The 72,089-nt window shown below is 45.1% G+C and overlaps 2 protein-coding genes across 2 annotated transcripts; both read right to left on the reverse strand.

Annotated features, from left to right (window-relative positions):
* Positions 1–32,121: 32,121 nt before the first annotated feature.
* LOC125549113 (transcriptional activator hap3-like) lies at positions 32,122–33,032 on the reverse strand. Its single transcript, XM_048712600.2, has one exon. It carries the CDS (start codon positions 32,945–32,947, stop codon positions 32,348–32,350), a length of 600 nt encoding a protein of 199 aa, XP_048568557.2. The 5' UTR covers positions 32,948–33,032; the 3' UTR covers positions 32,122–32,347.
* Positions 33,033–53,241: 20,209 nt separating this feature from the next.
* On the reverse strand, positions 53,242–54,532 carry LOC125549114 (nuclear transcription factor Y subunit B-1). Its single transcript, XM_048712601.2, has one exon. The coding sequence runs from the start codon at positions 54,279–54,281 to the stop codon at positions 53,721–53,723; it is 561 nt and encodes a 186-aa protein (XP_048568558.2). The 5' UTR covers positions 54,282–54,532; the 3' UTR covers positions 53,242–53,720.
* Between the last annotated feature and the right edge of the window lie 17,557 nt (positions 54,533–72,089).

The following is a 72,089-nucleotide window of genomic DNA, read 5'->3' on the forward strand; positions in this document are numbered from 1 at the left end:
CTGGGATACAGATCGAAAGAGGCGCAGGCCTCCTGCCTGGGATCCTCCTAACTACTCTTGGTCGTCGTCAGCGGGCATCACGTAGTAGTGGGCACCTCCGGTGTAGTAGGAGTCGTCGTCGACGGTGGCGTCTGGATCCTGGGCTCCAACATCTGGTTGCGACAACCAGGAAGAAGGAAAGGGGGAAAGGAGGGAGAAAGCAACCGTGAGTACTCATCCAAAGTACTCGCAAGCAAGGAGCTACACTACATATGTATGCATTGGTATCAACTGGAATAAGGCTATTATATGTGGACTGGACTGCAGAAAGCCGGAATAAGAGGGGGATAGCTAGTCCTTTCGAAGACTACGCTTCTGGCAGCCTCCGTCTTGCAGCATGTAGAAGAGAGTAGACTGAAGTCCTCCAAGTAGCATCGCATAGCATAATCCTACCCGATGATCCTCCCCTCATCGCCCTGTGAGAGAGCGATCACCGGTTGTATCTGGCACTTGGAAGGGTGTGTTTTACTAAGTATCTGGTTCTAGTTGTCATAAGGTCAAGGTACAACTCCAAATCGTCCTGTTACCGAAGATCACGGCTATTCGAATAGATTAACTTCCCTGCAGGGGTGCACCACATACCCCAACACGCTCGATCCCATTTGGCCGGACACACTTTCCTGGGTCATGCCCGGCCTCAGAAGATCAACACGTCGCAGCCCCACCTAGACCAACAGAGAGGCCAGCACGCCGGTCTAAACCTAAGCGCCCAGGGGTCTGGGCCCATCGCCCTTAGCACACCTGCACGTTGCGAACGCGGCCGAAAGCAGACCTAGCCTAGTGGCCTTCCAGTCCAATCCGGCGCGCGCCACTCAGTCGCTGACGTCACGAAGGCTTCGGCTGATACCACGACGCCGGGATACCCATAACTACTCCCGCGTAGATGGTTAGTGCGTATAGACCAAATGGCCAGACTCAGATCAAATACCCAGATCTCGTTAAGCGTGTTAAGTATCCGCGAACGCCGACCAGGGCCAGGCCCACCTCTCTCCTAGGTGGTCGGAACCTGCCCTGTCGCTCCACCTCAAAGATCCACTCGCGGGTGCTCCTACGAGCCGACCCGTCTTTAATCACCACATGTATCATGTACAAAGTATATAGTATATACCCGTGATCAACTCCCGAGTGATCACGGCCCGATAGTATAGCATGGCAGACGGACAAGGATGTAGGGCCACTGATGATAAACTAGCATCCTATACTAAGCATTAGGATTGCAGGTAAAAGTAACAACAGTAGTAGCAAGGACAGGCTATGCATCAGTATAGGATTAACGGGAAGCAGTAACATGCTACACTACTCTAATGCAAGCAGTATAGAGAAGAGTAGGCGATATCTGGTGATCAAAGGGGGGGCTTGCCTGGTTGCTCTGTCAAGAGAGAGGGGTCATCGATGTAGTCGATCACAGGGGGTACCGGCATCGGCCTCAGGGCCTACCGGAAAGAAGTAACGGAGGGGGAACACAATAAATAATAGAGCAATCAAATGTAACACAAAGCAAGACGCGGCAATACGCGGTGCTAGGTATGTCCTAACGCGGTATTTTGTGATACCGGCGAAAGGGGGAAACATCCGGGAAAGTATTCCCGGTGTTTCGCGTTTTCGGATAGATGAACCGGAGGTGAAATGTTGCATGTTCGCTATGCTAGGGATGCGTGGCGGATAAACGGGCTGCGTATTCAAACTCGTCTCGTCGTTCTGAGCAACTTTCATGTACAAAGAATTTTCATCCGAGTTACAGATTATTTTATATTAATTTCTAAAGTTTTAATTCATTTTCTAAATTATTTTAATTCAATTTAAGTAGTAAAAAGCTATGTGTACACAACAGAAGCCAGCCACAGCCTATGACCTGTGGGGCCAGGAGACCTAGTTGACCAAGTCAATGGTTGACTGGTCAATGGTGTGAATAGTGCATGTGAGACCCACATGTCATTGTCACAATTTAATTAAAATAGGCTTAAACACCTAAGCTAGTTAATTAGGTCAAATTAAGCAAGGTTAATTAATTAAAGTAATTATATTACTAATTAATTAATTCACTTTACTATTTCCTTTTATTTTCCATTTTCATTTTTCTCTACTCTTATCCTTTTATCTGATTTACAGGGGGAGGGCCCCACCTGTAAGTGGCTCAGGCCACCTCCCTCCTGTGCACGAACGCGCACAGGGAAGGGCAGGGGCGCAGTGGCCGAACCCGGCTCCGGCGAGGCCATGGTCGAGGCCGGCAGGACGGAGACGTGGGGCGGCGGGTGCGCGCCTGCAGTGGAGCGTTGCCGAGGGTGCTCGGTCAGGAGCAGCAGAGGGTGCGGCTGAGGACGCAGCAGCTGCGGTCGCCGGTGACAGCGGCACAGGAGTAGAAGCAGGGCGACCGCGGGTGTCGCCGGGTGTGGCGTGGACGTGTTCGGACAAGGCGCGGGCGAGCACGGCCATAGCGCGGGGCTGCGGACACGCGCGGGCGGCGTGTGCGGGGCTCAGCCAGGCACGGCCGGAGCGCAGCAGGGGCGCGGTGAGGTCGCGGTGAATCGGTACGGCGCGGGCGCGTTCGATCTATAGGGAAGAGGAGAGGAATGGAGGACGGCGGCTCACAGGGGAGCAGGAGGGGCATGGCAGCGGGCTCGTGGTGGTCGTGGCCGGCGGCCTGCCGGCGTGGAGGGCGTCGGAGCGGGGCGACTCGCTGGGAGCGGCTGCGGCCGGGTTCGGTGTGCGCCGGCGGGACCCTGCCGGCATGGTCCGGCGATGAGGTGGACTCGGCGAGGGGCGCCAGCCCGGTGGCGGGGACGGGAGGCGCCCGCCGAGGTGGGCAGTGGGGCGCTGCCCCGATCCAGTCGAGGGAGGTGAGAGGAGGGGCGCGGAGGAGTCCGGGAGGGGCGGCGGCCTTAGCGGAGCGGCGGCGAGGAGGCGATCCAGGCGGCGGGGGCGGCGTGGCGGCGGACGAGGGCGAGGTGGAGGCGACGGGTGGCGGCGTCGGGCAGGAGGTTCGCTCCCCCGATCCCGATCTGGATCGGGGAAGGGAAGAGGGACGTGGGGTCGTGGGGAGGGGGAGAGAGGAGTGGGGGGGTTAGGGTTTCTGGGGTGTGGGGCTGTGGCCTATAGGCCAGGGGGGTGAGGGGGCGGCCGGTTGGGCCTAGCCTGGCTAATAGCTGGGCCGGCTGGCCCAGTGGGGGGGGGTCTGCTTCTCCTTTTTTTTGTTAGTTTTGTTTTCTGTTTTGTATTTTCTTTTCTTTTATTTATTATCCTTTTCTGTTTTAATTCGTTCCTCATTGTATTTTAGTTTTGTAAAGTACAAAATGATCCCTAAATTGGTAATAGGAATTATACCACTGCCACAATTAACTTGGCAACTAAATATATTAGTTTGTAATAGTTTATCATTTTAGAAGCATTTAAATAATTGTTTTTGCTACTGTTTTATTCACCTAAGGGTATTTAAACATTTTATAAAAATGGGGTTTCTTAACCATAATTACCTATGCATTATTTGGCACGTCTAGAGCATTTTAGTTTTAATGTTTGGAAACTTTTACTGTTTGCCTATATTTTAAATTTGAATTTGAATCGTTTTTGAACTAACTCGAGTTTATCAACAGTAACCGAGGGGACGTGGCATCCTTAGCAGAGGGTTACTGTAGCTTAATTATCCGGGTGTCACATATTACCATGCTACTTACTCAGAATTTACGATGAATATGTTTTCAACTATTTTTTCTCTCAGGTCCAAAATACCGCATTGTTTGCATCTAAGTTATCAAGTCTGTGATGCATATATTACCGTGTTATTTACACAGTAGCCATCAGTGGTATGTTTTTAACATATATTTTTATCCGACCCAAAGTTACCGTTGTATTTACATGTAAGTTATCCAGTTTATGATGTGTATATCACCAATGCTATTTAGCAGTGAAATTATATGTCAAGCGCAAGAAAAAGGAACCAAATAAAACAAGGAATGCAGTAGTACTTTCAATGACGATAGCATCAAGCATTAGTCACTTCGGTTCCATACAAGGTGCATTTCAAAGCAGCAATGAGGAGCCTTGCGGTCGCTTCCTAAAAAAAATTAAGTTAGTTATTTCACTTTACAGGCTAAGAATACACAGAAAACCTAGTATTGAATTATAGGAGCCATCTTCTCCGGGCAAATGGAAATTTCATCAGCGCTCTTGATAGACACCAAGCTTGTTAGTGACCAATTTGTTCAGTTCAGGCCAGAATACAGTTTGTTTCACCAAATAATTCTTCGACCCAGTTTATTCTCTCCTCTCTTCACATAGAGCAGAAAAAACTGAACTAGAATACAAGCTCTCACGGACGAGCACACCTGACCGAGCTGAACCGAATTCACCTGACACTTGCAGGAGCTAGCTAGCTTTGCACACACCTCTCCGCTCTCTGTTCTTGTATCTGCCTGCTTTGATGGTCGATGGCAGGAGGCTCTCCGAGCTGCTCCAGGAGCAGCAGGAGCAGAAAGGAGCCGTTCCTCCTCTCCCACGAGGTTGTCAGTGTTGCTCGCAAATAAAAAGAAGATGTTGACATGTCACCACAAATTCCTAAGCGGCCGCGCACGTTGGTGGCTGACAGGAGCACCAGAGTGGCAGAGTCACAACACTGCGCGCTCTGCTTAATTGTGATAACGATAGCGCAAAGAGAGCCAACGCAACACACGGCACACCCACGTGATAGCCGCCGGCGCCGGCGCGGATGAGTCGTGCTTCTGCCACATAGTGGCGGTGCCGTTCCCCGGGTGAGGCCACGTCAACGCCATAATGCCTGAAAACCGCCCTGCCTTCTCGACGGGTGCGACGCCGCAGTCACCTTCCTTGTCACCGAGGAGTGGCTCGGCGTGTTCCGCTCCTTCACGCCGCCCTCTGGCGTCTGCCCGCGCGCCGCTGGGATTGAAGAGATCGCGATGCTGCGACAACTAGTGGAGGAACACAGCCTGGGCGGCGGTGAGGTGGTGGCTGGGCGGTGGAAGATTGCAGGAGAAGTGCGACCATGGTGTCGTCGCCATTTTCCTTCAGGGAAGAAGAGAGTCGAGATGGAGGAAGGCCGAGAGGAGAAGGGAGAGAGGTGGTCGGGCGTGGGCGGCAGCGCGATGGGTGGATAGGTGTGCGCAGATTGAGCTGTTACCAGAATCGCCAGCAGCTGTGTGGCAATTTTGCAAAAACGATTATGGTTGCCACATACATATTTTGATATATAATACCATATGATAGTATATGAGACATGTGGAGTAACTATCCCTGCATGATAGGATGAATTTTCTCTATATATAGACACACACGCAGTGAACTTTTTTAAAAAATGTCATGAACATTTTCGTAGAATGTAAAACACTTGTTGAGTATTACCTGATTTTTTTCTAAATTGCACATATACTTATATATGCTATGATTTTTTTTAATAATGCATGATTTGTTTTTACATTTTCATGAAATCTTTTTGAAATGCTATGACCATATTATTAAACGCATGAACATTTTCTAAAATATCATGAACAATTTGCTGAATTATACAAACTTTTTTTACAAATTAGGTGAACAATGTTTAACGGTATCATGAACACTTTAAAAAAATATCATGAACATATTTTTAAAAGCATGAATTTTCGTAAAAAGTCATGAATATTTTTTTGAATTGTACAAAAAAAATTATTAAGCCACATGAAAACAACTTTTACATTCTCTGAACAGTTTGCACTGTGCTTTGGACATTTTGGAAAATTAATTAAATGTCCTAAACAATTTTGAAATCTTGTGCACCTTCTTAAAAAACTAGAAAATTTGCAGCGTTTAAGGATTTTTTTTAGGAATATGCAGCTTATAGGTGCCTTGTGTACTTGCCCATGAACCTGAAAAATTCCATGGCTGAACTAGCTTAGAAATTTTCCTCGGTTCAACATGAACCATGTCCACGCCCGAAACAGCGATAAAAACGAGAGCTAGTGGAGCGTAGTGGGCCAGCCCAATGTAGCGGCCAGACCTCAAACGGTCCAATTTCTGTCCCGGTGTCATCCCTGGATCAGTAATGCTGACACCACACAGTACTCGAATGATTTATAACAGAGTAGCAATCAGACACTTATTACATCGAGTGTCTCAATAGAGAACTTATTACAATAAATATGGCTTAAGACCATCTAATAACGATAACAGCGGAAGGCTTGGAAGATAAGCGAGTCCATCAACTCCAACGGCATCACTGAGTATAGACCCACGACCTAAAACTCCTTAATCGTCGTCTGAAAAGTCTGCAACATTAACGTTGCAACCCGAAACGGATCAGCACATGGAATATGCTGGCAATGTAACACATAGAGAGTAATGGAATGAAACAGCTATTCTATATGCATATTTGGCTGGTGGAAAGCTCTATGGTTATAGTTTTGCGTAAAGCCAATTTTTCCCTACTGCAAAGGAATAAATTTATTTAACTATCATGGTAGTTGTTAAACATTGAGAATGGTTGACAGCATTCTCAATCCCAATTAAGCATCATCATTAAACAAACCCATCAAAATTAATTTTATAGTAACATGTTGAGATTCACATGATAATCCAGGTACTAGATACTCAAGATGTTCATAACCGGGGACACGGCTAACCATGATTAGTTTATACACTCTGCAGAGGTTTGCGCACTTTTCCCCACAAGACTCGATCTCCTCCGTTGGATTTCTCGCACTACATGGTGTTTGAGAAACGGATGACCGAGACATAGTCTTTCAGAAGCACTAGCACCTTACGATGGATAGACTGTACCACCTACATCCCCTACATCTGCTAGTCTATCACTGTAAGAGTTTGCACGACTTAGTCAACTATGCTAGAGCCCATAATAGCTTGTGGCTGCACACGGAAGTTTCTAGCATGAATAATCTCATGATCCATCCTGGGTGGCGGTACATAAAGAAAAACAGGCAATCCTGGAATACCCAGGTACCTCAATCCACCCAGATGTGTGTTTAAGTTGCCACCTTAAATAAATCATTAATTAACAATATCACATCTGTCATGGATACACTCACCCAATCCACGTCTACTAGCATAGCATGGCATAATAAGCAAACGTAGAAGTAATTCCCAAAGGTTTGATAATAAACAAGTAATAGGTACTACCTCAACTACTTCCCAAACCCACAATTTAATTAGATCCCTATCATGCAATGTGTAAGGATTGATCTAATGCAATAAAACTGGGTAGAGGAAAAAAAACATGATCAAAGTGTTACTTGCCTTGCTGATGATCCGGGAAACCTAGCGATTCGAAGTAGCAAGCGGCACACTCCGGGTACTCTATCGCAAAAAAACAAGCATACAATAAGTACTCAACTAATGCACAGGTAAAACTCAAATAAGAGATCTAACCAGAAAATTCAACTTAAGAACTCTGGTTAGCAAAAAGAGTCAAATCGAACGAAGCAACGAAACACAAAAGGCAAAAGAAACAGGCTTCATTTATTATTCTGGATCTAAGGCAATTTTTATAGTGGTAAAAACTTGTTTAAGTTGGTTAAACGGAAATAGGGTTTCAAAACGAAACTTCAGGCGATTGAATCGCCTGATTCCGATAAACGAGCGAAAAGTTAGACTAAAACGAAAATCAGATCAGAAATCGCAATCAGAAAAATGGCGGATTTAATCTGAGAAAAGGAAAAATGACAAACAGTTTAATGAACAAACGTTCGTTAACTGAATCTAAACGAAGAACGCGTTCGTTAAAACGAACGAACGAGCGAACGCTCGCTAAATTAGCCTAAACCGAAAAAAACCCGATCTAAAGAAAAAAACGAAACTAAAAAAACGAACGAAAACCGGTGAAAACCGAACGAAAACCGGCGGGTCAGCCCCGACGCCGCCGCCTCGCCAGAGCCGCCGCCGCCCGTCTCGCCGCCGTGTCGCCGAGGTTGACCCGCCAGTTTTCGTTCGGTTTTCGCCGGTTTTCGTTCAGTTTTTTTTTGTTTCATTTTTTTCTTTAGATCGAGATTTTTTCCGGTTTAGGCTAATTTAGCGAGCGTTCGCTCGTTCGTTTGTTTTAACGAACGCGTTCTTCGTTTAGATTTAGTTAACGAACGTTTGTTCGTTAAATTGTTCGTTGTTTTTCTTTTTCTCGGATTAAATCCACGATTTTTCTGATCGCGATTTCTGATCCGATTTTCGTTTTAGTCTAACTTTTTGCTCGTTTATCGGAATCAAGCGATTCAAGCGCCTGGAGTTTCGTTTCGAAACCCTATTTCCGTTTAACCAACTTAAACAAGTTTTTTCCACTATAAAAATTGCCTTAGATCCAGAATAGTAAACGAAGCCTGTTTCTTTTGCCTTTTGTCTTTCGTTGCTTCGTTCGATTTGACTCTTTTTGCCAACCAGAGTTCTTAAGTTGAATTTTCTGGTTAGATCTCTTATTTGAGTTTTACCTGTGCATTAGTTGAGTACTTATTGTATGCTTGTTTGTTTGCGATAGAGTACCCGGAGTGCGCCGCTTGCTACTTCGAATCGCTAGGTTTCCCGGATCATCAGCAAGGCAAGTAACACTTTGATCATGTTTTTTTCCTCTACCCAGTTTTATTGCATTAGATCAATCCTTACACATTGCATGATAGGGATCTAATTAAATTGTGGGTTTGGGAAGTAGTTGAGGTAGTACCTATTACCTGTTTATTATCAAACCTTTGGGAGTTACTTCTACGTTTGCTTATTATGCCATGCTATGCTAGTAGACGTGGATTGGGTGAGTGTATCCATGACAGATGTGAGATTGTTAATTAATGGTTTATTTAATGTGGCAACTTAAACACACATCTGGGTGGATTGAGGTACCTGGGTATTCCAGGATTGCCTGTTTTTCTTTATGTACCGCCACCCAGGATGGATCATGAGATTATTCATGCTAGAAACTTCCGTGTGCAGCCACAAGCTATTATGGGCTCTAGCATAGTTGACTAAGTCGTGCAAACTCTTACAGTGGTAGACTAGCAGATGTAGGGGATGTAGGTGGTACAGTCTACCCATCGTAAGGTGCTAGCGCTTCTGAAAGACTATGTCTCGGTCATCCGTTTCTCAAACACCATGTAGTGCGAGAAATCCAACGGAGGAGATCGAGTCTTGTGAGGAAAAGTGCGTAAACCTCTGCAGAGTGTATAAACTAATCATGGTTAGCCGTGTCCCTGGTTATGGACATTTTGAGTATCTAGTACCTGGATTATCATGTGAATCTCAACATGTTACTATAAAATTAATTTTGATGGGTTTGTTTAATGATGATGCTTAATTGGGATTGAGAATGCTGTCAACCATTCTCAATGTTTAACAACCACCATGATAGTTAAATAAATTTATTCCTTTGCAGTAGGGAAAAATTGGCTTTATGCAAAACTGTAACCATAGAGCTTTCCACCAGCCAAATATGCATATAGAATAGTTGTTTCATTCCATTACTCTCTATATGTTACATTGCCGGCATATTCCATGTGCTGGCCCGTTTCGGGCTGCAACGTTAATGTTGCAGACTTTTTAGACGACGATTAAGGAGTTTTAGGTCGTGGGTCTATACTCAGTGATGCTGTTGGAGTTGATGGACTCACTTATCTTCCAAGCCTTCCGATGTTATCGTTATTAGATGTACTTAAGCCATATTTATTGTAATAAGTTCTCTATTGAGACACTCGATGTAATAAGTGTGTGATTGCTACTCTGTTATAAATCCTTCGAGTACTGTGTGGTGTCAGCATTACTGATCTAGGGATGACACCGGAGCACAGATATTGGACCGTTTGAGGTCTGGTCGCTACAAGATTGTATCAGAGCACACGCTGACTGTAGGACACGACCACTAAGCTAAAGACCTAGATCATTGCTCACTCTCTTCTCTTTCTGACTTCTCATCTTCTCTACTCTTTTAGGATGGCGGATGCAAGGAACAAGTTCGCGCAACCGGATGAAGATACACCCTTTGGACGTCATTTGAAGGAAGTCACTAGATATCTGAACATAGGAGTACCAAGCTTCACCGGCACCTACAACGCCACTTTACCTGAAGAAGAGCGCTGGATGATTCAAGTTCAAGTTCCAGGAAGGACGTTCATGCCAGTACCTGAGCCCATAGAGTTTTCTTTTGATGCACCAACTTGAAGTCTAGGAAAGAGCATGGCAGCTCACATCGCCATGGGACGCATTGGAAAAGTCTACCGAAATGATCTCAAGGATACTATCTACCAGATTTGTGGGCGCCGAGATGAGCACTGGGAGATGATCAGCACCAGAAAGGATAGATCAATTGCAGCTTTTATCCAGGAGTTAAACCAGCACATTTGACGTCAGGAGAACCAGATGTGCGCCGACATGATAGATCTGAAGAAGGCAAGGACAAGAATCCAGGAACTTCAGGAAGAACTCAAGGCGACACGTGAAGATTATGAAGAGGAAATTGAAGTATTAGTGGAGAAGAATGACGATCTGATCAAGAAGATCGGAATATATATGGGAGGCCCTACACCGGTAGAAGAAGATGAAGAACCCAAGGAGATTCGCCCGAAAGACTACATCATCATCGACGACACCGACTCGGATCCAGATGATAGCGATGATGACTACGTTGATGAAGCTGGAGCAGATATCATGGAGTCTGCAACCGAAGAATATTTTGAGTAGACCACCTCATCAGTAGTAGTAGTCCACCATGTAAATATTATAGTCCGAGAACTTTTGCGATAGATAGATCGATTGTATGCCCTTGTTTGATTGATTGAATGAAGTGAATTGTTTGCTTTTGCCTCATGTGCATATGGGTAGTGTTTTCTCTTTAGACCCCCTCTATTCTTAAACCTCATCTTTTCTAAAAACCCTCGGATGCCTCCGAGACGTGACCCCGGATTTACCTTCCCACCGGAGCTCACCCAGTTGATCCAGCTGAAGGAAATATGCCCTAGAGGCAATAATAAAGTTATTATTTATTTCCTTATAATCATGATAAATGTTTATTATTCATGCTAGAATTGTATTAACCGGAAACGTAATACATGTGTGAATACATAGATAAACAAAGTGTCACTAGTATGCCTCTACTTGACTAGCTCGTTAATCAAAAGATGGTTATGTTTCCTAACCATGAACAATGAGTTGTTATTTGATTAACGGGATCACATCATTAAGAGAATGATCTTATTGACATGACCCATTCCATTAGCTTAGCACCCGATCGTTTAGTATGTTGCTATTGCTTTCTTCATAACTTATACATGTTCCTATAACTATGAGATTATGCAACTCCCGTTTACCGGAGGAACACTTTGGGTACTACCAAACGTCACAACGTAACTGGGTGATTATAAAGGAGTACTACAGGTGTCTCCAAAGGTACATGTTGGGTTGGCGTATTTTGAGATTAGGTTTTGTCACTCCGATTGTCGGAGAGGTATCTCTGGGCCCTCTCGGTAATACACATCACATAAGCCTTGCAAGCATTGCAACTAATGAGTTAGTTGCAGGATGATGTATTACAGAACGAGTAAATAGACTTGCCGGCAACGAGATTGAACTAGGTATGGGATACCGACGATCGAATCTCGGGCAAGTAACATACCGATGACAAAGGGAACAACGTATGTTGTTATGCGGTCTGACCGATAAAGATCTTCGTAGAATATGTAGGAGCCAATATGGGCATCCAGGTCCCGCTATTGGTTATTGACCGGAGACATGTCTCGGTCATGTCTACATTGTTCTCGAACCCGTAGGGTCCGCACGCTTAAGGTTATGATGATAGCTATATTATGAGTTTATGCATTTTGATGTACCGAAGGTTGTTCGGAGTCCCGGATGTGATCACGGACATGACGAGGAGTCTCGAAATGGTCGAGACGTAAAGATTGATATATTGGAAGCCTATGTTTGGATATCGGAAGTGTTCCGGGTGAAATCGGGATTTTACCGGAGTACCGGGAGGTTACCGGAACCCCCCGGGAACCATATGGGCCTAGATGGGCTTTAGTGGAAAGGAGAAAGGGGCAGCCCAAGGTGGCCGCGCGCCTCCCCCCTCCCCCTAGTCCTATTAGGACTAGGAGAGGTGGCCGGCCCCCCTTCTCTCTCTTTCCCCCTCGGGGAATCCTAGTCCAATTAGGATTGGGGGGGGGGAGTCCTACTCCCGGAAGGAGTAGGACTCCTCCTGTGCCCTCCTCCTGGCCGGCGCCCCCCTCCCCCTTGGCTCCTTTATATACTGAGGCAGAGGCACCCCAGAAACACACAAGTTGATCCACGTGATCTATTCCTTAGCCGTGTGCGGCGCCCCCAGCCACCATAGTCCTCGATAATACTGTAGCGGAGTTTAGGCGAAGCCCTGCTGTTGTAGTGCATCAAGATCGTCACCACGCCATCGTGCTGACGGAACTCTTCCCCGACACTTTGCTGGATCGGAGTCCGGGGATCATCATCGAGCTGAACGTGTGCTCGAACTCGGAGGTGCCGTAGTTTCGGTGCTTGATCGGTTGGATCGTGAAGACGTACGACTACTTCCTCTACGTTGCGTCAACGCTTCCGCAGTCGGTCTGCGTGGGTACGTAGACAACACTCTCCCATCTCGTTGCTATGCATCACATGATCTTGCGTGTGCGTAGGAAAGTTTTTTTTGAAATTACTACGAAACCCAACAGTGGTATCAGAGCCAGGTTATTTATGTTGATGTTATATGCACGAGTAGAACACAAGTGAGTTGTGGGCGATATAAGTCATACTGCCTACCAGCATGTCATACTTTGGTTCGGCGGCATTGTTGGACGAGACGACCCGGACCAACATTACGCGTACGCTTACGCGAGACCGGTTCCCCCGACGTGCTATGCACATAGGTGGCTTGCGGACGACTGTCTCTCCAACTTTAGTTGAACCAAGTGTGGCTACGCCCGGTCCTTGCGAAGGTTAAAACGGAGTCTATTTGACAAACTATCGTTGTGGTTTTGATGCGTAGGTGAGATTGGTTCTTGCTTAAGCCCGTAGCAGCCACGTAAAACTTGCAACAACAAAGTAGAGGACGTCTAACTTGTTTTTGCAGGGCATGTTGTGATGTGATATGGTCAAGGCATGATGCTGAATTTTATTGTATGAGATGATCATGTTTTGTAACCGAGTTATCGGCAACTGGCAGGAGCCATATGGTTGTCGCTTTATTGTATGCAATGCAATCACGATGTAATGCTTTACTTTATTACTAAACGGTAGTGATAGTCGTGGAAGCATAAGATTGGCGAGACGACAACGATGCTACGATGGAGATCAAGGTGTCGCGCCGGTGACGATGGTGATCATGACGGTGCTTCGAAGATGGAGATCACAAGCACAAGATGATGATGGCCATATCATATCACTTATATTGATTGCATGTGATGTTTATCTTTTTATGCATCTTATCTTGCTTTGATTGACGGTAGCATTATAAGATGATCTCTCACTAAATTATCAAGAAGTGTTCTCCCTGAGTATGCACCGTTGCCAAAGTTCGTCGTGCCCAGACACCACGTGATGATCGTGTGTGATAAGCTCTACGTCCATCTACAACAGGTGCAAGCCAGTTTTGCACACGCAGAATACTCAGCTTAAACTTGACGAGCCTAGCATATGCAGATATGGCCTCGAACACGGAGACCGAAAGGTCGAGCGTGAATCATATAGTAGATATGATCAGCATAACGATGTTCACCATTGAAAACTACTCCATCTCACGTGATGATCAGTTATGGTTTAGTTGATTTGGATCACGTAATCACTTAGAAGATTAGAGGGATGTCTATCTAAGTGGGAGTTCTTGAGTAATTTGATTAATTGAACTTAAACTTATCATGAACTTAGTACCCGATAGTATCTTGCTTGTTTATGTTGATTGTAGATAGATGGCTCGTGTTGTTGTTCCGTTGAATTTTAATGCGTTCCTTGAGAAAGCAAAGTTGAAAGATGATGGTAGCAATTATACGGACTGGGTCCGTAACTTGAGGATTATCCTCATTGCTGCTCAGAAGAATTACGTCCTGGAAGCACCGCTGGGTGCCAGGCCTGCTGCTGGAGCAACACCAGATGTTATGAACGTCTGGCAGAGCAAAGCTGATGACTACTCGATAGTTCAGTGTGCCATGCTTTACGGCTTAGAATCGGGACTTCAACGACATTTTGAACGTCATGGAGCATATGAGATGTTCCAGGAGTTGAAGTTAATATTTCAAGCAAATGCCCGGATTGAGAGATATGAAGTCTCCAATAAGTTCTATAGCTGCAAGATGGAGGAGAACAGTTCTGTCAGTGAGCATATACTCAAAATGTCTGGGTATAATAATCACTTGATTCAATTGGGAGTTAATCTTCCGGATGATTGCTTCATTGACAGAATTCTCCAATCACTGCCACCAAGCTACAAGAGCTTCGTGATGAACTATAATATGCAAGGGATGAACAAAACTATTCCCGAGCTCTTCGCAATGCTGAAAGCTGCGGAGGTAGAAATCAAAAAGGAGCATCAAGTGTTGATGGTTAACAAGACCACTAGTTTCAAGAAAAAGGGCAAAGGGAAGAAGAAGGGGAACTTCAAGAAGAACGGCAAGCAAGTTGCTGCTCAAGAGAAGAAACCCAAGTCTGGACCTAAGCCTGAAACTGAGTGCTTCTACTGCAAGAAGACTGGTCACTGGAAGCGGAACTGCCCCAAGTATTTGGCGGATAAGAAGGATGGCAAGGTGAACAAAGGTATATGTGATATACATGTTATTGATGTGTACCTTACTAGAGCTCGCAGTAGCACCTGGGTATTTGATACTGGTTCTGTTGCTAATATTTGCAACTCGAAATAGGGACTACGGAATAAGCGGGCACTGGCAAAGGACGAGGTGACGATGCGCGTGGGAAACGGTTCCAAAGTCGATGTGATCGCGGTCGGCACGCTACCTCTACATCTACCTTCGGGATTAATATTAGACCTAAATAATTGTTATTTGGTGCCAGCGTTGAGCATGAACATTATATCTGGATCTTGTTTAATGTGAGACAGTTATTCATTTAAATCAGAGAATAATGGTTGTTCTATTTATATGAGTAATATCTTTTATGGTCATGCACCCTTGAAGAGTGGTCTATTCTTATTGAATCTCGATAGTAGTAATACACATATTCATAATGTTGAAGCCAAAAGATGCAGAGTTGATAATGAAAGTGCAACTTATTTGTGGCACTGTCGTTTAGGTCATATCGGTGTAAAGCGCATGAAGAAACTCCATACTGATGGACTTTTGGAACCACTTGATTATGAATCACTTGGTACTTGTGAACCGTGCCTCATGGGCAAGATGACTAAAACACCGTTCTCCGGTACTATGGAGAGAGCAACAGATTTGTTGGAAATCATACATACCGATGTATGTGGTCCAATGAATATTGAGGCTCGTGGCGGATATCGTTATTTTCTCACCTTCACAGATGATTTAAGCAGATATGGGTATATCTACTTAATGAAACATAAGTCTGAAACATTTGAAAAGTTCAAAGAATTTCAGAGTGAAGTTGAAAATCATCGTAACAAGAAAATAAAGTTTCTACGATCTGATCGTGGAGGAGAATATTTGAGTTACGAGTTTGGTGTACATTTGAAAAACTGTGGAATAGTTTCGCAACTCATGCCACCCGGAACACCACAGCGTAATGGTGTGTCTAAACGTCGTAATCGTACTTTACTAGATATGGTGCGATCTATGATGTCTCTTACAGATTTACCGCTATCGTTTTGGGGTTATGCTTTAGAGACGGCCGCATTCACATTAAATAGGGCACCATCAAAATCCGTTGAGACGACACCTTATGAACTATGGTTTGGCAAGAAACCAAAGTTGTCGTTTCTTAAAGTTTGGGGCTGCGATGCTTATGTGAAAAAGCTTCAACCTGATAAGCTCGAACCCAAATCGGAGAAATGTGTCTTCATAGGATACCCAAAGGAGACTGTTGGGTACACCTTCTATCACAGATCCGAAGGCAAGACATTCGTTGCTAAGAATGGATCCTTTCTAGAGAAGGAGATTCTCTCGAAAGAAGTGAGTGGGAGGAAAGTAGAACTTGACGAGGTAACTGTACCTGCTCCCTTACTGGAAAGTAGTGCATCACAGAAAACTGTTTAAGTGACACCTACACCAGTTAGTGAGGAAGCTAATGATAATGATCATGAAACTTCAGATCAAGATACTACTGAACCTCGTAGATCAACCAGAGTAAGATCCGCACCAGAGTGGTACGGTAATCCTATTCTGGAAGTCATGCTACTAAATCATGATGAACCTACGAACTATGAAGAAGCGATGGTGAGCCCAGATTCCGCAAAGTGGCTTGAAACCATGAAATCTGAGATGGGATCCATGTATGAGAACAAAGTATGGACTTTGGTTGACTTGCCCGATGATCGGCAAGCAATTGAGAATAAATGGATCTTCAAGAAGAAGACTGACGCTGATGGTAATGTTACTGTCTACAAAGCTCGACTTGTCGCGAAAGGTTTTCGACAAGTTCAAGGGGTTGACTACGATGAGACTTTCTCACCTGTAGCGATGCTTAAGTCTGTCCGAATCATGTTAGCAATTGCCGCATTTCATGATTATGAAATTTGGCAGATGGATGTTAAAACTGCATTCCTGAATGGATTTCTGGAAGAAGAGTTGTATATGATGCAACCGGAAGGTTTTGTCGATCCAAAGGGAGCTAACAAAGTGTGCAAGCTCCAGCGATCCATTTATGGACTGGTGCAAGCCTCTCGGAGTTGGAATAAACGCTTTGATAGTGTGATCAAAGCATTTGGTTTTATACAACATTTCTGATATTATATGTGGATGACATATTACTAATTGGAAATGATATAGAATTTCTGGATAGCATAAAGGGATACTTGAATAAGAGTTTTTCAATGAAAGACCTCGGTGAAGCTGCTTACATATTAGGCATTAAGATCTATAGAGATAGATCAAAACACCTAATTGGACTTTCACAAAGCACATACCTTGACAAAGTTTTGAAAAAGTTCAAAATGGATCAAGCAAAGAAAGGGTTCTTGCCAGTGTTACAAGATGTGAAGTTGAGTAAGACTCAATGCCCGACCACTGCAGAAGATAGAGAGAAAATGGAAGATGTTCCCTATGCTTCAGCCATAGGCTCTATCATGTATGCAATGCTGTGTACCAGACCTGATGTGTGCCTTGCTATAAGTTTAGCAGGGGGGTACCAAAGTAATCCAGGAGTGGATCACTGGACAGCGGTCAAGAACATCCTGAAATACCTGAAAAGGACTAAGGATATGTTTCTCATATATGGAGGTGACAAAGAGCTCACCGTAAAAGGTTACGTTGATGCAAGCTTTGACACTGATCCGGATGATTCTAAATCGCAAACCAGATACATGTTTACATTAAACGGTGGAGCTGTCAGTTGGTGCAGTTCTAAACAAAGCGTCGTAGCGGGATCTACATGTGAAGTGGAGTACATAGCTGCTTCGGAAGCAGCGAACGAAGGAGTCTGGATGAAGGAGTTCATATCCGATCTAGGTGTCATACCTACTGCATCAGGTCCAATGAAAATCTTTTGTGACAATACTGGTGCAATTGCCTTGGCAAAGGAATCCAGATTTCACAAGAGAACCAAGCACATCAAGAGACGCTTCAATTCCATCCGGGATCTAGTCTAGGTGGGAGACACAGAGATTTGCAAGATACATACGGATCTGAATGTTGCAGACCCATTGACTAAGCCTCTTCCACGGGCAAAACATGATCAGCACCAAGGCTCCATGGGTGTTAGAATCATTACGGTGTAATCTAGATTATTGACTCTAGTGCAAGTGGGAGACTGAAGGAAATATGCCCTAGAGGCAATAATAAAGTTATTATTTATTTCCTTATAATCATGATAAATGTTTATTATTCATGCTAGAATTGTATTAACCGGAAACGTAATACATGTGTGAATACATAGACAAACAAAGTGTCACTAGTATGCCTCTACTTGACTAGCTCGTTAATCAAAAGATGGTTATGTTTCCTAACCATGAACAATGAGTTGTTATTTGATTAACGGGATCACATCATTAAGAGAATGATCTGATTGACATGACCCATTCCATTAGCTTAGCACCCGATCGTTTAGTATGTTGCTATTGCTTTCTTCATAACTTATACATGTTCCTATAACTATGAGATTATGCAACTCCCGTTTACCGGAGGAACACTTTGGGTACTACCAAACGTCACAACGTAACTGGGTGATTATAAAGGAGTACTACAGGTGTCTCCAAAGGTACATGTTGGGTTGGCGTATTTCGAGATTAGGTTTTGTCACTCCGATTGTCGGAGAGGTATCTCTGGGCCCTCTCGGTAATACACATCACATAAGCCTTGCAAGCATTGCAACTAATGAGTTAGTTGCTGGATGATGTATTACAGAACGAGTAAAGAGACTTGCCGGCAACGAGATTGAACTAGGTATGGGATACCGACGATCGAATCTCGGGCAAGTAACATACGATGACAAAGGGAACAACGTATGTTGTTATGCGGTCTGACCGATAAAGATCTTCGTAGAATATGTAGGAGCCAATATGGGCATCCAGGTCCCGCTATTGGTTATTGACCGGAGACATGTCTCGGTCATGTCTACATTGTTCTCGAACCCGTAGGGTCCGCACGCTTAAGGTTACGATGACAGCTATATTATGAGTTTATGCATTTTGATGTACCGAAGGTTGTTCGGAGTCCCGGATGTGATCACGGACATGACAAGGAGTCTCGAAATGGTCGAGACCTAAAGATTGATATATTGGAAGCCTATGTTTGGATATCGGAAGTGTTCCGGGTGAAATCGGGATTTTACCGGAGTACCGGGAGGTTACCGAAACCCCCCGGGAACCATATGGGCCTAGATGGGCTTTAGTGGAAAGGATAAAGGGGCAGCCCAAGGTGGCCGCGTGCCTCCCCCCTCCCCCTAGTCCTATTAGGACTAGGAGAGGTGGCCGGCCCCCCTTCTCTCTCTTTCCCCCTCGGGGAATCCTAGTCCAACTAGGATTGGGGGGGAGTCCTACTCCCGGAAGGAGTAGGACTCCTCCTGCGCCCTCCTCCTGGCCGGCGCCCCCCTCCCCCTTGGCTCCTTTATATACTGAGGGAGAGGCACCCCAGAAACACACAAGTTGATCCACGTGATCTATTCCTTAGCCGTGTGCGGCGCCCCCAGCCACCGTAGTCCTCGATAATACTGTAGCGGAGTTTAGGCAAAGCCCTGCTGCTGTAGTGCATCAAGATCGTCACCACGCTGTCATGCTGACGGAACTCTTCCCCGACACTTTGCTGGATCGGAGTCCGGGGATCGTCATCGAGCTGAACGTGTGCTCGAACTCGGAGGTGCCGTAGTTTCGGTGCTTGATCGGTTGGATCATGAAGACGTACGAGTACTTCCTCTACGTTGCGTCAACGCTTCCGCAGTCGGTCTGCGTGGGTACGTAGACAACACTCTCCCATCTCGTTGCTATGCATCACATGATCTTGCGTGTGCGTAGGAAATTTTTTTTTTGAAATTACTAAGAAACCCAACACCAGCAGCAGAACACATTGATGCATTTACTAGTCCAGAATCAAAATCAAGGGAACAACAACAACAACCCACCACCACCACCTGTTGATCACTTAGCCCGTTTTGTTAGGATGAATCTGCTGGTGTTTTTCAGTAGCACCGAGCCGATAGTAGCAGATGATTGGCTCCGCAAGACAGCTAGAGAGTTGACCACAGTAGGATGCACGGATGCGGAGAAGGTGAAGTTTGCCGCACATCAGCTTGAAGGACCCGCAGCATCATGGTGGGAGAATTTCACAGCCACTTTCCCTGTCGATACTATCACATGGGACCAATTTCAGCAGGCTTTTCGAACTGCCCATGTTTCAGCAGGAGCTATGGCCATGAAGAAGCGAGAGTTTCGCAACTTGCGCCAAGGAGGACGGACAGTTGGCCAGTATGTGGAGGACTTTAGTAAATTAGCATGTTATGCCCCAGATGACGTTGCTACGGATGCAGCAAAGTAGGAGAAGTTTCTGGAAGGACTGAATGATGAGTTGAGCATGCAGTTGATGGTAGCAACCTTCAACAACTACCAGGAGTTGCTAGATCGTGCTCTTATGATTGAAGGGAAGCAACAGCAAATTGAGAATCGCAAGAGGAAGTATGGACAAGGAAAGTACAATTTTGGAGCTCAGCAGAAGCCACGTTTTACCCCTAGATCGGGAGGACATTTCCAGCATACCCATGGAGCAGGTAGCTCGCACAATCACAATGGCCCCAAGACTGGTAATGGGAATGGAGGAAGCAACGGCCAGAACCGCACCAACCCATCAACCCCAGCCAAGAAAGACCTGAGCCAAGTCACTTGCTTTAAGTGCCAGAAGACCGGACATTATGCCAATGAATGTCCTGAATCACAGAATGGAAATGGCAATGGAAGCTCTGGGAAGAAGCCAAACCCTTTCAACAGGGGACAGGTGAACCACGTTAACGTGGAGGAGGTTGAAGAGCAGCCGGATGCAGTAATCGTATTAGAATCCCAAGGATTGGATGTGATATTAGGCATGGATTGGTTATCAAAGTATGAAGGGAATATTGAATGTTCCAGTAAGTCAATTTTTCTTACCACCCCAGAAGGGAGAAGGATCAAGTATGTATATATCCCGACATGTGCCAAAGAGGACTCAAGCAAATTGTTTAACAGGAGTTGTGCAGGAGGAAGTACCAGTAGTGAAGGATTTCCCTGATGTATTCCAGAAGAATTGCCAGGCATGCCATCGGATAGAGATATTGAGTTTCTGATTGAGCTTTTGCCAGGCACAGGGCCAATATCAAAGAGACCATATAGGATGCCTGCAAAGGATTTGGTGGAAATTAAGAAGCAAATTAAGGAGTTACTGGATAAAGGATACATTCGCCCAAGTTCTTCACCTTGGGGATCGCCAGTACTTCTAGTAGAAAAGAAGGATGGATCGTTAAGGATGGTTGTCGATTATCGAGGATTGAATGAAGTAACCATCAAGAACAAATACCCACTCCCAATGATCAATGATCTGTTTGATCGATTGCAAGAAGCTAAGATATTTTCCAAGATCGATCTGCGATCAGGATACCACCAGTTGAAGATTCGGGAACAGGATATACCCAAGACGGCTTTTACCACTAGGTATGGGCTGTACGAGTATACCGTTATGTCATTTGGTCTGACTAACGCACCTGCATATTTTATGAATATGATGAACAAAGTGTTTATGGAGTTCTTGGATAAGTTCATCGTAGTGTTCATTGATGATATCCTGGTTTACTCGAAGAATGAAGAGGAGCATAAGGAGCATTTGTGTTTGGTTCTTGGAAAGCTCAGAGAACATCAGTTATATGCCAAGTTTAGCAAATGTGAGTTTTGGTTGAAAGAAGTTAGATTTCTCGGACACGTTATATCCGGAGAAGGTATAGCAGTAGATCCCACTAAAGTTGATACCGTGACCAAGTGGGAAGCACCAACCACAGTTAGAGAGATCCGGAGTTTTCTTGGACTCGCAGGATACTACCGGAGGTTTATTGAGAATTTCCCAAAGATTGCGAAGCCTATGACGGAGTTGTTGAAGAAGGATACCAAGTTCATATGGACTGAGGAATGTGAGGCTAGTTTTCATGGAGTTGAAGAAACGTTTGGTTACCTCACCAGTGTTGATTTTACCGGATTAGACCAAGGATTATGAGGTGTATTGTGACGCTTCACGTCGAGGACTTGGAGCAGTGCTTATGCAGGAAGGAAGAGTTGTTTCATATGCCTCACAACAGCTTAAGCCTCATGAGTTGAATTATGCTACGCATGATTTGGAGTTAGCAGCCGTAGTGCATGCACTGAAGACTTGGAGACATTTTCTGATTGGAAACCATTGCGAGGTGTACACGGATCACAAGAGCTTGAAGTATATTTTCACACAGAAGGAGTTGAACCTCAGACAAAGGAGATGGTTGGAGCTCATCAAGGATTATGATATGAAATTGCATTATCACCCCGGAAAGGCTAACGTAGTAGCTGACGCGTTAAGCTGTAAGAGCCATGTCAACACCCTAATGACGGGAGATTTACCAAGGGAGTTAGCCGAAAATCTTCGAGAGCTATGTTTGGAAATAGTCCCGAGAGACTATGTAGCAGCATTGTGAAGGAAATATGCCCTAGAGGCAATAATAAAGTTATTATTTATTTCCTTATAATCATGATAAATGTTTATTATTCATGCTAGAATTGTATTAACCGAAAACATAATACATGTGTGAATACATAGACAAACAAAGTGTCACTAGTATGCCTCTACTTGACTAGCTCATTAATCAAAGATGGTTATGTTTCCTAACCATGAACAATAAGTTGTTATTTGATTAACGAGGTCACATCATTAGTTGAATGATCTGATTGACATGACCCATTCCATTAGCTTAGCACCCGATCGTTTAGTATGTTGCTATTGCTTTTCTTCATGACTTATACATGTTCCTATGACTATGAGATTATGCAACTCCCGTTTGCCGGAGGAACACTTTGGGTGCTACCAAATGTCACAACGTAACTGGGTGATTATAAAGGAGCATTACAGGTGTCTCCAAAGGTAGATTTTGGGTTGGCGTATTTCGAGATTAGGATTTGTCACTCCGATTGTCGGAGAGGTATCTCTGGGCCCTCTCGGTAATGCACATCACATAAGCCTTGCAAGCACTGCAACTAATATGTTAGTTGTGAGATGATGTATTACGGAACGAGTAAAGAGACTTGCCGGTAACGAGATTGAACTAGGTATTGGATACCGACGATCGAATCTCGGGCAAGTAACATACCGATGACAAAGGGAACAACGTATGTTGTTATGCGGTCTGACCGATAAAGATCTTCGTAGAATATGTAGGAGCCAATATGGGCATCCAGGTCCCGCTATTGGTTATTGACCGGAGACGTGTCTCGGTCATGTCTACATTGTTCTCGAACCCGTAGGGTCCGCACGCTTAAGGTTACGATGACAGTTATATTATGAGTTTATGCATTTTGATGTACCGAAGGTTGTTCGGAGTCCCGGATGTGATCACGGACATGACGAGGAGTCTCGAAATGGTCGAGACGTAAAGATTGATATATTGGAAGCCTATGTTTGGACATCGGAAGTGTTCCGGGTGAAATCGGGATTTTACCGGAGTACCGGGAGGGTTACCGGAACCCCCCGGGAGCCATATGGGCCTTCATGGGCCTTAGTGGAAAGATGAAAGGGCTGCCCACAAGGGCTGCGCGCCTCCCCCCTTCCCCTAGTCCTATTAGGACTAGGAGAGGTGGCCGGCCACCCCTCTCTCTTTCCCCCTTTGGGGAATCCTAGTTGGAATAGGATTGGAGGGGAGTCCTACTCCCGGAAGGAGTAGGACTCCTCCTGCGCCCTCCTCCCTTGGCCGGCGCCCCCTCCCCCCTTGGCTCCTTTATATACTGAGGCAGAGGCACCCCAGAAACACACAAGTTGATCCACGTGATCTACTCCTTAGCCGTGTGCGGTGCCCCCTGCCACCATATACCTTGATAATACTGTAGCGGAGTTTAGGCGAAGCCCTGCTGCTGTAGTACATCAAGATCGTCACCACGCCGTCGTGCTGACGGAACTCTTCCCCGACACTTTGCTGGATCGGAGTCCGGGGATCGTCATCGAGCTGAACGTGTGCTCGAACTCGGAGGTGCCGTAGTTTCGGTGCTTGATCGGTTGGATCGTGAAGACGTACGACTACTTCCTCTACGTCGTGTCATCGCTTTCGCAGTCGGTCTGCGTTGGGTACGTAGACAACACTCTCCCCCTCGTTGCTATGCATCACATGATCTTGCGTGTGCGTAGGAAAATTTTTGAAATTACTACGAAACCCAACACATTGGAGATTCGGTCTACTTTGATGGATAAGATCAGAGAAGCTCAAAGGACTGACAAGGAGATTGCTTCTGTTAAGGAGAAAATGAGCAAAGGAAAAGATAAGGGATTTCGTGAGGATGAGCACGATACCTTATGGTTTGAAGACCGTGTTTATGTGCCAAATGATCCGGAGATCAGGAAGTTAATTTTACAAGAGGCCCATGATTCACCATATTCGATTCACCCAGGAAATACCAAGATGTATTTGGATTTGAAGGATATTTTCTAGTGGACCGGAATGAAGAAGGATATTGCGGAGTATGTAGCAGTTTGTGATGTATGTCAGAGAGTGAAGGCAGAGCATCAGAAGCCAGCAGGATTGCTATAACCATTGTCGATACCCGAATGGAAGTGGGATAAGCTAGGCATGGATTTTATTACAGGATTTCCCAGAACACGTTCAGGCTATGACTCGATATGGGTTGTAGTCGATCGTTTGACAAAGGTAGCTCATTTCATTCCAGTGAAGACTACCTATACTAGTGCAAAGTTGGCAAAGATATACATGACCAGGATCGTATGTCTGCATGGAGTTCCAAGGAGCATTGTATCAGATAGAGGAACCCAGTTTACCTCAAAGTTCTGGAATCGGTTGCATGAGACTTTGGGAACCAGACTGGAGTTTAACACAACTTTTCACGCGCAGACAGATGGACAGACTGAGAGAGTCAATCAGATTTTGGAGGATATGCTAAGAGCTTGTGCGCTAGACTACGGATCTAGCTGGGACGAGAATTTGCCGTATGCAGAGTTCTCTTACAACAACAGCTATCAATCCAGTTTGAAGATGGCCCCTTTCGAAGCCTTGTATGGAAGGAGGTGCAGGACCCCATTGTCCTGGGATGAAGTTGGAGACCGCCAGTTGTTTGGACCGGATCTGATAAAGGAATCTGAACATAAAGTGAAATTAATTCGCAACAGGCTGAAGGTAGCCCAATCCAGGCAGAAGAGTTATGCAGATTCTAAACGCAAGGAGACAGTTTACGAAGTCGGAGACCGAGTTTATCTTCGAGTATCACCACTTCGAGGAGTTAAGCGCTTTGGAGTTAAGGGAAAATTAGCGCCATGTTTTGTAGGCCCATACAAAGTTTTGGAGCGTATGGGAGAAGTAGCCTACAAGTTGGAATTGCCCGAAGGATTGTCGGGAGTTCACGACGTGTTCCATGTATCCCAGTTGAAGAAGTGCCATGCAGAGATGGCTGACATACTGCTGAGAGATACGATACCACTGGAAGCAATTCAGTTGGACAGTGATTTGACATATGAGGAGAAACCAGTTAAGATTCTAGAGTATGCCAGTCGAGTCACCCGCGGCAAGGTTATCAAGTTTTGCAAGGTTCAGTGGAGCCACCACACGGAGGATGAAGCCACCTGGGAACGAGAGGAAGAATTGCTGAAAGACCACCCTCACCTATTTTCTAGCCAACCCGAATCTCGAGGGCGAGATTCATCTTAAGGGGGTAGGTTTGTAACATCCCAAATTTTCAATTTGGAATGTTATATACTAGATCATCATTGCATATCATATTTATTGCATTTTGGTTGATCCAAGAAATTTTTCGCAACTCAAGGACCATCGGAGAGAGTTGGGGATTTCGTTATTTTCATATTTGAGTTGTTTCAAATTTTGAAAATAGAATCTTTTGATTTTATTTATTTTATCCTCAATTATTTCTATTACAAAAATATGAGAGAGGGAATAAAATGACTTTCCCAAAATAAAGAAATATTGAGGATTTAATGAAAAAAATCAAATAAGATTTTATTTGGTTTTATTTGCTATTTTATTTGAATTTAGGAAAAATACGCGTTTTTCAAAATTGCATTTAGGCCCCAAATAAATGTTCATCATGTGCGACTTGATTTTAGAAGCCAGGGAAAATTTATTTCAGGATTTTTGGAGTCCGTTTAGTAGTCCTTTTGTTTTTTCCGAGCGTAAGTATTTTTAAAAAAAACGCCCGAACCGACCTACGGGCCGTGCTAGGCCCGGACTCCTCCAGGCCTCAGCCTTTATAAGCCGCCGGAAAGCCGCCGGCCCACCCCGGGCCGAAACCCTACCCGGGCGCGGGCCTAGCACGGCCCGTAGGTCGGTTCGGGCGTTTTTTTTTTAAATATTTACGCTCGGAAAAAACAAAAGGACTACTAAACGGACTCCAAAAATCCTGAAATAAATTTTCTCTGGCTTCTAAAATCAAGCCGCACATGATGAACATTTATTTGGGGCCTAAATGCAATTTTGAAAAACGCGTATTTTTCCTAAATTCAAATAAAATAGCAAATAAAACCAAATAAAATCTTATTTGATTTTTTTATTAAATCCTCAATATTTCTTTATTTTGGGAAAGTCATTTTATTCCCTCTCTCATATTTTTGTAATACAAATAATTGAGGATAAAATAAATAAAATCAAAAGATCCTATTTTCAAAATTTGAGACAACTCAATTATGAAAATAACGAAATCTCCAACTCTCTCCGAGGGTCCTTGAGTTGCGAAAAATTTCTAGGATCAACCAAAATGCAATAAATATGATATGCAATGATGATCTAGTGTATAACATTCCAAATTGAAATTTTGGGATGTTACACCCAAGCTGAAACATCTATAGGCAGGCATGCATAGTTGTGCCTGTCCCATACACCGCGGGAGCTATGTCTTGCTTGATTAGGGATGGCAATGAGGCCCCATATCCACCAAACCCATAGGAAATTCATCTATTAGGGGATGAGGATGAGCGAAAAGCTTCCCCATGAGGATATTTACTGAACTAATTTATTCCCCATAGGGTACAACGGGGATGGGGATGATATCCTATTTCCCAGGTCCAATACCCATCGGGGGTCCGCTTTTTAACTACGACACTGCAGTTAACCTTAAAATATTCACAAACAAACTTGTAAAAACAAAAGGTCCCTGAGAAAAACCTTAAACCTACCTCACCTCAGCCGCCACTATGACCAAAGAAGTCAGTATGACCTAGATTGATATTAGTAGGACAAGGACAACACCATGTATATATGTTGGTTATAGATTGTCATATTATGTATATGTGTATTTTTTAGGGGGATGAGGACCCTAATGGGGCCCCGTTCCTCAATGGGGCATGGGTATGGGAAAAGTACATCCCCAGTCATGTAAACGGAGATGGGGATAGGATGATGGGTAAAACTTGGGGATGGGGATGTTCTAGGTATCCCCATTGCCATCCCTATTCTTGATGCGAGACGTAGCTCCGCTTCGCCTCAGCTCTTGGCATACTCGCCTTTATTGGGCCAATCGAAATTAAAGCGTTTCCGGAACGTTCTAAAATCAGTTAGGCCATGAGATTTTTCTTTCTTTTTTCTGTTTTCTGTGTTTCTTTTATCGTTTTTCTTCTATTATTCCTTTTTCAAATACATGTCTACTTTTCTAAATACAAGTAATCAATTTCTTGTATATACATGAAATATATTTATCATATAAGTTTTTTTTCTCAAATGCATGTAAACAATTTTCAAACACATGTTGGAGTTTACTTCAAATGGCGTGAAACATTTCTTAAAATTACATGAAATTTTATTACATTGTATTAACAGTTTTGAGAGTATTTATTAACATTTTAAATACCAAAAAAATTCGAAAATTATCACAAACATTTTTTTGAATTGTATTAAACATTTATTTTCAATTATATGAAAATTTGTTGCATTGTGTTAACCTTTCAAAAATGACATGAATGTCACGACTGTTTTTTGTGAATAGTACAAACATATTCTTGATTATATGAATGTTTTTCCATTGTGTTAAGAAAAAAATATTAAATTTCACAAAAATATTTTTGTATAACACAAACATTTTTAAAATGTCTCGAACATATTTTCGAATGGTATACAAATTTTCTAAAAGTATCGCATACATTTGTTTACATTACATGGACATTTAACGCACGATGAATGTTTTTATAATTAAGTGAAATACTTTTACATTTAAAAAAGATAAACAGAATGAAAAATTGCGGGCTAGCGATCCAACGCTCCTCCCATGATTGGGGGCCCATTTAGGAAGCACTGGAGGCTTTCTTCTTTTTGTTGTGGCGAGAAAAAGCCACCCCCCCCCCCCCCCCCCACACACACACACACAGAAACGGCATGAACATTTATTTAAATACACGATGATTATAGTTATAATTTTAGTGCAATACTTTTCCCATTCAGAAATATAAAGAACATGAAAAAAAAAGTGTGCTAGCGATCTAGAGCTTCTCCCTTGATGGGCCGTCGCATTTAGGCTCGATGGGCCGTCGCATTTAGGCTCAATGGGCTAGCCCATTTAGGAAGCACCCGGAGGTGAGGGCTTTCTTACTGTTTGCAACAAAGTGAGGTACAAAAGATTCTGTAGTTGCATTTGAAGTTTTGACCGGCTTATCCCGGCAATTCGCATAGGCTAGTCAGCCTAGCTATTATATTACTACCATAAAAAATCTATTATCTACCCCTAATAAAACTGTTCTCTTTCGACTTTAAATTGTTAAACTAAATCCACTCCACAAACTTTTCAACAAAAAAAATGACTCAAAACAAACAGCCAATCTAAATGTGTACGGTAACACGCAATAATACTAAACACGTCCTTTTTGTGATCTGGATGAAGCTAAACACGTACGCCTGGTATGTTTAGCTTCACTACTGAAGAGTGCAGACAATGTTTCCTGTCTATGAGGGAAGCTAGAAACTCATACCAACATTGTTTTATAGCCTAGCCAGGCAATTACTCATTGTCGTACCTCCTGAGAAAAAGGTTTTTTTTTTTGCGTAGGTGAGGAACCGTCTCCTTGCTTGCGTGGAGATGATGAGAACCAAAGGTGAATGCACTGGATGGCATGGTGCAAACTGTGTGTCCCTAAAAATAAAGGGGATGTGTTTTCGCGATATTCACTGTTTCAACTTGCAATCCTTGCCAAACAGGCTTGCGTCTTCTTGAGAATCCTGACTCCTTATGTGCTACTATTCTGAGGGCTAAGTACTATCCAAATGACGATATGTTGAATTCTAAGTTAAAGAAGGGCTCCTCTTTTACCTGGCAAAGTATTATGACAGGTGTAAATACTCTGAAACATGGCTATATTTGGCAACTAGGAAGGTGGTTACTCCAAAGGGGTTGATTGATCATGTTTCCAATAATTGGGATGAAGATCTAGTTAGGAAAACTCTAGGGCTCATTGATGTACAACAGGTGCTCGCAATCCCAATCTCACAACATAATATGACAGACTTCGTTGGTTGGAGCTACACAAAGAACTGTATATTTTCGGTTCGGGCTACATATTTTTTGAATGGGACTATCAACATGGAAGTAAGCCGAGACACGCCAACGGGATGGGACGAACAACAATTAATCATATTTGGAGCACTATGTGAAAATTATCTTGCCCGATAAAGGTTAAAAAAATATCTAGCATACGCTACATGGAAGTCTCCCATGTCGTGTTACGCTTGCAAACAGACTTTGAAAATCTCGCCCATATGTCCTTCTTGCTCTGCTAGTCCAGAACATACGAAGCACATGCTATATATTTCTCCGCAACGAAGCTAGGAGGTTTGGACAAGGTTGGGGTTGGATGATATCATTGAAAGAGCATGTAAAGTCGACCGTGCTGGTGAGGCGGTGTTGGAGTATTTACTTCTTTGGAGTATTTACTTCTTCTACCAGAACATGAATTTTATATTATCGGTCATCCGAATGTGCATGAAACAATTGTGTCTCGGCCTGATATTTGCGGTGGGAAAGGCGGAAAATGATGCACAAAGAGACAACCCAGAATGCGACCTAGATTTCTACGGGGATTCTAGCCCTTAATGCCAATTTTGTTAATGTCTCCTCTCCAAACGTTTCTATGAAAAGAGGGGGCTGGTCATGCCCTCCAATGGTTTTTGTTAAATTTATTGTTGATGCTTCTTTTCAGCATGACATGCTTAGGGGAATGATGGGGACCGTACTAAGAGATGACAAATGTAGATTTATCGGCGAGGGGAATGGGAAGATAGACTGTTCGCGGATGTCCTGACGGCCGAAGCTTTGGCTCTCAAGTTTGGTATATCACTTGTGCAAAGGACAGGATGCAACCGTCTTATTATTAACTCGGACAATCTAGAGGTGATTGATACCATAAAGGAAGGAGGACGGTCGGCGGGAGCTGCAACGGCATTTTTTTATAATTATTTTCATTTTGCTTGTGTTCCTTATTACTATATTCAAGCACTGTAATAGAAAAGCAAATGAAGTTGCTCGTGAGCTTGCTAGATTAGCTAGATTTTCTTTGACTTCTAATTAGTTTGAGGAACACTTAACTGAAATTGTACGGACCCTGGTAAACGATGTATTGCTTATTTCCAATGAATAAAGTTGGGTATTTTTTTCAATAAAAATAACTCCTTGCTTTCGTGGTACAAGTGGCAAATAGAGTTATATGGCCACCATCGGTTGACCATGAGTATTTGGCCATGATATTTTTGCAGTGTAGCACCAACCACACAAACAGTATTCGTTCAGGCACATCCATATAACTTTCCAGCATCTTGATAGGATCAAGATTGGATGTTGGCAAATGAATTGCCTTGTATATGCCGAGCTTGTCAAATATTCATCAATAGTCGTCATATTCCAACATATGGAGTTAGCACAAGAGTGATCAAGGCAAGCTGAGTTTTCAAGTAGGCTCGAGAGGTTGAAAAATTCTTGTAGTTGGACTAGGGTAGTCATGCGAGCAACAATAGTGATCCATTTATCACCCTCAAGTTCCTACATCTCTATTTTGTCGTTCTCTAGACGCAAGTCTAAATAGCTCTTGCACGCCGTTATAGACTATGGAATCCTCAATCCACTTGTCCCTCCAGAGGCTAGCCCAACTACCATCCCCAATAGTGATGGTTATTGAGGTTCTTAGGCTGAGCCGTTGCTTCTGATGTTGTTGAGAACAAAGAAAATGCTAATTGGACACATCACTTCTATTGAAAAAAGAAGAAGTTTTATTTAATTTATTGCTTAGGTTGCGAGCCGCATTTATTAGTGAAAATAAAAAAAAAGCGAACACTAGGACCTGCACATAAAAGATGAGTATAACATACTAATCAAGTAACAAATTGGTTGTTGGTAGTTGCTAGAAATGCACTATTTATTAGAGTCTAAAATTTCGAGTACATGTCCTTCTCTCTTAGTGCGATACAGAATAAAGGATACCCGCTCCTCAAGATACGTCACTAAACGATTATCCAATAAGAACTTCACAGCGGTGATGTGGTTCCTTTACGAGCCTAGAAGTGCATACTAACTTGCTCAATGAGGTAGACAAATAAAAAATTACTACTATTAAGCTATTGCTTCTTATAGTTGTAGGCACCCTTACAAGCACCAATGAAAGGGCGGCGTTTGTGTAAAAAGAACCTCGCTGCATGCGAACACCATCATTATTTGCATCACCCGAGGTGATAAAATTTTATTATGTAGTGTGTTTCTGGACAATCCTCACTTCGCAACTTGACACTTGTTGTCGAACAGCCTTATGCCGCACAAATCGCTTTCCCGGGCAAGAAATATATAACAACCGCGCGTGATGTACGATGCGGAAGTCTTTCAGCACGACGAATACTGACATCCAAATATGAAAAGGGGAAGGAATTGTTCAAGAAGTGGTCCCTACAAACTTTATAGTGCAGTGCAAATTCACCCTAACTTACGATGCCCTTTTGAGCTCTTCGATCCAACCATCTTCTTATGCCGTTGGGTGCACATGAATTTAATACAACCCACCATAGAGCAATGGTATAGAAAAACCCTCTGGCTACACCTGAGAGCAATCAAAAGACCCAATAGCTCAGATCGATTGCGTTGCTTTCTTTACCCAGAATATGCAGCCAGTTGGAGCCTATGGGCCATGCTTTCTAGTTTCTCATCTTCTTTCCACAAAACTTCTGCCAAATAGTGAGACGCGCGTCAGGACCAGGTGTGCTAATCATTCTGCATTTCAATTGGTACTAAATATTCATTAACAATTCGAGATTATTCTGACAGCATCCAAAAATTGCTCAATTTTTTTGTAAACAAAATCATTCTAAACATGACATGCATGCTAAAACCGATTAATATAAGTTGAAATATTCTCAGGTACAGCAGGAGCAGGTACATATCGATTGCATTAGTACATAGAAGTAACGATACCACAATGTTGGTGCAATTTTTGTAGGAACGGAACATAGCACTGAATAAGCAAGAGCTAGATCGAAGACCGCAAACACAAGAAGATCGAAACAACTTCAGTCAGATGAGCAATCGATCGATCGGGATGGTATATCGTTAATCCCTGCCATGCTTCTCGTTGCCCCTGGAGTTGGACAGCTCGCCCCAGACATCGATCTGGATCATGCCGTCGCCTGGCGGCGGCGGAGCCGGTGACCTGCTGTGGTTGTTGAGCGCCGCCGCGAGCTCCTCGCCCTCGCGGTACCTCTGCAGGTACCTGCGCATGGCACCGGCGTAGTTGTCGAGGCCAAGGGTGGTCATGGCGTGGCAGATGTCGTCGCCGTTCACCGTCTTGCGCCGCTCCCGCCGGCACCGCTCCGAGGCCTCGCCGGTGACGAAGCCGATGAACTCCGTGGCGCACTCCTGGATCACCTCCTTGGCGTGCTTCGAGACCTTGGCCTCCGGCGGCAGCACGTCCTTCATGATCCGCCCCACGTTGGCGATCGGCAGGAGGCCTTCTTGCCCATTGGGATCTCCCGAGGAAGAGCCTGAGGTTGATGGCGCCCTAGGAAGTCTGAGGCGCCCCGGTTGTTGGGTAAAACCGGAGAAATGGATGAAATCCTCTCTATTCGTCATATTTAGTGTGGATAAGGTATGTACGTGATCTTCGTCACAATGAGATATATAGTTCGGGCACGCCGAAAGTAGTCTTCGCATTGGTACTCATATTGCGAGTGCTGAAGAGCCGCGACTCTTTTTATACACTGAGAGCCGTGGCTTTTTGCCTTGCTTACCCAACTTTTATCTCGTTCTGTTCAAAAAGTATGGAATGTATGTCGTGACCCAGTTGTCCACCACTCCACGCGGGTAAATGATTCGTCTTTATTATTTTAAAAATTACGCCCGTTACATTTATTCGCCCACGGGATTAAAATATCCAACTAGCTTGTGGAATAAAAAAGAAAGGCTTATCCTGAACATTTTTAACTACAAGTGCTGAGTACCTGCGTATATCGTTTGAGCAAAATGTCCACTCAAAGATGATTGGTATACAAATTTTCAACAATGGTGCATCGTATGAAAAAATAATCCAACAAGCTTGTTGAATAGTAAGTAAAGGTTTTTACAACAATTTGAACTACAAGTGTAGAGTACTTGTATATATCGTTTGAGCAAAATGGCCATCGAAATATTGTTCACAAGCAAATTTCAGTGATGGTCTATCATATATATCAAAAACATGCAACTAGCTAGCTTATTTAACTACAAAATTGGTTCGTTTAGAACATTTTGATGTACAAGTGCAGAGTACTTGGAGCATGTCTTATGAGCAAACTGGCCACCGAAAGATTGTCAACCAGCGAAATTTCGATAAAATGGTGAAGCATATAAAAAATATCCTACTAGCTCGTTGCATAAACAAAAGGCTTGCTTTGAACATTTTGAAGTACAAGTGCAGAGTACTTGTGTATATCGAGTTTGAGCGAAATGGACCACCGAAAGATTGTCGCTAAGCAAATTTTTAGTGATGTTGCATCATATCAGATATATTTAAGTACCATGTTCATGACTGCATGCATCGCTTGATGCAGAGGCTGGGGCTATCCTCATTCTCGAAAAAATAAAATAGCTACCATGTTGGGTAAAAGACAAGGTTGTGTGTAGAACATTTTGAACTATACGCATGGGGTAGGCAGCGACCGGTAATACCCACAAGCACACGACCATATATAGTCCGGAGTGCAGTTTGTACATGCGTACGATATATGCCTGTATACCATGCCATTGTGAGCGTGCTCGATCGACGTCTACATACACTATCTTACACCATCCCTACGCTAGCCAGCGCTGAGTACGCGGCAGCCTCTTTTCGTGCGTGCGAGGTTACGCGCGTACGAAAGTCGATGCCAGTAGCATGTGGTGGTAGCTGGATCGATATATGCACAGCTCGGCCAGGCCAATCAGGCGGCGTGCTTTTGGGTAGCCCCCGGGGTGGGGTGGTGGATGGGGGGGCGACACCTGCCGACAAGCCTCGCATGGCGAGCGATCATGGCTTCCAGCGCCGCGGCACGTGCCCTCCTGGATCCTCCCGGACCAGTGTCGAGACCGGAGCTACCTAGCTGAGCTCCATCTCTCACGCTCGCAGAGTCTAGTTGGGTTTGCAAAGGACCCCGAGTGCATTAGAAATATCAGGTAACGGTACAAATGCACCTTACCCAAGGGCCCTCCGAGAAAAGAAAATCACAGACCAGTCCTTGCATCTTACAAAAAGGACCCAGAACATAAAAGAAAAACGCAATCCGGTAATTTGAAATAGTATGAGCCGGAGACCGAAACCAATGTCGCCGGGGACAAACCACTTGGGGGCGGTGGTTTCGCCGCGCCATCTCCACGGAAGAAGCGGCAGAGGAAGCTTGGCTAGTAGCAGACTGCAACCCATCAGCTAGAGTTGCTCTAAGGGCCTCTTTTGATTTCCGGGATTTTAAAAACACAATAATAGAACAATACATGAGTAGATAGGATTGCAAAAACATAGGAATTTTTAGAATTGTGTTTGATTCACAAGAATAGGAAAACCACGGGAATCCTAAAAGACATGGTAAAATTAAGACTAAACCATATGCAAAGATAAGATGGAGTTGATATTATGCTACTTAGGGCATCTCGAGCCGTTGGCCTCCCAGGGGACGCCTAAAATCACCGCCTGGGGGTGAGTCGGCGCAAAAATTGGGCCTGTGGGCGAGTTGGTCCCCAGCCGCCGGCCCCAGGGCCGCCCCCAGGCACGTTTTAAAATAAAAGAAGTTCGGCGAAGTTTGACTTAAACACGATAAATTTCGGCCAAACACGATAAATTTCGGCACATTTCGGCGAAGTTCGCGGATTTTCATTACATAGCACATATACATAAACTAATCTAAAGGAAAAACTGGCGTCGTCGTCGGCCTTCTCCTCCTTGACGCGGGCGCCCCTGCTGGACCCCTGCCCGGCGTCGCCATGGCGGACTGGTGGCGGCGCATCGTCGTCGTCGTCGTCGCTGTCGCAGATGACGACGACTCTGCCTTCGTCGCGGCCGCGTCGACGCTCCGCGAAGCGAAGCAGGGCGGCGCACTGGCGCTCCTTCGCCTTCTCCAGGCGCTCCTTCTCCATCGCTATGGAGTCCCTGCGCGCCCATTCCAGGGCCGCGTCGTCGTCGCCGAGCTCCGTCGTCACCGGCGCGGCCGGCTCCTTCTTCACCGGCGCGAGCCCCGGCTCCGTCTTCACCGGCGCGAGCCCCGGCTTCGTCTTTGGCTTGACGAAGCGCGGAGGAGGAGCCGACGAGTAGGCGCGCCGGCCGCCCTCATTGATGACGATGCCGGCTCTGCGAGTGCGCCGGCCGAGTGGCGTCTCCGCCGCGGGCTCGGCCTTGACGCCGAGCAGGGCCGGAGTGCCGGAGGAGTGCGATGAAGATCAGGAGGAGGAAGAAGAGGAGGAGGACCCGAACCTCCTTGGCGCCCATGGCCCGGTGCGTCGGTGCTGCGCCGGGGCGGCCGCCCTCGCCGGGTACGCCAACGGCAGGTCGTTGCCGCCCTCGAGGTACGTCAGCACGCCCTCAAGTGTGCGGCCGGGGATGCCCTGTTGGAAATATGCCCTAGAGGCAATAATAAATTGATTATTATTATATTTCCTTGTTCATGATAATCGTTTATTATCCATGCTATAATTGTATTGATAGGAAACTCAGATACATGTGTGGATACATAGACAACACCATGTCCCTAGTAAGCCTCTAGTTGACTAGCTCGTTGATCAATAGATGGTTACGGTTTCCTGACCATGGACATTGGATGTCATTGATAACGGGATCACATCATTAGGAGAATGATGTGATGGACAAGACCCAATCCTAAGCATAGCACAAGATCGTGTAGTTCGTATGCTGAAGCTTTTCTAATGTCAAGTATCATTTCCTTAGACCATGAGATTGTGCAACTCCCGGATACCGTAGGAGTGCTTTGGGTGTGCCAAACGTCACAACGTAACTGGGTGGCTATAAAGGTACACTACGGGTATCTCCGAAAGTGTCTGTTGGGTTGGCACGAATCGAGAATGGGATTTGTCACTCCATGTGACGGAGAGGTATCTCTGGGCCCACATGGTAGGACATCATCATAATGTGCACAATGTGATCAAGGAGTTGATCACGGGATGATGTGTTACGGAACGAGTAAAGAGACTTGCCGGTAACGAGATTGAACAAGATATCGGGATACCGACGATCGAATCTCGGGCAAGTATCGTACCGCTAGACAAAGGGAATTGTATACGGGATTGATTAAGTCCTTGACATCGTGGTTCATCCGATGAGATCATCGTGGAACATGTGGGAGCCAACATGGGTATCCAGATCCTGCTGTTGGTTATTGACCGGAGAGTCATCTCGGTCATGTCTGCATGTCTCCCGAACCACACTTAAGGTTCGGTGACGCTAGGGTTATAGAGATATTAGTATGCGGTAACCCGAAAGTTGTTCGGAGTCCTGGATGAGATTCCGGACGTCACGAGGAGTTCCGGAATGGTCCGGAGGTAAAGAATTATATATAGGAAGTGCTGTTTCGGCCATCGGGACAAGTTTCGGGGTCACCGGTATTGTACCGGGACCACCGGAAGGGTCCCGGGGGTCCACCGGGTGGGGCCACATGTGCTGTAGGGGGTTCTCCTTGGCCTATATGGGCCAAGGGCACCAGCCCCTAGAGGCCCATGCGCCAAAGGGACAAGAGGAGGGGAGAGTCCTAAAGGGGGAAGGCACCTCCGAGGTGCCTTGGGGAGGATGGACTCCTCCCCCCCTTGGCCGCACCCTTCCTTGGAGGAAGGGGCAAGGCTGCGCCCTCCCCCTCTCCCTTGGCCCTATATATAGTGGGGGGAAGGGAGGGTAACCATACCTAAGCCCTGGCGCCTCCCTCTCCCTCCCATGACACACCTCCCTCCTCCCGCAGCGCTTGGCGAAGCCCTGTTGGAATCCCGCTACTTCCACCACCACGCCGTCGTGTTGTTGGATCTCCATCAACCTCTCCTCCCCCCTTGCTGGATCAAGAAGGAGGAGACGTCGCTGCTCCGTACGTGTGTTGAACGCGGAGGTGCCGTCCGTTCGGCGCTAGGATCATCGGTGATTTGGATCACGACGAGTACGACTCAATCAACCCCGTTCTCTTGAATGCTTCCGCGCGCGATCTACAAGGGTATGTAGATCCACTCCTCCCTCGTTGCTAGATGACTCCATAGATAGATCTTGGTGACACGTAGGAAAATTTTGAATTTATGCTACGTTACCCAACAGTGGCATCATGAGCTAGGTCTATGCGTAGTTTCTATGCACGAGTAGAACACAAAGTAGTTGTGGGCGTTGATTTTGTTCAATATGCTTTTCGTTAGTAGTCTTATCTTGATTCGGCGGCATCGTGGGATGAAGCGGCCCGGACCAACCTTACACGTACGCTAACGTGAGACCGGTTCCACCGACTGACATGCACTAGTTGCATTAGGTGGCTGGCGGGTGTCTGTCTCTCCCACTTTAGTCGGATCGGATTCGATGAAAAGGGTCCTTATGAAGGGTAAATAGCAATTGGCATATCACGTTGTGGTTTTTGCGTAGGTAAGAAACGTTCTTGCTAGAAACCCATAGCAGCCACGTAAAACATGCAAACAACAATTAGAGGACGTCTAACTTGTTTTTGCAGGGTATGCTATGTGATGTGATATGGCCAAAAGGATGTGATGAATGATATATGTGATGTATGAGATTGATCATGTTCTTGTAATAGGAATCACGACTTGCATGTCGATGAGTATGACAACCGGCAGGAGCCATAGGAGTTGTCTTAATTTATTTATGACCTGCGTGTCAACATAAACATCATGTAATTACTTTACTTTATTGCTAACCGTTAGCTGTAGTAGTAGAAGTAATAGATGACGTGACAACTTCATGGAGACACGATGATGGAGATCATGGTGTCATGCCGGTGACAAGATGATCATGGAGCCCCAAGATGGAGATCAAAGGAGCTATATGATATTGGCCATATCATGTCACTATTATTTGATTGCATGTGATGTTTATCATGTTTATACATCTTGTTTACTTAGAACGACGGTAGTAAATAAGATGATCCCTCATTAAAAATTTCAAGAAAGTGTTCCCCCTAACTGTGCACCATTGCGACAGTTCGTTGTTTCGAAGCACCACGTGATGATCGGGTGTGATAGATTCTAACGTTCACATACAACGGGTGTAAGACAGATTTACACTCGCGAAACACTTAGGTTGACTTGACGAGCCTAGCATGTGTACAGACATGGCCTCGGAACACAGAAGACCGAAAGGTCGAGCATGAGTCGTATGGTAGATACGATCAACATGAAGATGTTCACCGATGTTGACTAGTCCGTCTCACGTGATGATCGGACACGGCCTAGTTGACTCGGATCATGTAATCACTTAGATGACTAGAGGGATGTCTATCTGAGTGGGAGTTCATAAGATGAACTTAATTATCCTGAACATAGTCAAAAGGTATTCGCAAATTATGTCGTAGCTCGCGCTTCAGTTCTACTGTTTAATTATGTTCCTAGAGAAAATTTAGTTGAAAGTTGATAGTAGCAATTATGCGGACTAGGTCCGTAAACTGAGGATTGTCCTCATTGCTTCATAGAAGGCTTATGTCCTTAATGCACCGCTCAGTGTGCTAAACCTCGAACGTTGTCTGTGGATGTTGCGAACATCTGACATACACATTTTCATAACTACGTGATAGTTCAGTTAAACGGTTTAGAGTTGAGGCACCGAAGACGTTTTGAAACATCGCGAAACATATGAGATGTTTCGAGGGTTGAAATTGGGATTTCAGGCTCATGCCCACGTCAAGAGGTATAAGACCTCCGACGATTTTCTTAGCCTGCAAACTAAGGAGAAAAGCTCAATTGTTGTGCTTGTGCTCAGATTGTCTGAGTACAACAATCGCTTGAATCGAGTGGGAGTTGATCTTCCAGATGAAATAGTGATGGTTCTCCGAAGTCATTACCACCAAGCTGCTAGAGCTTCGTGATGAACTATGATATATCAGGGACATATATGATGATCCTTGAGATATTCGCGATGTTTGACACCGCGAAAGTAGAAATCAAGAAGGAGCATCAATTGTTGATGGTTGGTGAAACCACTAGTTTCAAGAAGGGCAAGGGAACAAAGGGATACTTCATGAAACAGCAATTCAGCTGCTGCTCTAGTGAAGAAACCCAAGGTTGAACCCAAACCCGAGACTGAGTGCTTCTGTAATAAGGGGAACATCCACTGGAGCAGAATTACCCTACATACTTGGTAGATGAGAAGGCTGGCAAGGTCGATAGAAGTATATTGGATATACATTGTGTTAATGTGTACTTTACTAGTACTCCTAGTAGCACCAGGGTATTAGATACCGGTTCAGTTGCTAAGTGTTAGTAACTCGAAATAAAAGCTACGGAATAAATGGAGACTAGCTAAAGGTGAGATGACGATATGTGTTGGAAGTATTTCCAAGGTTGATCAAATATCGTACGCTCCCTCTACCATCGAGATTGGTATTAAAACCTAAATAATTGTTATTTGGTGTTTGCGTTGAGCATAGACATGACTGGATTATGTCTATCGCAATACGGTTATTCATTTAAGGAGAATAATGGTTACTCTGTTTATTTGAATAATACCTTCAATGGTCTTGCACCTAAAATGAATGGTTCATTGAATCTCGATCATAGTGATACACATGTTCATGCCAAAAGATATAAGATAGTAATGATAGTACCACCTACTTGTGGCACTGCCACGTAAGTCATATCGGTATAAAACGCATGAAGAAGCTCCATGTTGATGGATCTTTGGGATCACTCGTTTTTGAAAAGTTTGAGGCATGCGAACCATGTCTATTGGTGTATATGCATGAAGAAACTCCATGCAAATGGAGCGTTTGGACTCACTTGATTTTGAATCACTTGAGACATGCAAATCATACCACATGGGCAAGATGACTGAAAGCCTCGGTTTCAGTAAAATGGAACTAGAAAGCAACTTGTTGGAAGTAATACATTTTGATGTGTGCAGTCCAATGAGTGCTGAGGCATGTAGTGGAATTCTTACTTCACAGATGATTTGAGTAGATGTTGAGTATATTTACTTGATGAATCACGAGTCTGAATTATTGAAAGGTTCAAGTAATTTCAGGGTGAAGTTGAAAGATCGTCGTGACAAGAGGATAAAATATCTATGATATGATCATAGAGATGAATATCTAAATTACGAGTTTGGCACAAAATTGAGACATTGTGGAAATTGTTTCACAACTAATACAGCCTGGAACACCATAGTGTGATGGTGTGTCCGAACATCATAACTGCACCCTATTGGATATAATGCATACCATGATGTCTCTTATCGAATTACCACAATAATTTATGGGTTAGGCATTAGAGACAACCACATTCACTTTAAATAGGGCACCACGTAATTCTGATGAGATGACACCGTATGAACTATGGTTTAGAGAAACATAAGCTGTCATTTCTTAAAAGTTTGGGGTTGCGACGCTTATGTGGAAAAGTTTCAGGCTGATAAGCTCGAACCCAAAGCGGATAAATGCATCTTCATAGGACACCCAAAACAGTTGGGTATACCTCCTGTCTCAGATTCGAAAGCAATAAGGGATTGTTTCTAGAATCGGGTCCTTTCTCGAGGAAAATTTTCTCTCGAAAGAATTGAGTGGGAGGATGGTGGAGACTTGATGAGGTTATTGAACCGTCTCTTCAACTAGTGTGTGGCAGGGCACAGGAAGTTGTTCCTGTGGCACCTACACCAGTTGAAGTGGAAGCTTATGATAGTGATCATCAAACTTCAGATCAAGTCACTAACAAACCTCGTGGGATGACAAGGATGTGTACTACTTCAGAGTGGTGCGTAATCCTGTCTTGGAAGTCATGTTGGTAGACAACAATGAACCTACGAGCTATGGAGAAGCGATGGTGGGCCCGGATTCCGATAAATGGCTCGAGGCCATAAAATCCGAGAGAGGATCCATGTATGAAAACAAAGTGTAGACTTTGGAAGAACTACTTGATGGTCGTAAGGCTGTTGGGTACATATGGATTTTAAAAGGAAGACAGACAATGATGGTAAGTGTCACCATTAAGAAAGCTCGACTTGTCATTAAGAAGTTTCCCGACAAGTTCAAGGAGTTGACTACGGTGAGACTTTCTCACTCGTAGCGATGCTAAGAGTCTGTTGGAATTATATTAGCGATTATTGCATTATTTATGAAATCTTGCAGATAGGATGTCAAAACATTGTTTCCTCGACGATTTTCTTGAGGAAAGGTTGTATGTGATACAACTGGAAGGTTTTGTCAATCCTAAAAGATGCTAATAAGTATGCAAAGCTCCAGCAATCCTTCTAAGGACTGGAGTAAGCATCTCGGAGTTGGAATGTATGCTTTGATGATGATCAAAGATTTTGGGTGTATGCAAAGTTTATGAGAAACTTGTATTTCCAAAGAAGTGAGTGGGAGCACTATAGAATTTCTGATGAGTATATGTTGTTGACATATTGTTGATCAGAATGACGTAGAATTTCTGGAAAGCATATAGGGTTATTTGGAAAGTGTTTTTCAATGGAAAGCCTGGATTAAGCTACTTGAACATTGAGCATCAAGATCTATAAGGATAGATCAAAACGCTTAATGGTACTTTCAAATGAGCACATACCTTGACATGATCTTGAAGGTGTTCAAGATGGATCAGTCAAAGAAGGAGTTCTTGCCTGAGTTGTAAGGTATGAAGTTAAGACTTAAAGCTCGACCACGGTAGAATAGAGAGAAAGGACGAAGGTCGTCCCCTATGCTTAAGACGTAGGCTCTACAGTATGCTATGCTGTGTACCGCACCTGAAGTGTGCCTTGCCATGAGTCAGTCAAGGGGTACAAGAGTGATCCAAGAATGGATCACAGGACAACGGTCAAAGTTATCCTTAGTAACTAGTGGACTAAGGAATTTTCTCGATTATGGAGGTGATAAAGAGTTCGACGTAAAGAGTTACGTCGATGCAAGCTTAACACCTATCCAGATAGCTCTGAGTAGAGATGCCGGATACGTATAATGGAGCAACAATTTAGAATAGCTCCAAGTAGAACAGTTATTTGGAATAGCTCCAAATGTAGCGTAGTAGTTGCATCTACAAGATGACATAGAAATTTGCGAAGTACATACGGATCTGAATGTTGCAGACCCGTTGACTAAAACCTCTCTCACAAGCAAAACATGATCAAACCCAGAACTCATTGAGTCTTAATCACATGATGATGTGAACTAGTTTAGTGACACTAGTAAACTCTTTGGATGTTGGTCACATGGTGATGTGACCTGTGAGTGTTAATCACATGACGATGTGAACTAGATTATTGACTCTAGTGCAAGTGGGAGACTGTTGGAAATATGCCCTAGAGGCAATAATAAATTGATTATTATTATATTTCCTTGTTCATGATAATCGTTTATTATCCATGCTATAATTGTATTGATAGGAAACTCAGATACACGTGTGGATACATAGACAACACCATGTCCCTAGTAAGCCTCTAGTTGACTAGCTCGTTGATCAATAGATGGTTACGGTTTCCTGACCATGGACATTGGATGTCATTGATAACGGGATCACATCATTAGGAGAATGATGTGATGGACAAGACCCAATCCTAAGCATAGCACAAGATCGTGTAGTTCGTATGCTGAAGCTTTTCTAATGTCAAGTATCATTTCCTTAGACCATGAGATTGTGCAACTCCCGGATACCGTAGGAGTGCTTTGGGTGTGCCAAACGTCACAACGTAACTGGGTGGCTATAAAGGTACACTACGGGTATCTCCGAAAGTGTCTGTTGGGTTGGCACGAATCGAGAATGGGATTTGTCACTCCATGTGACGGAGAGGTATCTCTGGGCCCACTCGGTAGGACATCATCATAATGTGCACAATGTGATCAAGGAGTTGATCACGGGATGATGTGTTACGGAACGAGTAAAGAGACTTGCCGGTAACAAGATTGAACAAGGTATCGGGATACCGACGATCGAATCTCGGGCAAGTATCGTACCGCTAGACAAAGGGAATTGTATACGGGATTGATTAAGTCCTTGACATCGTGGTTCATCCGATGAGATCATCGTGGAACATGTGGGAGCCAACATGGGTATCCAGATCCCGCTGTTGGTTATTGACCGGAGAGTCATCTCGGTCATGTCTGCATGTCTCCCGAACCACACTTAAGGTTCGGTGACGCTAGGGTTATAGAGATATTAGTATGCGGTAACCCGAAAGTTGTTCGGAGTCCCGGATGAGATCCCGGACGTCACGAGGAGTTCCGGAATGGTCCGGAGGTAAAGAATTATATATAGGAAGTGCTGTTTCGGCCATCGGGACAAGTTTCGGGGTCACCGGTATTGTACCGGGACCACCGGAAGGGTCCCGGGGGTCCACCGGGTGGGGCCACCTGCCCCGGGGGGCCACATGTGCTGTAGGGGGTGCTCCTTGGCCTATATGGGCCAAGGGCACCAGCCCCTAGAGGCCCATGCGCCAAAGGGACAAGAGGAGGGGAGAGTCCTAAAGGGGGAAGGCACCTCCGAGGTGCCTTGGGGAGGATGGACTCCTCCCCCCCTTGGCCGCACCCTTCCTTGGAGGAAGGGGCAAGGCTGCGCCCTCCCCCTCTCCCTTGGCCCTATATATAGTGGGGGGAAGGGAGGGCAACCATACCTAAGCCCTGGCGCCTCCCTCTCCTTCCCATGACACACCTCCCTCCTCCCGCAGCGCTTGGCGAAGCCCTGTTGGAATCCCGCTACTTCCACCACCACGCCGTCGTGTTGTTGGATATCCATCAACCTCTCCTCCCCCCTTGCTGGATCAAGAAGGAGGAGACGTCGCTGCTCCGTACGTGTGTTGAACGCGGAGGTGCCGTCCGTTCGGCGCTAGGATCATCGGTGATTTGGATCACGAGGAGTACGACTCCATCAACCCCGTTCTCTTGAATGCTTCCGCGCGCGATCTACAAGGGTATGTAGATCCACTCCTCCCTCGTTGCTAGATGACTCCATAGATAGATCTTGGTGACACGTAGGAAAATTTTGAATTTATGCTACATTACCCAACATGGCCCACCACAGGTGGCGCCCCTCGCTGTTCTGCCGGCCACCAACCACCGACGCGCCGTTGATGGACGCCAAGCGCTGCTGCTGGCGGCGCTCGAAATACGCCGCCCAAGTCGCGTGGTTGTCGGTGGCGTACTGGGGGAGGGAGAGTTGGGCGTCGGTGAGGGAGGCGCGCACGACCTCGACTTCCTCGGCGAAGTACTTCGGCTTCGCCACGGCATCGGGCAACGGGGGAATGGGCACTCCCCCGGCGCTGAGCCTCCACCCCGTCGGCCCGGCGCGCATGTCCGGCGGCGCCGGGATGTTCGCCTGGAACAGGAGCCAGGACTCTTGTTCGCGGAGCAAACGGCGGCCGAAGCCGTTGGCCGCCGCCTTGTCTCCGGGGAAGCGTTCTGCCATGGCGATGGGATCGGGAGAGGTAGAGAGATAGAGGGAGGGGCTGGGCGGCGGCGCTCGGGAGAGGTAGGGAGAGGGAGGAGCTGGGTGGCGGCGGGGGGCGGGGCTGGTGTGGGCACAGACGAGTGCAGGCCACCGGCTATATAGCCGCGCCGCACCCGTGTGTACGCGTGCGAGGGAGGGGAGGCGTCGGCGCGCCGTCCCGTGACGCGCCGCCCGTGAGGAATCAATGACAAAGCTGACCGGCGGCAGCCTTGGCATTGATTCCCCATGGGAACCGAGGCCGTTGGGGGAAGACGAGGCGCCGTGTCGCTGACGCGGCGGGCCCGTGGCTGTTTCGCGCCAAAACAGTTCGCCCCGGGGCGCCCCCCAGCGCGCCGGGTTCGGCCTGGGTCCGCCGGCGCTGTTTTCGGCCCAGGCCGGCGAAAATCGGGTTCCTGGGGGCGCGACTGGGCCTTTTTTTGGCGCCGACGCGAAAAAATCACCTGGGAAGGCCTTCCTGGGGACGCGACTGGAGATGCCCTTAGAGTATCTCCAGCAGCTCCCCTATTCCAAAAAAATATGGTATAGTGAAAGTTGGCACAAAAAATGTGCTCCAGCTGCTTCCCTATTTCCAAAACTTTTTTGGTGTTCACCCAAAACACACACCTTCTTCCCCTATGTAGAGGGGAAGACCTATAATCTTTTTTTTCAATGCATGCCACGTTGGCACGCCGCTACCAATGACGCTAGTCCATTGTCGATACTCACCGAACCGCTGTCCGACCATCGCCAGACCACCATGCCACCGCCACGCATCGCCACCGAATGCCCTCATGCCTTCGCCGTTGATGTCGCCTACTAGACCGCCACCCACCTGCCCGATGCCACGCCTCACCACCATGCCGCCACGCCACCGCACACCCTCTGCCACTAGCACCGCCTGCGCCCCCCCCCCCCCCCCCCCCCCGCCCTCGCCCCACCGTGTCGCCGCTAGCCGGATCTCCACTGGTGTCTCCGTGCACGGAAGAGAGAAAGGGATATATATATATATATATATATATATATATATTCTACATATATATATATATATAGAGAGAGAGAGAGATTACCCACTGACATGTGGGGCACATATGTCAGGGTAAGTATACATAGAAAGTTGTATTGGAATCTGCTACAACAACGCACATGTGGAAACTAGTAATGTTTTTGAGAGAGCCCCAATAAGCACTTATAGGAGAAGTTTTTTTGGGAAGGGGCTACATGTGCTCTTATGGCCTTTATCTCTTTTTTTCATAGGAATATAAAAAAATAGGTTGGAGTGGTGTAAATTTCCTTTATTTCCCCTATGAAAATCAATTCAAAGAAAAAATGGGCTCCATTTTTTCTATCGTCCATTCCCTTGTTTGAAACGGATGAATAGTATCATCATATAAAGGAAAAGATATTCCTATGATTTTCATTGCATTTTTGGAGGAATTAAATTCTCAGAAATTTGACTTATGTTGGTTGTTTATTTGTAGGATTGAATCATGCAGAATTTTTCCAAGAAATCATTTGTACTACATTTCAAAGAAAATTTAGTATCCACTCAAGTGTCTTGGAAAAGATCCTTTATTTTCCTATGACGCAGTCAAACAAATTCAAATCCTCTAGAATTCGAATGGACATGACATTCATTTCCCTATTTTTTTTCTATTCCTACATTTTTAGACTAGCCACAATAAGAGTAACATAGGTGGTAACATCACACTTATCTAGACAAAATAGATGACGTGACAAATAATTAATGATGAAAGAGAGGCATGTAGTAAACATAGCTAGTTACCCATACTATGAGTAACATTACACATACCAAAGACAAGATAAGTCTACAACCTAATAAATATTAAATAAAGAGTTGCATGACACCACATATAGTATATTAATCTCCACTATAGAGGTAGTAATACAGACTAATAACATATAAATATGTTATTAGGCTAAGTTACTCCCTACTAATCAAAGAGGTCAAAAGAAACGTGAGAGTATACAGGAACAGGAGTATGATACTGGGAATCGGCTCGATGGAGTTGCGAAGGGCCACCAGATCAAAAGGCTCCCGATTTGGTTGCAGCCTTCTCAAACAAGCAAAACGGCGTGCACCAAAAGAGGATCGGCTAGCCAATGGTGGAGAGGCTCGCCTTTTGATGCCTCTGCCGCCTCCTCCTGCGGCCGTGTTCTTGCTCTTCCCCATGACTGCTAGATTAGCTCCCCATTGGCTGGAACCATCCGCCATTGAGTACCGCTCTCGATCATCGTGGCTCCGAGTATACTATGCCCGTTTGTGCCGACTGCCGAACAGTGCGCCGTTGATTGATTTTCGTGTGGGTTTTTTGGGCCTCCATCTTGTTCTGGCAGGCGCAAGGATAGCTACTCTGGTACACATTCACATGCCAAGACTAATTGCGATTTATTGTCCCACGAGATCATCCTGACCAAGCATTATGTTTGTCAGGGGCCAGCTATATAGTTAAGTTTTCTCTTACAGTAGCATAGATGCGTGGCAGGGCTATAGGTTAATTGTGACAAGACAACGCTGGAGCGCATGTCGGACAACTGGTTAATCTGCTGCCTATTCGTCCAGATGTGTAATTTCAGCTGACAGTTACTACCAACCCAAAGGTCCACCTACTCGCTGAGCATGCATCATGGTCAGTTAATCCTTACTTGCTGTACAGATTTGTCTTCATTGTTCCTACTCCTACGTCCTTCTGTCAGCATTATCAAGATTCAAGGGCATGCTACATGCCTTTGAAACTGGTAGAAACGGTAGTTTGCTGAATTTTACACCCATGCAGTTCCATTTTGTTTCGAATTGCATGCATCTGACAACCAGTTCACACAAAAAGATGTATCGACAGAGAATGACGCGCAATCTATTTCAACACTCTTTCTCTTTTTTACCCTTCTTCAGATCTATTTCCCTTAATAGTACATTGGCATGGTACTGTGAACTCAGGTCTTGGCTCTAATACTATATTAAATTTCATGCGCCTATCACTTCATAAAAGATTTCGAACAAGTGGAGAATGACAGGCAATATATCTCAACATTTTTTACACCGTTGATGATGTTTTCTCACTCGAGATGGCAATTAATGAAAACTTTCATTCGAGATGGCTTCTGCGTGAATCTGTCTCAGAAACTAGCCATCCCATTAGGGCCGAGATTTATGAGTATATAAACACCAAAGAATCTACTTACACCCCAACTAATCATCCTTTCTCCACAACCTCCCAATAGGTTGCCTTTCTCCGGCCTTGCTAGGCCTGAAGCCGTGCCCTCTGCGGCCAAGCAAAAGGGCATCCCTAATGGCTGACAGTTCAATATGAAGGATAAGACATAATCATGATGTGGCCAACTACAAGAAGATGTTCTTCGTCTAGCCTTGATGGTTCACCAATGACGGCGAGCTCGTTATGGTTAACGTGCTCCAAGGACTCCCCCAAGGCCAAGCGTGCTGCCGCTGATGTCGCACCGAAGCCAACTAAGGCCGCAACCAAGCCTAGGACGGTGTGTGCGTGTGTGCACCGTGTTTCTAAATTATGTGGCCTTAGGCTACTCACAATGCTTGGCTCTTGGCATGGTTTCACAGACAAAATGCTGAGGTAACGCAACAATTAAAGAAGAGAGAGAGGAGAGCTGGATGTTATGGAGATATGGCTCTTAGCCTGTTTTCCTACGGAATGAAATTAATAACTACATCCGGTGTGTCTTTCCTCTTGATTTTTTCTCTTTCCCTTGTCTCCAAACTTAGGCCGCAATGTTGAGAACTTGAGATGCCAACATGACCCCTAAATAAATTAGGGATAATTAGATTTGAGCCCCTAGCTGGGTAATTAGATTTGAGCCCCTAGCTGGGTCACGCACGTTAGATTTGCCCCTAAATTCAAAAAACCCTCATTTCCGGCCAAGCTCGTTTGCTCCTCTTATACTTTTACCCTTTGATTGTTTGATTGTCACTTTGAAAACTTTATAACAGATTCATATTAACTAAGAAAAATACAAATGAGATATCAAAATGTTCGGAAAAACATCACCTATGTGTGCATGTCATTTGCATTCATGGAAAAATGTTGGAAAATCCCCATCTCAGCTCGAGCCCATATGATCTCGGCTTGAAAAGTAATTTTTTTTAAAAAAAATCAAAAAATTCTATCTTTTGTGGTAAAAAATGTCAAAAGTCTTGACTTCTGTAAAGTTTCATCAATTTTTTCCACGACTTCCACGAATGTCATTTCAAGACGAAACTTTGTCATTTCAAGATGAAACTTTGCAAGAACTCAAAACATTAGTTAGTGTTTGCCACAAAAAAAAATCTGAATTGTTTAAATTTTTCTCTTTTTCCGGAGTTTACTGTTCACCTGAGCTCATATGAGCTCGAGCTGAGATATTCCGCTTGAAACAAGGAGCTGAGATACTTTTTTCATGAATGCAAATGACATGCACATATAGGTGATGTTTTTTTGAACGTATTGATATCTTGTTTGTATTTTTCTGAGTTAATATGAATTTGTTATGAAGTTTTCAAAGTGCCGGACAAATGTTCAAAGGGAAAAATCACAAGAGGAGTAAATGATCTTGGGTAGAAATGAGGGTTTTTTGAATTTAGGGGCAAATCAAACTGGTGTGACCCAACTAGGGGCTCGAGTATAATTGTCCTGCAACATCACTTAGATACAAGACCTAAAAGACAATTCATTGGGGTGGTTGTATCTAAAAGTCATCCACCGCCTAGGGTGACGTGTTAATAGCCAAATAGTTGGGAGTGCCCTTAGGGCGCGAGCCTAATTCACTTGGCCAAGAGAGTATGGATTTACAAAATCTACCACCTAGGTTCAAACCCCTCATTGATGTGAATTGAAGTTTCTATGTATACTATGGGTGTCTCTCTTATACATTCTGTTTAAAATAGAAGTTGCCCTTCTGCACCGACTTCACAAATGACATGGTGTGGGTGGTGTTCTCGTCTAGACCCACATCCACGTCATGGCGCCCTCTTCATGTCCGACGGTGATGGAGGCTTCTGATCTTGATCTAGATATTCCTTTTTGTAATGTTAATAACATTTGAGACGAGCTTCCTTTTTCCTACGAGATTGCCTTATGTGCGCATCTATCTGGGACAGCTCCGAAACTTTCCTTGGATCGGGACATGCTATATGTGGCATCTGTCTAAGACAGCCGTAAAGGCCACTGGCCACCTCATATGCTTTATTTTTTTTACTTGAGATAGTACTCCTTTGATTTCTTTTTACTCCGCATATTAGGTTCATCTGAACTCAATCTTGTTGAAGAACAAAGTTTATAAAACAACCAACATTTACATACCAAATCCGTATCATTAGATCCATCATGGAATCTACTTTCATATTATATTTATTTGGTGTTGTAGATGTTGCTATTTTGAAATATAAATATGATCAAACTTTACAAAGTTTGATTTAAGACAAAACTTATATGTGAAGTAAAAAGAAACGGAGGGAGTACTATTTGTAATAGTGTTAAAAGTTAGACGCTAAGAATTGAGAAACATAATTTACCATGGTGCAGTAATTAGATAGAGCCGTAAGATTGAGACCATGCAAGTACTATTAGCAAGAAAAATAACCTCTAGCTTTCACCACATTAGCTAATACAATCGAACATTTTTCTCTAGAAAACTGGAATTACTGCCTCTAGAAAGAAATTAGTAGGAGGGCCTCCATATTCTAGAAATACATTAGTAGGAGTAGTTTTAGCTAATATAATCAATCATTTTTCTCTAAAAATACACTAGTAGGAGCAGGCGGTCGACAAATACATTAGCTAATATAATCGATCATTTTTCTCTAGAAAACAGGAATTACTGCCTCTAGAAAGACATCAGTAGGAGGGCCTCCAAATTCTAGAAAGAAATTAGTAGGAGTAGTTTTAGTGATGGTAACCCCTAAATTCTAGGGTCAACAAATTAACCTAATTTCCATTCTATTAAGGCAATTGTTTTATTCAGATCTGGAGTAGCAAGTAAAGCCGCCTAAAACCGGCAGATTACAAGTGATACTCAAGTAACGGCTGTGTATAATTTTTACAAATATCTGAGTGTTATCTCAATTGTCACTTTCCGTGTAATTTGTTCATATAAACCAAAATGCCAAAACATGTTTGTTGTGTTGTCTGGCTCTAGGGTTATGTCCGAAACTAGCAATAATATAAGGAGCACTCTAGGACATTCACCAGCAACAAGCCCACAACCGCTTCTGTGCTAACTTCTCTATCTTGAACAGTACATAGTACATTGATGGCTATAATTGTGGGGCAGAAATTCAATGATTCCAACAAGATAAAGCAAGTGCTATTATTGTACCATCTGCCAACAGGGTGCCCAAATAAGCAAATCATTTGAAAGGTCGAAAACCTACTCGAATGTTTCTTGTTGAAGAAACTATCAATTGTGCATGATTGATTCAGACGTTTTGGAGGCACGCTTTTCATGCATATATATTCCATGATGAGCATAAACTGGACACCCCTGCATGCTTACCTATAGTCTATAGCTAGATCGAGATGACAGTAACAGCCCGGAAACAAGCAAAACAAGAATAAGTTTATATTCAAACTGTGTACAGCTTATGCTAAACTGGGCAGATAAGCTATTTTGTTTACCATAATCTGGTCAAGCAATAAGACTGACACCTGCGCAGCCCCAAAAGCAGTAGTTGAGTTTTTTTTTCTCCCTTGCAAACCAGCATGTCGACCTAACTCCCGGATATAATCCTAGTATGGTTATATTAATTAGGTTTTGGCATGGAAATTGCATGGCTCTGATGCATTTCTCATACAAAAGAGCCGTTGAACCTACAAAAAGGACATTCCAGTGTTTGCCGTGCACTATACGTATAGTGTATGCACGAATAGTGATGCACCTGCCTGAATTATTGGGAGCATGCAGGTGCTCACTCTCTGCAACCACTCATAGAACATGCTAGTTATTATGTCATAATTAGCGAGCATCAATTTCTGCGTCCTATGAAATTTAAGATCGCGTGATAGACTGACAGGATACTAACACTATACCAGCATATGGGACGCACTCAAAACCTGACAATTTGGAAAATGAAACAAAATTTGGTATAAAAAACATATTTGTATATATACTCATGCAAGCCCTTGTTTCAATATTGAATTTCAACATAGATCTATAATCTAATGTATATACATTGTTTTTTGTTTCTGTCCCGTTATCTCTTGATAATGGAACCCTATCCGTTTTATGGATCACATGGAATAAAATATACGCACATATACATATGGACGTCTTTCTAAAGATTTGATTTCAGTATAAATCTACCATTTTGGGAAGGCCTACAGTTGTGTTAGCCCATCCACTCCCTCCGTTCCTAAATAATTGAAGTTCTAGAACTTTTTTAAGTCGAACTTTTTGAAGTTTCACCGAGTCTGTAGAAAAAGCTACTAAGATCTACAACATTAAACATACATAATATAAAAAATACATTTCATAGTGAACCTACTGAAGCAAATTTGATGTGGTAGATGTTGATATATATTTATATTGAGTCAAACTTCATGATGTTTAACTTAGGACAAATCTAGAACTTCAATTATTTTGGAACGGAGTAAGAGAGAGGGGTAGAGTGAAAGCCAAAACAGAAAAATTACAGTGATGCCAAGAAGCTCTGAACCCAAGCCTCGAGAATCGTCATACAAATGGAGGGGGAGGGGGAGCAACGCCTGCACCATCCTAACCAAATATATTCCTCATACCTAACCAAATCTTAATAATTCATCCAGTAGTTTTTTTTTAGTAAGTTAGACTTTTTTATAGGTGATGAAGATAGTACAAGTAATGTGCAGAACGTGAACCAACCTATGATTGGATGGTTAGGTGGTGGTATCCCCAACCTACTTGGGTTCAAGTCCTAGACTTGACGTTGGTGTTTGCATTTTTCTGAATTTATTTCAGACTTTTCGGCGATGTTCGTTCAGTGGGAGGAGACGTTGCCGTCGACTATGAGGCGTTTGTGGTGACTTCGTCAATCTTACGATGCTATGCTAACTTAGTCTCTCGGACGTGCACATAGGGATAGAATGTGCGTGCATGCGTTCATACGGGCGGGTGTATGCTCGTCTATGTGAGCAATTTTGATTGTATTGTGCTAAAAAAAGCAATGTGCAGAACTCCCCTAAAAAATAATGTGCAGCACATTATTGGCGTGCAAAAAAATTGTACCTATTATTAGGTATATATATCTACTACTGCCCAAAAAGTCAGTACTCAGAAAGCTTCCTCAGCGTGTATATATGGATGAGCTCGCTGCTTGCCAGCAGAATATATATGAATGAGTTAATTAACCCAGTCATATCCAAATTAAAGCTAGCAGGAAAAACAAAGGCACATCGATAAATTGAAATTGATCTACAATCTTAATCACTGAAGTTGGAAAACAATGTACTTGAGCTGATCCAAGTTGCGCAGCATCAACTAATTTGCCACATAAATATTAATCTGGACACCTAATCAGATCGAATCGATCATGCATCATTCTCCAATTAATTCCAACTCCGCCGTGTCGCGGTCGCCGGCCCCGGCCGTCGTGGTCGCGGTCCATCCATCGATCCTAGTGATCCTCTTCCTTTACTTGTCTTTCATCCATCTCCAACACACAACAGATAAATTAATCAGAAGAACAACTACTCTTCTCTGCTACTACGTACCCACTAGCAGCTACTCCTAATTCCGCCACTAGCTAGCTGGTCACCTCTCTAATAAGAATATGGAGAGAGTAATTAAGGTGTAGCTAGCTAGCTCTTGCGGGGTAGATCAAGCAAGAAGATGGACGCGTGCCTGATCTGATGATGGAGTAGGTATTAGTGGTTCAAAACTGCCTGCCGGTGCCGGGGCCGGTGTTATCCCTCCTGTCCATGGCTTCGAACATGAAATTACCGGAGCCGCTGGCGCCGGCGCCGGAGGTGGAGGCGTCGGGGACGGGGAGGCCCCCGCGGGAGGAGGCGGCGGCGGCGGCGCGGTCGCCCTCGAGCTCCCGGAACTTGAGGAGGTACCTGCGCATGGGGTCGACGTAGTCGTCGAAGCCGAGCGCGGAGAAGGCCCAGCAGACGTCGTCGCCGTTGACGGTCTTGCGCTTCTCCTTGTGGCACTTGTCGGAGGCCTCCCCGGTGACGAAGCTGATGAACTCGGACACGCACTCCTGCATCGTCTCCTTGGCCTCCTTGGACACCTTGGCGTTGGGGGGCAGCACCTGCTTCATGATCCGCCCCACGTTGGCGATGGGCAGCAGCCGGTCCTGCTCCTTGATACCCTGGTCCCCCGACCCGCCGCCGGCGTGCAGCCGCTCCGGCGGGCTGCCCCCGCCCCCGCCGCCGACGCCGCTGCCGCTCCCGCTGCCGCCGCCGAGATGGGTATAGTGGTGGTCGGCCATCGATCGATCTGCTCCTTCGATCTTGGGTCGCTGGCTAGCTAGCTAGGCTCCCGTCTTTTATACGGGCGGTGCGTGGGCGTGACCAGCTTGGGAATTGAATGGACTGGACACGGCGGGGCGGTGCAGCGCAGGAGCGTGGCGAGGCGAGCTACTTTTCTCTCGCCGTGGTGCTTACACTTGTAACCGGCTGGTGGCGGAGCGGGTACATATATAAATGAACGAGGAGGGAGAATATGCCGGGCTGTGTTGGTGGCTGGGCTGGGCGCGTTGAAATGTCTCCGCCTGCGGCCTCGTGCTCCTGCTCGTGGCTCTGGCTCTGTCCGTCTGGGTGACGACGACGACTGGCTCTCAGTGCCTGCACCCCTGCAAACCTACGCACCTACTGCACTGTAGCTACGCAGCGGCCGGAGCTGGCCTTCCTTAATCACGCACGCGGCGGTGCAAAGGCCCGCCGGCCGGCCTGCCTGACTGGTTGATTTGTTTTCGATTTCCATTGTCTGTTCATGGCCGGCCCCGTGCCAATGCAGTGTCTTCGACCGCCACACGGACATCTTCGCGAGGGTATTTCGTCTTCTGAAATGGCATTATGTGCCCTAGGGGAGGAGTTGGAACTGCTAGGACACATGATCAGAGACAAACATGTTGTTTGTTTCCAGGATTGGATACTTCTAAAAAGAGTGAAATGCATGGTACTCCCGCCTTCCATCTATATAGGGCCTAATGCGTTTTTCGAGGCTAACTTTGCCTAGCACCTAATGGCTTTTCTTTAGCTTTTCCCCTTTTCTCTTCTATTTTGTGACATGCTCCCTCTGTAAATAAATATAAGACATTTTAGGTTGATGTTTATATTTGTTTACAGATGTAGTACTTACTGCTTTACTGAAAATTACCGTAGGACGATTGTTCTATGGTCCAGGGCTTAAAAAGGCATTTGGTAGCACTTAATTGGCTCACTGAAGCATTGTTATTCTTTAGGTAATGCTAACTAGCGAACGTTCGCTGGGAAGGAACTTCCAGCGAACACACTCACAATTGTTTGATCGAGGTCAAACGTGAAAGTTTTTCAATGAAAGATGACTTCTCTACCGTGAAATTGGCATCCTAGTCTGAAGAAATTGCCACCCCTTACAAATAAACTTGCCATGAAAAAGTTGGCACCTGCCATCCTCTCCAGTGAATATTCGTCAGCTAAGAGGGTCCTATTCTATGTGCATCACATGACACAAAAGCCGGGGGTATATCCCCGTTTTTGAAAAGAAATGTTCTTGTTCTTCTAGTAGTTGGTCCGGTGCCAAAATTTTGGCACCACCGCCACTAGTGCCTTATGCTTATGCTTTGGGCGCCATGTGCCAATGTTGGAGGCCGACACACGATATTAGTTGGTGTCGTATATTCATTGTGGGAGCTTCTTAATGCACTTGGTTCGCTTATGGAAACCTTTGACATAGGCACGAGATGTAAAAATGACCCATTCCCTCCGCATGTTTCCAAATCTTGCCAACTCCCTAAACCCTAACGTGTCCATCCACCCCCACTGACCGTAAGCCCTCGTCCTTCACCCTCATTCAGTGTCAATTTCATCCCTTCAACCCATGCCTTTTGACCATGGAGTCAATTTTAAATTTGACCGAATGCCCAAGAACCTAGCTAGCAAATTGTTAGGTAGTCGATAGTGTTTAGACAAAGTGGAGTTAGTTGTTTGGCTAGTCAGCTTCTCAATAATATGTAAGATAGAGGCCACCATTGACCCAAGAAATTCACACGATTTCGAATGTTGCTTCAGAGTCGGGGATGGGAGGGGGGATTCAAAGGGCCTCTGACAACCATCTGTTTGCACGGGAAGAAATTCCCCACCCCCCTCCTCTACTTAGGACAATCGTGGGCATTGCAACAGATGGCGTTTGTAGGCCTTTTGTAATACGAAAAAGTTTATTCACTCAAATGTCACATCAAGAGGATACAAGCGTAAAGTTTTTACACTTAGCCTATGCATATCTAGATGCACATAACCCTAACACTAGACATTCAAATGAGCTGAAATATATAAACAAATATAGTTTGACAAATAACGAACACCATCCTAAGCTAATGGAGGGTCATTCCGAAGACTACACTGTCATCCGTGCCGAGTGAGCACCTCCTTGGCCACCCGCTCCCGATGTGCAAAGAACTCACTATGCCTCTGAGGGCTGAAGTAATGACCAAACACAGATCCAATGCGTACACAAATAATTAACGCGTGGAGAGAAAATTAGGGCTGCCGTGCTCGTCAGAAAGTTAAATCTAAGCTTGATGTGTAGGTGCATGGCAAGTAGCTAGCCAAAGACCAAACATGTTTGGGATACTTCGAGGCCATGCAGTAGACCTGGTGCCGGTTAACGATGACCAAGTACCATCCATTGGGTGCCAGCGCGCCCTACGCGCTAGAGGCCGGGTCTCCCGTTTCAGATCGCCTACAGCCAGCTAACCATAGAATAATACTACTATCACTTACTACGAGCTAGTGGTGTGGTAGCGGGGAGGTAAACTCGATCCGATTACGTACGTTTACAGCAAAGCAGATCGCTCGCGAGATCTGCAGACAACGTTACAGGAACTACTGGTTGTAGCCAGTACGAGCGGTACGTACGGCCTATAGACTTCCGCGAGGTAAATTGCTGGATATAGAAGCCTAGCTAGCTAGCTAAGGTAGGTAATTCATTGGTTATTAACCAGTCAATGTCCGTAGCACAAAGATTAATCCTGCTAATTAACTAGTGGACGCAGTGTACGTCGTCTGCCTCGGTTCCTGAATGATGATATGGATCGGCCGAATGCGATCGACGCGTTGTACCTACTGTTTGTTGCTACTGCGGCAAGAGTTTGTTCCGCCAATAATTAAGTACGCTTCTGTTTGTTTTTGCCAAAAAAAGAAGTATGTTTTGGTATCGTATGCGTGTGCGTATCTGATTGGTATATCCCGTGAGTTCCCAGGGCCGTGGAACTGGTGGATACATCGAGCAGCCGATCCCCCCTCCCCTGATGATAATGATGATGAATTATGTTGCTCGCTCGCTCATTATAATCCGATTTCTTCTCTCACCCACCCACGTCGGGTCGGGGACGTAGCCGTCGAGAGTTTGTTCGTTTGCTGCCGCAAGTGGGGATTTATTTAAGTATACATGCGCTTGAGGAGCCCTGGTTAATCAAATATACTCCTACTTGATAAAAATCAAGCAGATGTACTAGTAGACAAAATCGCTTGTCTCGATCGGTGCTTTTGACTAGCTAGGCGGCCGGGTGTGTGTTGGCCAACGGGGAGAAGGATCGGTGCCTAATGAGGAGAATTGTTAATTACCATGTACCCTGGAAGTATGGCTTTTTTGGATTATACCATGTCTGCATGAGGTGAACCTTAGTCTAAGTACCTTTTTTCTTTTCTTTTGGAATACACATAAGTATGTGTATCATCCATTCATAGAAAGAGGGGGGGGGGGGGGGGGGGGGGGGGGAAGGGGGTTAACCTTAGTATAGTACTAGTCCATATCAAAATATAAAACGTTTTTGTAGCATATTTTATAGCTAGCTAACCATCTAATTAAGCATAACTATACTACCTCTGTCATCTCTAAATTTGTAGCAAGCAACATTATCGTGACGTGACCAACCTGTGGTTGGATGGTTAGAGGTACAGTGGTATCCCAGCCCATCATGGTTCAAGTCCTGATGCTCGCATTATTTCTAGATTTATTTCAGGATTTTCGGCGATGCGCTTTCAGTAGGAGGAGACGTTCCCGTCGACGACGAGGCGCCTACGGTAAATTCATAGATCTCAAGATGTGCTGGCTCAGTTTCTCGAAGATGCTCATATGGGTAGGGTGTGCGTGTGTGTATTCATAGGGGTGAGTGTATGCGCGTATGTATGAATACTTGCTTTTGTACTGTATTAAAATAAATTACCATGACGTGACAGGGCATACAAAAACAATAACCGTTCTGTCATCCAGGACCTTATGTATGTGCATGCACAGGCGACAAGGTGGCATCAAATTTTCGTAGCAGAACAAATAGGGGCTAGACAGACTTCGTCTTCGTTTTTGTCAAAGACATATTGATTATACGCACGATGTTGATAAGCGTATTGTGTCCAGGAGCATGGAATGACCGCTACTAGCTGGTGCAATTAACCAGTACTTCAATTATAGGGCCGGATTGAGACTACTAGTGCACTATACTCGGTCTTTTTTACTCTGCATATTAGAATTTTCTGAAGTCAAACTTTACAAAGTTTGACCGTATCTATATGAAAAAATATCAACATCTGTCATGCTAAAGTTATACAATATGAAACTCTAAGTGATGACACATCTAGTGATATTGATTTCAGATTGTGAATGTTGACACTTTTTCTACAAAGTTGGTCAAACTTTACGAGGCTTGACTTCAGTCAAATTTTATATGCGAACAAAAAGGACCGGAGGGAGTACTACACATATTGGCATATAGTATTAGCTGCCGGTCGATTATGGTCTGTAGTTGATCTAAATATTAATTAGATCGAGAGTTGAAAGGCAAATTAGTGGGTTCTATCATGCATCATTAGCCTGCAGGTGCGAGCCGTGGACATATAGTACCACTTGCCGTACAAAACCTTACTTTTCCTTCTCCTCAAGATATGCATATATGTAAGGGAGGATTTGCCACAATTAACCAACTTTATTCAAATTCAAAGGTACGTACGTCTCACTGACTTTTAGTTTCTTTTATGTCCGTACCCGTGAGCAAATAGGAGCTCGAGAAGACGTAAACAACACCGTGCCGTACCACTTACTCGCCATATCCACCCATATAGCTAGCAAAGCAAGGTTTGCATTTGTCCAAAGGAAAAGCTGCCTATAGCTGCAAGAACCCTCAGATATTTTGTTCTTGTCGTCCATGCATGTGTCAACATTGGACAAGCTGGAGATGCATACATTATTGCTAGGCATCCATGGCACGTAATTAAATATGTAAATACTCAAGGCTGGTCCATTGTGTAGAGGGCAACTTTGTCAAGGAAGCATCTCTATGGATAAATCTCTAGCTGGTCCCGTTAACTGTGCTCGTAAAAGGTTGCTAGATCTACATGCGCCTTGTTGGCGCAAAAAGGATGTTTCTAGCTAGTGCTAGCTTGCTAATTCGCTACTAATTCCCTTTGCTGCTTTCTGCCTAATATGCATATGCATGCCACATATGACCACCTCGTTCGTACTACTTTCTTGATCATAATTTATTTTCAAAAAGAAGGGTAAACCCTGACCTCTGCATCGACTGATGCGCATAGTTGTCTATTATTGCATAGTTTCATTATCCAAATATGTCATAAAAAATGTAAAAGGCTAACACAATCAGATGATAATAAAATTATGACTTTCGCATGCTGCACTAATCCTTTTTTTGGCGGACATGGTGCACTAATCCTATTACTGGGCTGTGTCATACATATTTGTTGAACATAGCTCGTGCTATCATCTTCCATTTGTTGTATCCGAATTGGTCATGGGCTCCCGTGCATCCACATGCTATACATAGCAGCATGTACGGATCTAGCATCACAAAACCTAAAGAGCATAACCTCCCCCCCCCCCCCCCCCCCCCCCGGCCCACCGCTCTTCCACACGGATTTGAGCCTTCCGCCTATGGAAAATTACCATAAACTAGTTTTGAAACATATTCGTTATACTCGTATCTAGGTTAAATTATAAGGTACATGGATGGTGCCCCAGAGGAGGGTGGCAAAAAGGCAAGACAGAAAAATACCTTTTAGGCTGATGAAGTTTTTTTTTGAACTCCCAAATAACTCACTTTTTTTATCCCCAAACACTAAGAGAAAAAACTTCTCAAAATAAAATATTTGAGAAATCGAGGCTGCCTTGCTTAAATAACTCACTGTTTGATCCCCAACACTAGAAAACCATCTCAACAAAAATTATTTGAGACATCGAGACTGCCTTCCTTGGCTCGTTTGAGAGAAGAATGTGCGGCCATTTTTGCCAGTTCGAGCTTGCGCATAGTTTGCGGTGCTTGATCTAGCTTGACCTAACCCACCCTTTTGCTACTTCAAGAACGGTCCGACCTCGATCGCCGGCGGCGACGCCATGGAACCCGCGACGGAGGGGAGGCTGCTGCGCCAGTAGCGCACGGATGGGTGAATATGAAATGTGGCCGGCCGGCCGGCCGGCCGTACGTGGAGACAGAGGCCGGACGCATGCACGGTCTCCGATGCATGCATGCAGGGGGGGCAGCCAATCCGGGGAGCGGGCGCACATGTGTCGGGCCCCAAGTGGTCCAACGATCTTGTCCGGGCGGACAGGGAATCGCATCGAGGGAAATGGCCTGTTTTGGACCGTCAGATTCGATCGACGCCTGATTCGGCACGATTCTCCATGCTTTTGTGTGGTCAGTGGTGGTGGATGGGCCATCCGGAGAGCAACAAGTGGCAGTTGAACTGTGCTCCACGAGAGTGCTGGCTAGGCTAGCCATCTATGGATTGGTACTCGAGGAGGCCACGCGAAGATCTTTGGGGCTTTTGGCGTCCACGGTCCACTTGGTATGGATTCCTATGCGCGCGCATTAGGTAAGTGGACAGTGGATTAGGGCCGCATCATTTCTTTGCTTTTTTATTTATTTAATACACTGCTTGGAGGATATTGACTGTGGGTGCATTGGGCTTCTACGGGCAAAATAAAGATTGAGCTATGACCTTTTTCCTATGAGATTGTGGGAAATCTGGATGCATTTTGACAAAAATTTGAACAAAAAACCGCCTTATAAAGAAATACTATGAATTCTAGTCCATCAGGATAAATCTTTTGCTCCTAATTTAACTGTGTGTATGTGTGTGTGTGTTGCTTGGAGAATTCAAAGTTTCTCTACAAATAGTATCAGAAGAATTATCATCTAGTAAAGGATGACAAGGGAGCAAAGGTATGCCTTTCAGTCTCAAAGAAGTTAGGGTAGACTAGAGTTGAAACCCATAGGATCTCAGAACCAAGTCATTATTGGGGTAGACTAGAGTTGAAACTCATAGGATCCCACAACCAAGTCATTATTGGGGTACGCTAGAATTGAACCATTGTTGCGTCTTGCGAGAAATCCTGACAAATCCGCTGACATATGAATGATCTACCTGACTTCTGGCTTGGATTTTGGCAGTTGATATGGCGATACTTGTGAGTGTTAGTGAGTTACCCTAGCACCTTGCTTTCTTTAACATGCCCTCACATCTGTAATTATGTTTTCATTGTAAAGTTCTTCCAAAGTGTTCCCGGCAAGCAAATGTTAGCTAGACTAGAATAATTGTTAGTTGACTACTTTGTCAAGTTAATAACTTTTGTGTTCTAACCATTTGGTCTAACAAGCTTGCATAATAACCATTGCCACCGCTACAACTATGCTAAGTTTTCAAGTGAGGAAAGCGGTGGGTTATCTAGGCATACCAACTGTAAGTGTATCGAAACCTTCTCATTATTTTGGTTTAAACATTGAGTTCCTTGCAATATTGTTTCTTGCTCAAGTAAGATCAAGGTTTAGTCATGGGGAGCCTAAAGAGTGGATTTCTCACTCATTTTTACCCGTGGATAAACTGAATATTCTCGGATTTTCCATTTGATTTTTTTATTTTTCTACTAATGACTGATAACCCACAAGTATAGGGGATCGCAACAGTTTTTTAGGGTAGAGTATTCAACCCAAATTTATTGATTCGACAAAAGGGGAGCCAAAGAATATTTGTAAGTATTAGCAGTTAGTTGTCAATTCAACCACACCTGGAGATTAAATATTTGCAGCAGCGTGATTAGTAGCATAGTAGTATGATCGTTTGATAGCGATAGCAATAGTAGTAGCAGCAATAGTAACAGTAACAGCAGTAGCAATGATTTTGTAGCAGTTGCAACCGTAGCAGCAATGGTAGTAACTTAGCAAGAACAATATGTGAAAAGCTCGTAGGCATTGGACCGTCGATTTCATTAGATGATATTCATCATATAAGAGTCATAACCTAGGGCGACACATAACTAGCTCCCATTCGTCAATAGAATGTAGGCATGTATCCCGTAAATAGTCATACGTGCTTATGGAAAAGAACTTGCATGTCATCTTTTGTCCTACCCTCTCATGGCAGCAGGGTCAATAAGGAAACTAAGGGATATTAAGGCCTCCTTTTAATAGAGAACTAGAACAAAGTATTAACACATAGTGAGTACATGAACTCCTCAAATCTACGGTCATCACCGGAAAGTATCCCAATTATTGTCACCTTGGGTTTACGGATCATAACACGTGATAGGTGCATATACCTTGCAAGATCGTATCACGAACATAGATATAATGGTGACAACATAAACGGTCCAGATATGAAATCATGGCACTCAAGCCCTAGTGACAAGCATTAAGCATAGAAAAGTCATAGCAACATCTATCTCAGAACATAGTGGATACTAGGGATCAAGCCCTAACAAAACTAACTCGATTACATGATGAATCTCATCCAACCCATCATCGTCCAGCAAGCCTACGAAGAAATTACTCACTCCCGGCGGTGAGCATCATGAAATTGGTGATGGAGGATGGTTGGTGAAGATGAAGATGGAAGATACTCCTCTCCAAAGGCCCGAACGGACTTCAGATCTGGCCTCCCGATGAAGAAGAGGAGGTGGCGGCGACTCCATATCGTAAAAAGCGATGAAACTTCCCCTTCTATTTTTTCTCCAAGAATAGGAATTTATAGAGTTGGAATTAGGGCCAGCGGATGTGACAGCCTGGTTTCTGCCCTCTTTTCTTTTTCTGATTTTTATTGCCATTTGATTTGAATTTGGGTTTTGAATCAACTTAGTTGGACTTAAACACTTGGGCATACCTTTGATTTTCACCCAAGTGGCTCATCTCTCTCTCAAACCATCATTTCCTCTCTGATATATCCCAAAATGATCCTAGGAATATTTTTCATAAATGAAAAATATTCATTTTCTATTCAAAACCACACTTGAGCAACATATGCTCCAAAGCAACCCTCATTTTTCTTGCCCACAAATATCTGAGAAAATTTCCAAATATTCTTTGAACCATGGCACACATGCCTGAGAAAAAATATTGCATAGGTTTTTGGAATATTTTTTCTAAAGAAAATCATTTCTATTCTGGTTAGAAAATGCAGTTTCTACAGGAAGTGCATTTTTCCTTGATCCAATGGAGCTGAAATTTTTAGGGCTTCATTACCCTCCTAAAAAACTTCTAACCACCAAAAATCAGCACTAACTCTTTCTGGTTTACTCAAAGTTAACCCACAAGTTACTGACCAGAAACTTGCCAGGAAGAAACCAACTCACACAGAGCTCTTGTGACCAACTCAAACCGATGGAGTGACTCAAACCATCAAGGACTACACGCCAGACATGAATTTAAGACCAGTCGTGGCTCTATGCCAGAGTTCGCGCAGTGACCACACATGCGCACCCTGCCAACGTGTTTGCTGACACGCTCTGGATGCCGCTGACGGCTCTGTTTCGCGCGTGCTCGCTTCCCACCCCACCGCGTCTTGCTAAACTTCGCCACAATCGCCGTCCCGATGCCCTTAACTCCCCTGGCACTCGCCGACGCCGAAGCTCGCCGCAGCGAGCACAGGCACGACGCGGCCAAGCCAACAGTGCGCCCGTGCCCACTGTGCTCGTCTCCAGACGCGTCCTGTGCTCGTTTCCGCTCGCCCACAGTGGTCGCATGATCCACGACACCTTCTCCCCCTCTCACTGATGCCCATCGTCGCCGGGCGCCGCTTCTAGAGAACTCTGACAGAAGCCCGAGCCCTCTCCTCCCTCGCCTATAAATATGGCCCTCCCCAGCCTCTCCGAGCATCACCACACACTCATATGTCTCGGTCTGGTGGCACGCCTGGTAGTTATTCCGGGAATACGTTGGGATAATCCTTCACAACTGGTACTTCCTCCCGAACAACTCCCGAAAGGGAATTTACTTGAGTCCTCCTTGGCGCATGCCTAGACACATACTTGATCCGTTTTCCCTCTAGGGTGGTGAGAAGAATCGACTTACTAGCACAATCGATGTTTCCTTCGTACTTGGATAGCCAATCCATGCCTAGTATCACATCCAATCATTGTGATTCCAGGATAATGAGGTCTGTGGGAAAAACATGCCTACCTATGGTCAATGGCAACTGAAAAGATCCCCGGCTAGCCATATATTCCGCTCCTGGTGAGCTCACTAACATAGGTGACTAAATGGCTACGGTTGGCAACTTAAATTTGTCCACAAATCCCCTTGATATGAATGAATGCGATGCACCAATGTCACAAAAAAACAAGGCTGTAAATGAATTAATCAAAAACTTACCAACAACCGCGCAGGCTGCTCGTCAATTTCCTCCACATTAACGTGATTCACCTGACCTCTGGTAAAAGGGTTGGGCTTCTTTCTAGAGCTTCCATTGCCATTACCATTATTTACCTCAGGACATTCAGTGGTGTAGTGTCCAGTCTTTCCGCACTTGAAACAGGCAATGTGACTCAGATCTTTCTTTGCGGGTGTCGCGGAGTTGGAACGGCTCTAACTGTTGTTTCCTCCATTCCCATTACCGTTCTTAGGGCCACTATGGTTGTGTGAATTTCCTCCATTGTGAGAATGGCCTCCATGGTTATGTCGTCCATGGGTAGATGAGTGTGTCCTCCTGAGTACGGGGAATAACGGGGCTTCTGCTGAGCTACAGAGTTGTACTTCCCCTGTCCATACTTCCGCTAGCGGCTCTCTATCTACTGCTGCTTGCCTTCAATCATGAGGGCCCTGTCTACCAGCTCCTGGTAGTTGTTAAAAGTTGCCATCATCAACTACATACTCAGCTCATCATGAGTCCCTCAAGAAATTTCTCCTACTTTGCGGCATCTGTGGCCACATCATTTGGGGCATAGCGAGCTAACTTGCTGAACTCCTCCACGTACTGCCCCATAGTACGATTCCCCTGGCGTAAGTTGCGGAACTCATGCTTCTTCAAACTCATGGCTCCAGCCGAGACATGTGCGGTGCGGAAGGCCTGCTGAAACAGATCCCATGTAACTATAGCAATGGGGTAGGTGGCGGTGAAATTCTCCCACCAAGAGGCTGCATGTCCATCAAGCTGATGTGTGGCAAAGCGCACCTTCTCTGCATCCGTGCATCTAGCAGTTGTTAGCTCTCTTCCAATCTTGTGGAGCCAATCACCAGCAACAATCGGCTCGGTGCTGCTAGAGAACACTGGCGGATTCAACCTTAGGAAACGGGCTAGGTTGTCAACTAGGGGTGGTGGCGGTGGATTGTTGTTGTTGTTGCCTTGTTTCTGGATGAGCATTTGCATCAAGGCATTCTGTTGTTGGATCAACTGGGTGAGCTCCGGCAGGAAAGTGAATCCGGAGTCTCGTCTCGGAGGCATCTGATGGGTTAGAGAGGTCAGAAAACAGGATAGAATAAGGTCTAATGAGATATTTCACTACCCATATGCATATGAGACAAACATATTCAATTCACACCACTCAATTTCAAACAAGATTCACACAATCGATCTAAGCTACTATTACAAAATCTCACAAACGATTTCTAACTACATGGAAGAACTCTAATAGTAATATGGTGGTCGACTAGAAGTTTGATCGATGGAAGACTCCATTGGCTCATAATCATCATCACCAAGATCATCATCACTATCTTCATCCTCATCACCGTCTTCATCTTCATCACTGTGTTCATCTTCATCATCAGTGTATGTGTTTGTGTCATCTAGTATGATGTAGTCGTCCTCACGAATGTTCACTTCATGTTCTAGTTTCACCTCTGGTACTCCTAGCTTCTTCTTCAGTTCTTCATTCTTTTCCAGTAGCAGAGCAATTTCCTCTTCATATCCATCGCGGGTTGCCTTGAGTTCCTCCTCTAGCTCGATATTCCGGGTCATCACCTTCTTGGTCTCCTTCATGATAGCACACATCTGATTCTCATATTGTGGAATGTGCTGATTCATGTCCTGTATGTATGCTGCAATAGATCCATCCTTCCTGCACTACTGCAGGATGCTGCTAACGCGACACTATGATCAGAGACCCTGTGATGAAACTATGTGTGATGCATTAATCACAAACAGGGGTGTAAAAAACCCGTCAAAAAAGGTGCAAAACATTTGCGACGGCGGAGCCATCAAACACGGTTCAGATTTTAGTTGCATGCGCGATTCAGGGCACACGGTTAACCCGTTCGAACTGTTTGCGATGAGGCAGAACAACATAAACGGGTAGCCATATCAATGTGTGTGCGATATACGGCATACAGTTTGCTCCAATGAACTGTTTGCTATTAGGGAGTGCAACAGAAACGGTTAGCCAGATCAAGGTGTGTGTGATATAGGGCATACGGTTCACTCTGACGAACTATTTTTGATTAGCAAACACAAAAGAAATGGTTCAACTTAACAAGATGTGTGTGATACGTGGAAAATAGCCAACTCGGATCAACTGTTTGCGATGAGAAATTACAACACATACGGTTAATACAGTTAGTTCGTATGCGATTCTGTGTGTACAAAAAACTTTGAAAAATGCAAACTAGTTGCTTGCGGTGGTTAGGAGTATCGCACACGACGCGTCTGCGAGTACTCGTGTGCGGTGTTTAGTAAGTTACACATATATTTCCTTATGTTAACACTTGTGTGATAAATAACACGTGGCATTGGATATGGTATTCGGGTTGTGTGTGTGCTCCACTTAGTCTTCCCACGCTCTAGTGAATGCTTCCCGTGTAGGAGATATGCCCTAGAGGCAATAATAAATGCTATTACTTATCTCCATGTTCATAATTATGTTTATGTTCCATGCTATAACTGCTATGGTTCTCGAGTCTGCAATAACATGAGGCTCGGAGGAAGACTCATATGCACGTGTGGAATAATAAATGGTAAGAAGTATTCCTAGTCTGGCCTCTAAGACTAGCTCAACTGTTGCGTGATGATTCTGTTTTCCTGGTCATGGGCATGTCTATGCCAGCAACTTTGAGGGCACAATGTTAAGAGAACATTTGTGTTGAATCGACCCAGATTGATGTTATGCTATGAGATTCGTTCGTCACAAGTTAATGGTACATAACACAGAGATGATTAACGTTTGCATAATTCCTTAGACCATGAGAGTATTGAGTTTCTTCATACTTGCTTCATGAACTTTGAGGTTTGTTAAACGTCATCCGTAAATGGGTGGCTATTACGGCGGCTTACGGGTTCATGGAAAAGTGTGTCAAGTAACTTGATAGCTCAAGATTGGGATTTGCTCCTCCGACGATGGAGAGATATTCCCGGGCCCTCTCGGTGTTATGGTATCCATCATCGTCTGGCCAGACACAGTGTGATTTGATCACAGGGATGCCGCAACACGGAAACGAGAAAAGAGAACAAAACCAGTAACGAGGTAACTAGCATAGTGGACAAGTTGTTGATCCATAGGGATGCAAGTAAATATCACCTCGGGTATTTGTAACATATCACGAAGCAACAGGAATAGCACACGACAACTAGAGGTTCACTCGAATATTCATTCGTGTGGGTATAGGGGTCAATATGGGTGTCCACGGCTCCGATGTTGATCATTGATCGGAAGGGGTTCCAGGTCATGTCTATACTTCACCAAACCTACAGGGTCACACACTTAAGGGTCATCTATCTGCTGAATACTAGACAGGGAGTCTGAGAGAAAGTCACAGGAAAAGTTTCGGAGACAACGGAAGAGTTCCGGAGAGAGAACACCGAAAGAGTTTCGGTAAAACCGAAAAGTTGTTTCGGAATATATTATTAGGTCAAAATGGTTTCAGAACTCGCATGGAAATTCTTAGAGGGCCCCAGAATTGGTCTGGGAACTTTTGGGAATTTTCGGAGAGAAACCCGAAAATGTTCCGGAGCTGCCGTAACCGCCGTTGTTGCTTTTCGCTGATAAAAATCACCACACCGGAAATGTTGCGGATCATGCCCAGAAGAATTTTAGAGGGTGCCGGAAATGTTCTGGGACCTTCCGGAATTTTTCAGAAAAAATGTTTCGTGGAAAGCATCTTGTCTCAGCATGAGGGGACAAGATCCCACGAATCAGGGGTTACATGTTTGGTGGCTTTTTGTCTAGGGAGCACCCATGTTTCTAGGAGACCTGTTGGTGGCTTGTTGCCCCCCCCCATGGGAGGGGGCAAGGTTGTGGCTGGCGAAGGGGGTGCCTCCATGGTGTCCCCTTGGTGCCCCACTTGAGTTACCATTTCACCCTTCATGTGGGACATGTAGCATGGGTGTTTTGGTATTTCCTCCACCACCCCACCCCTTGCCTTGGCCTATAAAAGGAGGAGAATGGGCTGCCATTCTCCTCATCCCTTCTCACATACAAGTGCCATGCAATGATCTGGCTTCTCTCTCCCTCCCCGTGAAATAGTTTCAGAGCCGAAAGGCTGTCTGGGTTCCGGCAAGAACTAGTTCTGGACGGTGAAGCCCTGCCGGATAGATGACACCGTATGTGTGCAACTTTGTAGAGAGATCGTAGTTTCGGTCTTAGTTCGTGAGTTCCTCCCGGAGGGCTATCCGTGTGACCGTCTGAGTTTCGAAGGTCCTCCCGAAGGGCTGTCCGAGTGACTGTTTGAGTTTCAAAGGTCCTCCCGAAGGGCTGTCCGCGACACCGTCCGGGGGGCTATTCGACCGCCCCCCGGAGGGCTGTTGAGGGAGCCCTGGATTAGGGGGTGTCCAGATAGCCGGACTATAACCTTTGGCCGGACTCTTGGACTATGAAGATACAAGATTGAAGACTTCGTCCTGTGTCCGGATGGGACTTTCCTTGGCGTGGAAGGCAAGCTTGGAAATACGGATATGTAGATCTCCTCGCATTGTAACTGACTCTGCGTAACCCTAGCCCTCTCCGGTGTCTATATAAACCGGAGGGTTTTAGTCCATAGGACGAACAACAATCATACCATAGGCTAGCTTCTAGGGTTTGGCCTCTCTGATCTCATGGTAGATCTACTCTTGTACTACCCATATCATCAATATTAATCAAGCAGGACGTAGGGTTTTACCTCCATCAAGAGGGCCCAAACCTGGGTAAAACATTGTGTCTCCTGCCTCCTGTTACCATCCGGCCTAGACGCACAGTTCGGGACCCCCTACCCGAGATCCGCCGGTTTTGACACCGACATTGGTGCTTTCATTGAGAGTTCCTCTGTGTCATCGCCATTAGGCCTGATGGCTCCTACTTTCATCGATAGCGATGCAGTACAGGGTGAGACTTTTCTCCCCGGACAGATCTTTGTGTTCGGCGGCTTTGCACTGCAGGCCAATTCGCTTGGCCATCTGGAGAAGATTGAAAGTTACGCCCCTGGCCACCAGGTCAGGTTTGGAAGCTTAAACTACACGGCCGATATCCGTGGAGATTTGATCTTCGACGGATTCGAGCCTCTGCCTTGTGCGCCATGCAGTCATGATGAGTATGACTTAGCTCTCCCATTGGACAGTGTTAAGGAGATCGCACCGGCAGCCGCTCCGACCCTCAACTCGGAGCCAGTTGCGCCTTCCGCGGACGGGTGGATGGACCTTGCCACGGAGGCCTTACCCTCAGTGGCGATCGAGCCGAACATCGACCTTACCTTGCACGAGAGCCGTGTTGTTAAACTGCCGGATCCTTCTCCGGCCACGAACTCCGAACCGCCTGCGCCCGTTCCTATCGAATATGATTGGGCGCCGATCATGGAATTTACCTCCGTGGATATTTTTCAGCACTCGCCCTTTGGCGACATACTGAACTCGTTAAGGTCTCTCTCCTTATCAGGAGGATCCTGTCCGAACTATGTCCGGCAGGACTGGGATGCGGACGACGAAGAAATTCGCGACCCACCCACCACCCACTTAGTAGCCACTGTTGATGACTTAACCGACATGCTCGACTTCGACTCCGAAAACATCAACGGTATGGACGACGATGCGAGAGACAAAGAGGAACCACTGCCCATAGGGCACTGGACAGCCACCACATCCTACGATGTATACATGGTGGACACACCCAAAAGAAACGACGAGGACGAACGGGAGGATGCAACGAAGGGTTGGTCCTCCAAAAAGCAGTCAAAGCGGCAGCGTAAGCGCCGCTCCAAGCCCCGCCTCGACAGAGACAGGGGTCATACAGACCCAGCCACAGAGCAGGGTGAGCCGGTGAATGATGAACATGGCATCGAGCAACCGTCCGAACAAGGCAACTTGGATAAACAAACCGCACAACCCGTCCCCGGCGAAGATAACAGTCCGGACGACCTCACGCCGGACAAGTTCCTGGAGCAGAAGAACCACCACAAAAGGCTCGTCGCCACTGCGCGTAGCCTGAAAAAGCAGAAGCGGAAGCTCAAAACTGCGGAAGATGCACTCAGAATCAGGTGGAGCAAAGTACTCAACACCGCAGACAAATACGGCGACAGTCACCACACAAAAAGCTACCCGAAGCGAAAGCTCCTGCCTGAATTTGATGAGGAGGCCTTAGAACCTCCGCAATCAACAAATAAGGAAGCCACCCGGTCGGATAAACGACCCCATGGACAATATAGAGCGGCAAGAGGCGCTGCACACAAGCCAGCACGCGACCCACTCAAGGATTCGCATCAAAAAGATGGCCCATGCAGATCTATCTACGGGCCAAGAAAGCAAGCTTTAGTAAGCAATGCAACACAACAAACATCCGAACACTATGGCACACCCAAATACAGGGGTGCCGCACACCCCCTATGTTTCACCGATGAGGTGCTGGACCATGAATTTCCAGCGGGATTCAAGCCCGTAAACATAGAGGCGTACGACGGAACGACAGACCCTGGAGTCTGGATTGAGGACTATATCCTCTATATCCATATGGCCAGAGGAGACGACCTCCACGCCATAAAATACTTACCCCTCAAGCTCAAAGGGCCAGTCCGGCATTTGCTTAAAGGCCTTCCTGAAAACACCATTGGAAGTTGGGAAGAGCTCGAGATGCTTTTCGAGAAAATTTCCAAGGGACCTATGTCTGGCCTCCGGATGCAGACGATTTAAGTCATATAACTCAACAGCCCGGAGAGTCATCCCAGAAACTCTGGAACAGATTTCTTACTAAAAAGAACCAGATAGTCGACTGTCCGGACGCCGAAGCCTTAGCAGCTTTCAAACACAGCGTTCGAGACGAATGGCTCGCCAGACACCTCGGCCAAGAAAAGCCAAGAACAATGGCCGCATTAACAAGCCTCATGACCCGCTTTTGCGCAGGAGAGGACAGCTGATTGGCAAGATGCAGCACCAGCGACCCAAGTACATCCGAAGTCAGGGACGGAAACGGGAAACCGCGTCACAGCAAGGACCAGCGCCGGAATAAGGGAAACAGCCCGAAGAGCACGACAGTCAACACCGGATTCAAAAGCTCTCGGCAGGGTCAGAAAAAGCTGCCCCTCAAGGATCACAGGGACGAGCTATCTAGCCTAAACAAAATCTTGGACAAAATATGTCAAATCCACAGCACTCCCGGGAAGCCTGCAAACCATACCCACAGAGAATGTTGGGTCTTCAAGCAATCCGGCAAACTCAATGCCGAACACAAGGGGCTCGATACACCAAGTGAGGACGATGACGAACCGCACAAGCAGAGCACCGGGAAACAAAAGAATTTCCCACAAGAAGTCAAAACAGTAAACTTACTTCACGCGACAAAAGGGAAAAACAAAGTGGAACCTATAGAGATACGCGCCATGCGGCCTATCACAAAGGAGTCTCGCCACTGGTTGTTAAAACCG

This window comes from Triticum urartu, chromosome 3A, assembly GCF_056163025.1.
Source record: "Triticum urartu cultivar PI428250 chromosome 3A, HENAU_Tu73, whole genome shotgun sequence".
Lineage (NCBI taxonomy): Eukaryota > Viridiplantae > Streptophyta > Magnoliopsida > Poales > Poaceae > Triticum > Triticum urartu.

Bases quoted from the DNA above. Each gene is read 5' to 3' on its own strand.
- LOC125549113 (XM_048712600.2), bottom strand. From the start codon at position 32,947: ATGCGAAGACTACTTTCGGCGTGCCCGAACTATATATCTCATTGTGAC.
- LOC125549114 (XM_048712601.2), bottom strand. From the start codon at position 54,281: ATGGCCGACCACCACTATACCCATCTCGGCGGCGGCAGCGGGAGCGGC.